The 68744-nt window shown below is 48.8% G+C and overlaps 6 protein-coding genes across 7 annotated transcripts in view; 4 read left to right on the forward strand and 2 right to left on the reverse strand.

The window, feature by feature from the left end:
• The window catches only part of LOC142903103 (uncharacterized), a 5356-nt gene extending 2054 nt beyond the window's left edge, over window positions 1-3302 (forward strand). Inside the window, exons 3-4 of the mRNA XM_076048555.1 lie at window positions 805-1581; window positions 1999-3302. Coding sequence (XP_075904670.1) covers window positions 805-1581; window positions 1999-2396 — 1175 coding nt within the window. The 3' untranslated portion in view covers window positions 2397-3302. The remainder of the gene's footprint in view (window positions 1-804; window positions 1582-1998) is intronic.
• A 117-nt stretch (window positions 3303-3419) lies between these two features.
• aox6 (aldehyde oxidase 6) lies at window positions 3420-18452 on the forward strand. Of its 2 annotated transcripts, none has more exons than XM_076048543.1 (36): window positions 3420-3542; window positions 4265-4322; window positions 4392-4488; window positions 4897-5005; window positions 5094-5220; window positions 5408-5469; window positions 5957-6040; window positions 6149-6229; window positions 6347-6491; window positions 8608-8700; window positions 8814-8965; window positions 9048-9141; window positions 9238-9347; window positions 9431-9615; window positions 10330-10492; window positions 10592-10669; window positions 10882-11051; window positions 11168-11294; window positions 11489-11611; window positions 12127-12223; window positions 12454-12578; window positions 12650-12783; window positions 12874-12961; window positions 13997-14083; window positions 14156-14347; window positions 14448-14543; window positions 14978-15109; window positions 15306-15401; window positions 16163-16291; window positions 16384-16458; window positions 16694-16746; window positions 16830-16944; window positions 17044-17109; window positions 17195-17383; window positions 17466-17633; window positions 17845-18452. In XM_076048543.1, the coding sequence occupies exons 1-36, from the start codon at window positions 3492-3494 to the stop codon at window positions 17893-17895; spliced, it is 4002 nt and encodes a 1333-aa protein (XP_075904658.1). In that variant the 5' UTR covers window positions 3420-3491; the 3' UTR covers window positions 17896-18452. The 2 variants fall into 2 exon arrangements, with proteins under 2 accessions (XP_075904658.1, XP_075904659.1); XM_076048544.1 differs by having other exon boundaries at window positions 5963-6040.
• Window positions 18453-18642: 190 nt separating this feature from the next.
• LOC142903107 (eIF5-mimic protein 2-A-like) lies at window positions 18643-25097 on the forward strand. Its single transcript, XM_076048562.1, has 12 exons — window positions 18643-18795; window positions 20062-20134; window positions 20246-20422; window positions 20532-20626; window positions 21179-21244; window positions 21655-21790; window positions 21877-21986; window positions 22073-22243; window positions 22335-22481; window positions 22580-22718; window positions 23000-23122; window positions 24338-25097. The coding sequence occupies exons 2-12, from the start codon at window positions 20071-20073 to the stop codon at window positions 24367-24369; spliced, it is 1260 nt and encodes a 419-aa protein (XP_075904677.1). The 5' UTR covers window positions 18643-18795; window positions 20062-20070; the 3' UTR covers window positions 24370-25097.
• Window positions 25098-25279: 182 nt separating this feature from the next.
• On the reverse strand, window positions 25280-27953 carry LOC142903108 (transcription factor 15). The gene is made up of 2 exons (XM_076048564.1): window positions 27241-27953; window positions 25280-26489 (listed from the first exon to the last, which is right to left on the reverse strand). The coding sequence occupies exons 1-2, from the start codon at window positions 27784-27786 to the stop codon at window positions 26454-26456; spliced, it is 582 nt and encodes a 193-aa protein (XP_075904679.1). The 5' UTR covers window positions 27787-27953; the 3' UTR covers window positions 25280-26453.
• Window positions 27954-30028: 2075 nt separating this feature from the next.
• On the reverse strand, window positions 30029-46085 carry LOC142903109 (von Willebrand factor D and EGF domain-containing protein). Its single transcript, XM_076048565.1, is given in 33 exon segments — window positions 30029-30532; window positions 30641-30738; window positions 30854-30949; window positions 31077-31172; window positions 31289-31384; window positions 31482-31577; window positions 31653-31748; window positions 31839-31934; window positions 32020-32115; window positions 32200-32295; window positions 32755-33175; window positions 33256-33638; window positions 33729-33950; window positions 33953-34438; window positions 35068-35205; window positions 35336-35555; window positions 35664-35959; window positions 36440-36554; window positions 36891-36995; window positions 37080-37241; window positions 37327-37463; window positions 37662-38548; window positions 38630-38832; window positions 38915-39191; window positions 39285-39358; window positions 40083-40294; window positions 40393-40540; window positions 40770-40859; window positions 42127-42359; window positions 43010-43075; window positions 43155-43383; window positions 43498-43682; window positions 45874-46085. Coding segments are annotated over 33 exon segments (6249 nt in total). The 5' UTR covers window positions 45953-46085; the 3' UTR covers window positions 30029-30517.
• A 2721-nt stretch (window positions 46086-48806) lies between these two features.
• On the forward strand, window positions 48807-55198 carry kynu (kynureninase). The gene is made up of 14 exons (XM_076048650.1): window positions 48807-48960; window positions 49644-49849; window positions 51040-51160; window positions 51304-51386; window positions 51688-51749; window positions 51851-51922; window positions 52111-52185; window positions 52520-52666; window positions 52798-52896; window positions 53040-53113; window positions 53343-53395; window positions 53476-53561; window positions 53812-54045; window positions 54127-55198. Exons 2-14 carry the CDS (start codon window positions 49681-49683, stop codon window positions 54250-54252), a joined length of 1401 nt encoding a protein of 466 aa, XP_075904765.1. The 5' UTR covers window positions 48807-48960; window positions 49644-49680; the 3' UTR covers window positions 54253-55198.
• The last annotated feature ends 13546 nt before the right edge of the window (window positions 55199-68744 follow it).

Here is a 68744-nt window from a genome sequence, read left to right on the forward strand (position 1 = left end):
TTGTTCTGAGCGCTTCAACGTTTGCCGCTCGTCGTTTTCGCGAATATGGTTGAACACACTCGCCAACATGGAAGTTCCATGTCGAAAGAGTTGCCGTCGGTGTCCGCTCCGAAAGGGAAAATCGACGAAAACACTGAGCCAATCCAGTGCCCTGCTTGTCGCTACATCACCACTCAACTCGCCTCGTCTCGCTTGGACCCTGAGCGCTTGAGGTACCAAAACGGCACCTCCTACAACCGTGTCGCGGCCAGTGAGGACGCTCTGCAACCGTACCGTGGCAAGGAGAGGCTATCAGAACGCCCTAATACTACAAATCCCAAAATGCTTTGCTGGTTTTTTGGCACGTCAATGAGGACAGGACGTTCATTAAAGGGCATTATTATTACTTCATTGGTTTATTGTTGTTAATTTATTTTTTAAATGTATCAGTAGCCTGTGGAAAAGGGTTACTGTTGACATGTAAATCAGAAGGCTGCAAATAAAAAAGAGGCATACAATTTTTATTTACATTTTATTTATTTTTACAAGTTTTTTTTTTTAATTTGAAATCTTGCATGTGTGAAATATGAAGTTTTTCATTGTATAGTGTTAGGCTTTGCTTGTTCCATATTCAGGTTGAAGCAAAACTTGTTTGGGTCCATTTAAAAAGGTTCACTGTTCTATCTAGAGGCACATTTATTTCAATGAATATCAATGTTTGCCCGCGACTTTGTCCAAGTTTTAAATTTTGGTGTATTTCAGTTCAACACCCACACCCCTGACAAAAAGTATCGTCAGATAATTCTTACACCTGTCTTGTTGCAGGCCCGGCGACCCGCGTGCAGTGCCCGCACTGCGGCCACCTCTTCGAGTTCCACATCCAGCAACTCCGCCACCTCGCCGCCTGCCACCGCGACTACTTGGATGCCACGGAGGTCGGCAGCCTCGGCAAGGTCATCCTGTACCAGAGCACTGCGCGCCTCTTCCACTGCGCCAGGTGCTTCTACACCTTCAAGGACTTCAGCAAGCTGTTTGTGCACTTCATCGCCAAGCACTGCATGGAGGAGGAGGAGGAGGAGGAGGAGGAGGAGAAGGGCGGGCAGAGGAGAATGGATGAGGTGGGGGAGGCAAAGATAACAAAGGGCAAAGGGGGAATCAAAGGGGATGTAGAGGGAAACGTGAAAGAGGAAGCAGGACAGGAAGGTGAGGGAAAGGCAGAGATGGAAATGGAAGAACAAGAAGAAGAAACTCTCGAGCAAACAAGGGGTGTCGAGGGAGTGCAGCTGCTGAGTCAGAACAGCGCCCCCCTGAGGCCGAGACCCACGGAGGACGGTTACTGCTGCCCGGCCTGCGGCTACGAGCACCAGCTGGAGACGGACGTCGTCGAACACCTGGCGCGTTGCCCCGACGTGCGCCGAGAGGACTCCGCCCACCCCGTGAAGAAGGGGGAGGAAGAGGAGGAGGAGGAGGGAGAGGAGGGGTCCGCCCCCGAGTCCAGCGGCCAGCCACACCTGACGGCAAGGGGCTGCCTGTCCAAATATATCTCCTACACGTCCTCCCGCTACTCCTGTCGGCTCTGTAGCTGTTACAGAAGAACAAAAAGTAAGGTTTCAATGGGGGGGGGCAACAAGTCTCAAAATGGCGCTGAACCCGACAGAGTCCCACGGACAGAAATTCAAATTAGAATTTCATCTGCTACTTAAATCATGTTTATTTTTTTATTTATTCTTCTTTTACCGGGTAAAAGAAATCTTGAATCCTGACAACTACGTTATTCCCAATGCAATAACGCCAGGCATGTGCAAACTACGGCCTGTTGGGCTTTTTTATCCCGCCCGCCAAATATGAAGAAATTATATTAATAGTTGTATTCCATCCATTTTTTCAGTGTTCTAAGAGTCATTGCAATGAAGAGCTGAATTACAGTTTTTTTCCCCCAGTTGAACGGGCACAATAATTGTGAAGAACCTTTATCTTCTGTTCATACATGTCATGTCCTGCGCTGTCTTGTCCTGGCAGGCCGCATCGTGTCACACGTGCAACGCAGCCACGAGGTGAACGGACCGTACAAGTGCCATGAGTGCCCGGCCACCTTCTTGCTGTCCAGGTACCTGCAGCAGCACGCCAGCTCCGCCCACCGGCCCCGCAGCTACATCTGCCCCTTCTGCGACGTGCGCTCGCGCAGCCCGGTCATGTTGCGCCTGCACTGCATTCGCTGCAGGGGCTCCAGGGGCCAGGAGGAGGGGGTGGAGGAGGGCCAGCTGGAAAGAATGGACATTGGAGGGGGGGAGAAGCAACAGCAGGAGGAGGAGGAGGAGAAGAAGCAGCAGCAACAGGAGGAGGAGGAGAAGAAGCAACAGGAGGAGGAGGAGAAGAAGAAGCAACAGGAGGAGAAGCAACAGGAGAAGGAGGACTGAGGACAATGTTTCTGTGCGCTTTCTTAATTCTGTGAAAAAGCACCAGTTACACAGCTCGTGTTTATCAGTTGGCAGAGCATTCCAGTCGTCCCGAGTGTCCCAGCATGACCTGTTGAAGCTGACTGAACAATAAAGACTTTTATAATTCAAAAGTTAAAAAAAAGTTTGCACTTTTATTCTCTTGCTGGTGGCATGTGTTGCTAACAAAAATCAAAGTAAGTGGTGATCTGAACGTTTGCAAATGACAACAGATTCTCTATGGTGCCCTCGAGTGTTGTTTTGATTGTACCCGACATGCCTTTACTGTGTTGGACGTGTTCCAACACGTGTTTTACAGTCGGTGTGCTTTCATCGTGAAGCCAGTTGGTTTTCCATGCAACAAGACCTCCCTGACCTAATTTGATGTGATTTGTTCAATCAAATTTTGAAGGAAATCATCTCCATTTTGAAGATTGTGATTATTTTAAATGTAAATACGTTTGCGTGTTTGTTTTCCATTTCCCTGTTAGTGTTCAATAAAAAACATCGTATGTTTGTGAATGATTCGTAAGTAGGTCCGGTTAATCATTAATGCGACCATGAACAGATGGTTATTCAGTTGCAAAACAAAATAAACTGTGTGTGCTGAGGTAAATTTTTAGAATATTAGCATCCAGATCAAAAGCATTTCAAGCTGTGTGATGTCATTCACACTTTTCACCGGGTAAGACTGTCTTGTTTATTTACTTTTTTATTTTATTTTTGTTTGATTTGATTGTCACGGTACTCGGTGAAAGATCATTTATGATCAAGTGTGAGGTAAATACGCAATGTGGAGACGGGAGTTGTTATTTCCTGTGATACAAAATGTGTTCTCAAAAAATGAATGAATAAAAATTAATCTCGCTTTTTGATGTATCAAAAAGTAGCCTAAAAAAAACAGCAAACACAGTTAAAACGGAAGAAAAATACCAGGTTTTTCGATTATTGTTTGTGACAACGCGCTATCTGAATCATTTAACTGGTTGACATTTTATTTTGAAGGTGTCCAAACACGGAAGTGTGGTATTTCCCCAGAGGTTTTTCCAGACCGCTTCAGTTCACTACGCATGAAAGATGTCTTCATCCAAGGGAGATAATGTGTGCTTCTTTATCAACGGGAAAAAGGTACGTTTCACTTTTCCGCGTTTAAAAAGTCGAGTCAAATCGGCGCCGAGACGAATTACTAGCTGACGTACCGTTTCTGTCTTTGCATAACTTCCGAGTGTCCACAAGAACTGGCAAATAAAATATGCGAAATCTTTTTTTGTCTTTCTGATTCGCTTTGGCGATTCCTCTAGGTGACCGCGTCAAGTTTGATATTTTGTATCAGAATGAAATATCGAAGTAGATATCGAGTGTTGTGTAGTGTGCGCGGAACTCTGTGACAGAAATTTGGAAATGTCAACACACTTTCTTAAAATGAATTGTAATTGATAACTTGATCACAGGATTAAGTTAAGATATTCGGAATTAAAATTTCTTCCCCGTATTGCAATGCAGTAATTATTGAACTGCAGCTCTCTTGACGGTGTGACCAATTTTGTACCTCTACCTTCAGTGCCCTTTGGGACCCTTTTTGTTGGCAAGTTCTGTTACATTAAAAGCAAACGAGATAAGGGTCATGTCCAATCGCTGAAGCGTGATTGATCACAATCATCCATTGCTATTGCACATCACGCGGGTCGTTTCAAGGTTTGGCAAATTTCACCCTGGAACAAGGGACATGCAAGATCAACGCCGTCTGAAGTGTTCTTTTTGACCCCTAGGTGTCACTAAATTTGACCTGCACGGCCTTTTAACGAATCAAAGAACCAGCTGACTAACTGGCGTTTTCCTGGTTCTAACAGGTGATAGAGGAGAATGCCGACCCGGAGACCAACCTGCTGTCCTTCCTCAGACAGAGGAGTATCCTTACATAGCCACAGCACATCTTTCTTAGCGTAGGCTGGTTCCCTCCTTGACTCGCCGCCTCAGTGAGGTTGACGGGGACCAAGTACGGCTGCGGCGGCGGAGGATGCGGCGCCTGCACGGTCATGGTGTCACGCTACCTACCGACCACCAAGACCATCGCGTATCCTTTGGGGACAAACTGAGGGAGCAGATCTGGTCTGGACCAGAGGTAAACAGTGATTCCCAGTGAGAAGACAAATGTGGGAGAGCAAGGTGCGGGAACACTTCACACAACATTGCAGGTTCACACAACATTGGTTATACATTCCTATCAGTTCCTATGATAATAATAATGATAATAATTACAATGAAACATTTGCAATAACAATTATAATACAAGACAGACTTAATATTCTAAGGCATTATAAGAATCCAGATCTTCTTTGACCTTTGTTATAAAATTTCATTGATTAATGATAAGAAACTGATCGTATTCCCAAATTCCAACTGACTAAGGAAGAGTTTGGCTCGTACGAAAGTGAATGAAATGATGATACTGAATCATGCAAGCCTTGACTGTCATACCTAGACATCACTCGGCCAACGCCTGTCTGCTGCCGCTATGCCAGCTGCACGGTGCTGCCATCACCACGGTGGAGAGCGTGGGCAGCACCAAGACCAGGATCCACCCGGTGCAGGTGACCTTCACCAACCAGAGCCACCTGTTCTCCCCTCCCTCCTCTCCCCCCACTGTCCTCCTCCCTGACCTGGATGCTGTGTCGGCAGGAGCGCATCGCCAAGGCTCACGGCTCGCAGTGCGGCTTCTGTACGCCGGGGATGGTGATGTCCATGTACACTCTGCTGAGGAATAAGCCTCAGATCTGCCTGGACGACATCACACAGGCTCTGGCGGGTGAGTTGTATCAGGACTTCTGAGTCTCTTTCCCTCAAGTCTCCATAGATAGCTTGTTTTGTGTGAAGATGGCATTTTTATGATCGTTTGTGTTGGTATTGTGTGTGTGTGTGTGTGTGTGTGTGTGTGTGTGTGTGTGTGTGTGTGTGTGTGTGTGTGTGTGTGCGCGCGCACACACGCTCTGCAGGTAACCTGTGCCGTTGCACCGGCTATCGACCCATCATCGACGGCTGCAGGACCTTCTGCCAGGTGGTTCTCCGCCTTCTCACCACGTTGCTCCTCCTCACAGTGGAAGGAGCTTGAAAGTGAAAGTTAAAGTCCCAGTGATTGTCACATCCCGAAGAATGCAAAAGTTGAGTTGTCCTCCACATTTGACCCATCCCCTGAGGGAGCGGTGGGCAGCAGCAGTGCCGCGCCCGGCAATCATTGGGTGATCTAACCCCCCAAGTCCAACCCCGAATACTGAGTGCCAAGCAGGGAGGCAATGGGTACCATTTTTACATTCTTTGGTCTGACTCGGCCGGGGGAAGCAGCTCAAACTTAAAAACCGAGACATGACTGAAAAATAAAATAAAAATTTAATCCACTCAAACTGACCAAAGAGGCGTGAACAATAATAAAAAAGGGTCAGCTGGACAATAAATGGAATTAGTGATCATAAAACGTGTGTTAAAACCAGAAGGAACTTGCATCATTGTTAAGAAAATATTAATGTTAACAAGTGTCTGTCTGACAGGAGCAGGAGTCCAACTGCTGCCAAGTCAACGGCTCAGCCACTTGTTGTCGGGACTTGGAGGGAACTCCAGAGGAACCAGAGGATGTGAGTTCACTTCCTGTCCTGCTGCTTTCGCTTTACTGGCTTTTGTTTATTGTTTGGTATTTCACTAATTAATATTAGTAATATTACTAATTAACTAATCTTTCCCAGGAGGCCCCAAAGCTGTTCAACAAGGAGGAATTCCTGCCTCTGGACCCCACGCAGGAGCTCATCTTCCCTCCTGAGCTCATTGTGAGTTTCTTTTTCAACCCAGTTGCATTGTTTCACGATGGACGTAAGGGGGCAGTGTGAGGCTTGTTTGACTGGTCGTGCGCCCCTGAGCCATGCACCAACTCTCTGTGTCCGCAGCTGATGTCGGAGGCGTCGAACCCGCAGCTGCTCACGTTCCGCAGCGAGAGAATGAGCTGGGTGTCTCCAGCAACGCTGGACCAGCTGGTGGAGCTAAAGAGCCGCAACCCGAAAGCCCCGCTGGTCGTCGGAAACACCAACGTCGGTGAGGGAACCCACACGTGTTTTTTTGCTTTTGCACGACGGCAAATGAAACCGATTTAGACAGAAAAACAGACGGTTGACAATGGCGAATCTGGAAGCCAATTGGGTCAAGTATCCTTCACTATTCTGGCTTTAATGTCAGAACTTGGACTGTTTTTGTAACGAGCAGAAGGTAATCCGGCTCCGTCTTTGATGATGACATCATAGTTGTGAAGAACTCTGCAGGGCACATTAAAGGAAAGCATCTAAAAGGGAAACCCTTGGAGGTTGTCCTTGCATCTGATTGGAGAAGAAGGAGAAGCAGTGGCTGAAAAATCTCAGGAGGCATCACAGTATTCTATTAAAAAACAACCAAAAAAAACATCTCAATGGATCTGAAGAGCGAACAGCTTGAGACCAGGAACCAGTGTGGCGACACCAACCAGGCACTGGAGGTCCCGGACCCCCGCAGTCTGAGTCGGCAGCAGGTCCTGGAGTGCTTCAACACCCTGGTGTGGGAGAAGAAGCTGTGGTTGAGGGAGCGCGAGAACTTCACCTTCCAGATGTCCAATCTCAAGGACGAGCTGCGACGGGTGAAGATGCTGGTGGCGGACCGCGAGGGCGAGATGGCGGCCGAGCGGGCCAAGCACCGCGAGAGCGCCGAGCGCTACGAGAGGACCATCGCCTGCCTGAAGAGCGGCTTCCAGCTGAAGCTGGAGCAGGCCAGTGCCCTGCACAGCCGCCAGAGCCAGGAGGTGGAGAGGATGAGGGCCTTCCTGGAGGCGGAGAAGGTCAAGTGCTGCGAGCAGCAGTCGGAGATTTCCAACCTGGAGGAGCAGCACGGCAAGATCTCGCTGCTGCAGCAGCTCCTGCAGAACAAGGTGCGCGACTTTGAGCACCAACTGTCGGAGAAGGACAACAACATCGTCAACCTGCGCAAGAACAACGACGCCCTCTGCTGGGACCTGGAGGCCGCCAAGCAGGAGCTACTCAGGTACTACGCCTTCCTGCACGACAAGTTCCACGGGGAGCTGTCGGCCGAGGAGAACCGCTGGCTGTTGCCCGAGAACCAGACAGGAAGGAGGAGCGACCCCCCCAAACAGGAAGCAGCTGCCCCAGACCCCAGGGATGGAGGAGGAAAAGAGGCTATGGTGGAGGAGTCAAGCCACCAAGCTGAGAGTGAGGAGGAGGAGGAGGAGGAGGAAGAGGAAAATGAGGAGGAGGAGGAGGAGGAGGAGGAGGAAGAGGAGGAGGAGGAGGAGGAGGAGGAGTGGACAGAGAAGCAGAAGAGGAGGAAGGAGAAGGAGGAGCGGCGGCAGCTTAAGAAGAGGGAGAAGCAGGAGCGGAAGATGCATAAGCAGGTGGAGAAGGCGGCCAAGAAGGAGAGGAAGAGGAGGCAGCAGCAGGAGAGGAAGGAGAGCCGGCAGCAGGAGGAGGAGGAAGAGGAGGAGGAAGAGGAGCAGAAGCAGAAGCAGAAGCAGAAGCAGCAGCAGCAGCAGCAGCAGCAGCCCACCGGCTTCTGGAGCTTCGTTCTCAGGAGGAGGAGGAGGCAGGAGCAGCGGGGCGGAGACACGGCTGGATGAGCCAATCACAGCCCTCCCTCCATATGATGGCTCCGCCCACTCAGACTACTCCTCCTCCTCCACACCTTCACCCTGTACAAACTTCTCCTGTTCTAAATAAATTCCAAACAGCAAAATAAAACTGCCCTGTTTGATTCAGGGTAAAACTGCTCCCATGTAATTCTCATTTATTCAACTTTTATTTGTTCAGCGCTAAATCACATCCAAAGACGTCTCAAAGCACTTTGCACAATCAGAGAAACAATGATTTAAAAAAAAAAAAAAAAATGAAATTTAATATTTTATAAATGATCACTGGCCTCTTGTACGACGAGTTTGATTAAGCAGTAACAGTTTCTGTCAAAATCAACACATTGTCACTCATTTTGCCCCTGTTGTGCGACCAGAGCTCCTGCTCTCTGAGAAGGACATGAAAAGGTTCCCTGTGAACTCTAGAATCGTAGATGAGGTTCCTAGTTGGTTCCTATTGACCAGAAGAGGCACCTGAGAACACCTGAGGCTGTGACTGGGAGGTTTAACGGTAGCTGAGGCTTGTGGATGCCCTTGTGTTTTAAGGTCCAGACGTGAAGTTCAAAGGAGTCTTTCATCCCCTGGTCATCTCCCCGACCAGAGTCCCCGAGCTCTTCCAGTTCTCCCAGACACCAGACGGTGGGTCTCCGGCTTTGTTTGGTTTATGCATATTTGCATATTTATGTATGTTTTTTTTCTTTTTCACCTCCAATAAATGTATGAAAAGAGGCAAACTGCTGGTGTGTGTGCAGGTGTTTGGGTGGGAGCAGGCAACAGTCTGGCCCAGCTGCAGGCCCTGCTGGAAAAGCTGCTTCCTCAGTTCCCTCAGGAGAAGACGGAGCTGATCCGAGCTCTAATCCAGCAGCTGGGCAACGTGGGCAGCCAGCAGATCCGCAACGTCGCCGTGAGTCGCCCTTGCACTCCAAAGAAATTTTTTATTGATTGTTTTTATTCTGTTTTTCTTTTACACTTTGGCCCATTTTTAGTCTCTTGGAGGAAACATCATGAGTGCATATCCAAACTCGGACCTGAACCCGGTTCTCGCCGCTGGGAAGAGCAGAGTCAGTGTCATATCAGACGGTACGCTTGGAAAAACTCTGCAACTACATTAACAAAAATTCACCATAAAAAATGTGTGGAAAAAAACCCACCAGCACTTCCTTGTGCTTCCACCAGGTGGCAGACGTGAGGTCCCTCTGAATCAGGATTTCTTTGTGGGCTTCGGGAAAACGTCCCTGAAGCCGGAGGAGATTCTCCTCTCTGTTTTTATTCCCTTCACCACTAAGGTCTGAATTCATTTCTCTCTTGCGAAATTGAGACTGAATTAAAAATAACATGCCCCCCTCCCCCATCCTCTTTTGTCCTGCAGGGGGAGCTGGTGCGGGCCTTCCGCCACGCTCCGAGGAAGGAGAGCGCCTTCGCCACGGTGGCGGCCGGGATGAGGGTGCTCTTCTCCGAGGGCTCTGCCGTTGTCCAGGACATGAGCGTCTACTTCGGGGGGGTGGGCCCGGCCACCGTCGCCGCTGCAAAGACCTGCAGCGCCATTGTGTCCAAGTCTGAGTTCTTCTTCTTTTGTTTTTCCTCTTCTTAAAGGTCCAGTGTGTAACATTTGTCTCGATATATGATTTTACATTTGTAAAATATAGAATATATACATATATCTACACACACACACACACACACAATATATATATATATATATATATATATATATGTATATATATATATATGTATATATATATATATATATATATATATATATATATATATATATATATATATACATACATATACACACACACACACACACACATATGTGTAGATATATATATATATATATGTGTATATATATATATATATATATATATATACATACATATATATATATACATACACACATATATATGTATATATATATATACATATATACATATATATATACACATATATATGTATGTATATATATATATATATATATACATTTATATATACATTGAGTACTGGTGAGCGCTCATGTTCTCAAATAAACCAACGTAGAAGAAGGTGGACAAGGTATCCAGGTTTAGGTGCACAGGCCACCGTAGTTCACAGGGAGGCGAGACACTGAGACGCTGAGACGCTGCAGTCTGTTAGCACTTGATGTCACTGTTTCTTCTTCAAAATCTACAAATATTACACGCCGGACCTTTCACTTCTTTCACGCACTGACTGGAGCTCCTTCAGTGTCTCTACGACTCGTCTTCTCACCTCCTCCTCCTCCTGCTGCAGACCCTGGTGCGAGGAGACCCTGTCGCAGGCCTACCAGGTGCTGCTAGAGGAGCTGGTGCTGCCGCCCTCAGCTCCCGGCGCCAAGGTGGAGTTCCGGCGCTCACTGACGCTGAGCTTCCTCTTCAAGTTCCACCTGGAGGTCCTGCACCAGCTCAGGGAGACGGTACACGGCCCCGGACACGCCCTCTCCCACCGCTTATTTCTCCTCTCCAACTAGATGCAGGCTTAGTTATGATTGTAAAACTACTTCCTGTTTCATCAGAACGTCGTCACGCATGATGTTCCTGCCAGGATCGAGCCGCTGCCCAGGGAGATCCACCCCAGCCTGCAGGAGTTCCAGGTTGGGAAGCTCTTCACACTTCCACACAATGCTGGGAATGTCCAGGCTGACTCCTCCCCCTGCTCTTCCTCTTCCTCCTTGTCCTCCTCTTCCTCTTCCTCCTTTTCCTCCTCCCTAATCTTGCTCCTCCTCCTCCTCTTCCACCTTTCCCTCCTGCCCCTACTCTTACTCCTTCTCTCTCTCCACCTTCTCCTCTTCTTCCTCTTCCCCAGCACGTCCCCCAGGACCAGAGCCACCAGGACCCAGTGGGCCGTCCCATCATGCACCGCTCGGCCATCAGCCACGCCACGGGCGAGGCGGTCTACTGCGACGACATGCCCAAGGTGGACGGCGAGCTCTTCCTGGCGCTGGTCACCAGCTCCAGGGCGCATGCCAAGATCACGTAGGGGAAGAAAAAAACACATCAGTCCACTTCTGTTTCTGGCCATCGAAAAAACCTTCTTGTCGTCTTGTGCGTGCGTGTGTGTGTGTGTTTGTGCGTGTGTATATGTGGAACAGAGGCGTGGACTTCAGCCAGGCTCTGCAGATCCCCGGTGTGGTGGACGTCATCACGGTGGCCGACATCCCCGGGAAGAAGGTCCGCTCCCAGTTCGGCTACGATGAGGAGCTGCTGGCTGAGAATGAGGTCGGCTTCCCCATGCACAAGTAAAAAACATATATATGTATTTTTAAAAAGTCACTCAAGCCACTTCTCTCGCTCTCTCCCTTCCTCGCTTGCTCCCACTCACCCTCCTGCCATGCCCTCCTCCACCACACGGCGGTGTCCTCCTCTTCCTCCTCCTTATTCTTCCTCCTCCTTGCTGTCTCATTGCACCGCAGGTGTCGTGTGTCGGCCAGATGATTTGCGCTGTGGTGGCCGAGAGCAGAGCGCTGGCCAAGCGAGGAGCCCGAGCTGTCAGGGTCGACTACGAGGACTTGCCCGACCCTGTCTTCACCTTTGAGGTCAGAGGTCGAGTGGACACGTTGCCATGTTGCGCCACTGTGTCTGTGGATGTTTTTCAACAAAAAAACTACCTTTAAAAAAAAAATATATATATACATATATATCTATATATATATAGATATATATGTATAGATATATATATGTATTTTTTAAATCAAGTTGCTAGGGAAATAAATAATATATATATATATTATTTATTATATATATTATATATTATTATATATATGTGTGTGTATATACATGTGTTATTTCCCTGATTTTTCAGTCTTTAGCATCATTTCATATCTGATGTTTTAGCCTCATTCATGCCTTAGCCTTAGCCTCTTTATCTTAGCATAATTTCATATATATATATATCCTAGCTTAGCAAGCTTTTTCAATGCTTCTAATGCTCTTATCTACTGTAAAGCACTTTGAGAACACTTATTTGATGTAAAGTGCTCTATACATTAAAATCTATTATTGTGTATTATTATTATTGTCATGTACTCAGGGGTATTTCTGCACTGACTAGGAAGCCATGGGGAGGTCGTCCTTCTTCGAGCCACGCCGAGTGCTTGAGAGGGGAGACGTGACGGAAGCCTTCAAAACAGTCGACCGAGTGCACAGTGGTGAGGAGGAGCTGAGAGTCTTAAATGCACAGTCCACCCAGTGACTGACCAACACTAACGTGAATTTAACCCCAACATTTGCACCAGAATATCTTCAGGACTGTACCTGGTTTTATTGTTCTGTGTTTAAAACAAGTGAAAAATGAAGCTAATTGCTGCGTTTGAACTCGATCCGTTCAGTCGGTTCTGGAGCCCAAACACGGTCTGTTTTTTTGACCGACTTTCCTCAGGGGAGCTCCGACTGGGCGGCCAGGAGCATTTCTACATGGAGACCCAGAGCATGCTGGTGGTCCCTGTGGGCGAGGAGCGGGAGCTCAACGTCTACATCTCCTCCCAGTGGCCAACACTGGTACAGGTGAGAAGAGAAGAGACCAACTTCACAGACGGGGGCGGGGCGAGACTCAACTCACTCCTGTCAAAAATCAGGAAGTGGTGGCAGAGACGCTGGACATCCCGTCCAACAGGGTCACCTGTCACGTTAAGCGGATTGGCGGAGCCTTCGGGGGGAAGGTGACCAAGACCTCCATCCTGGCTGGCATCACGTCCGTGGCTGCTTGGAAGTGAGTCCCTTTTCTAAAATTGATCTATTAACTTTTTTCTCCCGTTCCAAATCACTGATTTGTATTTTTATTGTTTGTGTTTTTGCTCAGGACCAACCGTGCAGTGCGCTGCGTCCTGGACCGCGGTGACGACATGTTGATCACGGGAGGGCGCCACCCTTTGTTGGGAAAATACAAAGTCAGAAAATCTTTGAAAGTTTTACTTCTATTTAGTGGGAGAGGAGTCTTTGACAAAAAATTAAGATCTGTAACAACTATTTGAGCCCTCCAGGCATCCTCTAGGATGGGAAGAAGGTTTCGTCCAATCACCTTCCAAGTTGATTTCCGATTGTCGAGATTCATATCATGGTCTGATATTTTAGGTATTTAAAGGTCAAGTGTGTAATATTTGGAGATTTTGAGAAGAAACAGCGACACCAAGCGGTTGCATTAGCGCTAGTTTAGATTCAGATTAGATCTCTCCCCCTCCTGAACTTGCTAGTCAACTACGGTGGCCTTTTCGCACAAACCTCTCATTCCTGGTCCACCTTCTTCGTTTGTAGGTTTGTAGATTTGGTGGTTATCTGAGGATGCCAGCATTCACCCTAAATACAAAAGACTGGAATGTCCACACCGGGCTTCCTTAGAAATGTGGCGCCGCAAGACGGCAACTAACTTTGAGCAAGACCCTTGATATATGTTTATTTTTATATGGAAATATGAACCATTCCAAGGGCAGGAAAACTAAATTACTTTTATTGTACTGCGAGTATACACTTTTATTCATCAAGTCAAATAAAGTTATTTTTATTTATGTGGCACATTTACAAACGACAGAGCCGTAAGTGCTTCACAATTAGAGTGCATATACATTGACCTATATATAAACATAATAAAATACTACTACTACTATTACTACTACTAATAACAATAATAATAATAGTAATAATAATGAGAAATTAGTCAGAAGAGCTACTCAAAAGCCAGGGAAAAGATATGACTCTTTAAAAGCGATTTGAAGGCACCAAAGCTCTGGGCTGCACGGATGTCGAAGGGAAGGGCATTCCAGAGCTGGGACCAGCTACAGAAAAAGCCCTGTCCCCCATTCATGTATTTGTGGGCAGTATATTAAGCTTTTACCAATATAAAAATCATAAATCAGGCCAACTTTTACACACTGGACCTTTAAGGGAAAAAGGGACTTGTGTTGTTAATGCTTAGAAACTTCTTCTAGGTGGGTTTCATGAACGATGGCCGCATCCTGGCTGCAGACCTTCAGTACTACATCCTGGGCGGAAACACGCTGGATGACTCCTTAATGGTTGGTTAGCGACCTTCTCTGCCCCCCTGTGGCGGTTGAGATTCTCTTCACCCCCCTCCTCTGCCCACGCAGGTGATGGAGAAGATGTTGATATCCATGGACAACGTCTACAACATCCCCAACCTGCGTGGCCGCGGCACCGCCTGCAGAACAAACCTGCCGTCCAACACGGCCTTCAGGGGCTTCGGGGTGCCGCAGGCCCTCACGGTGGTGGAGAGCATGTTGGACGACGTGGCCACGCTGCTGGGGCGCCCGACCTACGAGGTGGTTACCGGGTCCCTGACCCCCTGACGACCTTTGGGAGTGCCCCTCCTCCGCCCTGCCCTCACCCCCACCATAATTTCTGATCTCCTCGCCCCTCCAGGTCCAGGAGATGAACTTTTACCGTGGGCCGTCCACCACCCACTACGGCCTGGAGTTCAGCCCTGACACACTGCTGCGCTGCTGGGAGGATTGCAAGGTTTGCACATGTTTACCGCTTATTTATTTTCCCATTTTTGGCATTGGTTTACTGCATGTGAAAAAGAAACAATAAAAAACTGGTTGTATAGAAATGACGACCACGATGTGGACAAGGTGGAGGATTACCTGCTCCTTTTTTAAAACAAATATTTGTATTTGTTCTTGACTGATTTAGGTGTCTTCATTTGTTCCTTTGTTTTTGTTAAATATTTACATACATATATTTATATATACATATATATACATGTATATACATACATATATATGTATATACATGTGTATACATATATATATACATATATATACATGTATATACATGTATATATATGTATATGTATATATACATATATATATGTGTATGTACAGTATACATACACATATATGTTTGAAATAAAGCCTTCACTCAATCATTCATACATTCATTCATTCAAGGTCAAGTCGGACTATGCCGCCCGCCGCCAGGCAGCCCTGCACTTCAACCAGCAGAACCGCTGGAAGAAGAGGGGCGTGGCCATCACCCCCATCAAGTACGGCGTGGGCTACGGGATCAGCGTCCTGTCTCAGGTTGGCCTTGAGTTCATCACTCACAGACAGACGGGGTTTGAAAGATCAAATGGATCAGCGAACAGTAAAATAACTTGATTAACCCGGGTACATGTGTGAAGTTGAGTGGAAACTCCTCCTCCGAGGGCGAGGCCGCGTTCATTGTTGTGCTGTCAGGAGTCCACTACAAACGATGACAGTGTCCCCGCCCCAACAGGCCGCCGCTCTGGTCAACATCTACAAGGACGGCTCGGTGCTGGTGACCCACGGTGGGGCGGAGATGGGTCAGGGGGTCCACACCAAGATGCAGCAGGTGCGCCATCTGTGCCATTTTACTCTCTTTGACGACAAAAAACAACAACAAAAAATGGTTTGGTTGGGGTCTAAAGACCGAGTCAAAGATTCAAAAGATTGTATTTTACTTCTCACGTCTTGTTACATGGCAGTGAAATGTTGGTTTGGCAAAACCCAACGTGTTTGTGCATGCAAGGAATAAAGACAGAGTAAAAAAGAGAATTTGAAAAGTGGCAAGTGGCAGTTGAATGTAAGTTTTACAAATATACAAAAGTACAACATTTCAAGTTAAAAAGATTTCTTAAAAAGTGGCAAGTATAAGGATAACGGTGTTTGAAGTGTTATGCACTACTATACAATGCTATACAATATGATATAATGTAATGTAATTAGCAGCAAACAATGGAATGCATAAATATATAATAATATCAGCAGCAATAGTAGTGATGATAACACCAGTGAAATAACAATAATAGTAGTGGTAGTAATAATAATAATAATAGTGCAATCATTTTGAAATAATACAACGAAATTTAAGAACAAAAAATGAACTACAAATCTAATCTAACTTTTACTGTACATATATATGTATATGTATATACATATATACATATATATATATATATATATATATATATATATATATACACATATTGATTATGCATGTTATGGTGCAATAAAGTGCAGGTGAATTGTCCATGTACAAGATATTCCGAGTTCAGAGCTCGGGATGATGTTGATGGATTAAAAAAAAAACGATTTTCGACTCTTCTCCACCAGGTGGCCAGTCGGGAGCTTCACATCCCTGCCTCCAAGATCTACATCAGCGAGTCCAGCACCGGCGCCGTCCCCAACAACTCGCTGTCGGCCGCCTCCTTTGGCACCGACTCCAACGGCATGGCGGTCCAGGTGATGCCGGGCTTCCGCGTCCTGTTTTTTGGGCCCCGCCCACTTGTAGGCGCATCTTCGTTCACCGCCTCCTTTCCTTTCCTGCTGTCCAGAACGCCTGTCAGATTCTCTACCAGCGGCTTGAGCCCTTCAGACAGAAGAACCCCAAAGGACCATGGGAGAGTTGGGTACGACCCCACCACCCCCAGAAAAAGACCTAAAATCTCATATATGTGTGTATATATGTATGTTTGTGTGTGTGTGTGTGTGTGTGTGTGTGTGTGTGTGTGTGTGTGTGTGTGTGTGTACATATATATATATACACATATATATATACACATATATATACATACATACGTACATACGTACATACATACATACATACATACATATATCTATAAATATAAATGTGAATGTGTTCAGGTGGGAGCAGCCTTTTTCCAGAGGGTGAATTTATCAGCCTCAGGATTCTACAGGTACAGCCACCTTCACTGTGAGCTCGCTGCTGCGTGGGTGTGTCTGTAAAACCCACTTCCTTCCTGCATGTGCGCCGCCCCAGGGGTCCCGACCTCAACATGGACTGGGAGAAGAAGAAGGGGAAGCTGTACACGTACTTCACGTTCGGCGTGTGCTGCAGCGAGGTGGAGCTGGACTGCCTGACGGGAGAGTACCGGGTCCGAGCCGCCACCACCGCCATCTGAGAGCACACGGTGCCGCTCACGACATTCTAACCGTCTGTCTGTCTGTCTGTCTGTCTGTCTGTCTGTCTGCAGACGGTGAGGGCAGACCTGGTGGTGGACATCGGGAAAAGTCTGAACCCGTCAGTGGACATCGGGCAGGTTTGTGGGTCGGCGCCGGTGACCTCGCGGGTTTCCTGAGATTCTCCGTTGTCACTGGTCCGTCTTCTCTGCCTGTGTTTGATAGATCGAAGGGGCCTTCATGCAGGGCATGGGTCTCTTCACCATGGAGGAGCTCAAGTACTCCCCCTTGGGCCTGCTGTACACCCGCGGCCCGTCCCAATACAAGATCCCGGCCGTGTGCGATGTTCCGCTTCGCTTCAACGTCTACCTGCTGCCGGACTCGGAGAACCCCCACGCCATCTACTCCTCAAAGGTCAGAGGTCATGCTGTGTTCCAGGAAGACCGTGTGTGTGCCTTGTTAAAAGCCCGTGCTTATGTTCACTGTGGTTCTGCAGGGTATCGGCGAACCCACGGTCTTCCTCGGCAGCTCCGTCTTCTTCGCCATCAAGGACGCTGTGGCTGCCGCCCGCTCCGAGTCCGGTGCACTCGGTCTGTTCAGCCTCAACAGCCCCGCCACGCCGGAGAGAGCCTGTCTGGCCTGCTCCTCTCCCTTCACCAAGATGGTACAAATAAAAGAAAATTTAATTTTCAAATTCATGTAAAATTAAAGTCAGTTCTTTAATTTAAATCCAATGACATTTAATGATCGTTTTAAATGAACTCACAATTGATTAAAATTAAAATATAGAAATAAGAATAAATAACACATTTGGAATTGTGTTGAGTAAATCACTAAAAGTGTATTAATTTTGTATTATTGTTTTTTTTTTACAGGTTCCAGTCAGCGAGCCAGGATCTTTTCAACCGTGGGCTTTGAACATCTAAAACCTGAAGTTTTTTTTCCCGACAACTGTGACGGAACGTAATCCAGATGTTTCAGCGATGCACTCAAACTGCTGCTTTACTTAAAACCTGTAAGCTTCCCTGCAATTGCACTTATAGCTGATTGAATTGACCATGAAGTGAAATGAAAGTTTCTCGCCCTTCATTAACAGTGCTCTTCATTTACTGTGATTTACTGCTTTGCCATGTTTTTCTATAACCCAACACGTGACTGACTGACAATTAAACGTTTTATCTACGTATTGATTTTTTTTTTTTTTCCTTTTATCATAACAACTATTTTGAATCCATTTCGTATTTTATTTTTGTCGGAGCACACGCTTAGTAGAAGTTGCGTTGTTTAACCACAGGGTGGCGCACTCTATCAGTAAAGAGACCTGAGAGACAGGAAGTGTTGAACAGGTGTTTGACTGGAATAGGTTTGGAAACAGGCACCGGCTCCAAGTTATGATGAATTCTGAATTCTGTTTCACCATGAAAACCAATTGGATGAGTGTGACTTGTGAAATACTATACATTAAATGAGTATTTAACATGCAGATTTCCATTTAAAAACAAAAAAACAAAAAACAACAACAACAACAACATTCTGAATAAAACGCGCCGCCTCAGACAGATTTTCTAATAAACGTAACAACGAAATGTAAAAATTAATTACACGTACAAAATTGAACACAGTCCAAAATAGTAAACGTGATAACTGAAGCGTTGAGGACGTTTCGCCGCCGCGAGGAGGAAGGGAAGTTAAATAGCGCCTGCGCAGCGGGCGGAGCCAGCGGAAGTTCCGACGGGAAGGTCTTTTTGTTTGGGCCGCGGAAAGATTCGTCACTTTGCTTTGATTCCCCCCTGGTTAACAACCGTTTTTTATCTGCATTAATTTCGGTGAGTACCGCCGCCAACTGTTCTCCTCGTACGCGGACACACGCTTCGCCTCCGCCGCCGGCGACGCGAACTCGCTCGGCTGCGAGCGGCCTGGATTATATATGTGTATATACATTTTTTCCCCCTTTTAATCCGGTAAACGTCGCCATCATGGGGCGACTTTTGAGTTTCCTGCCGTACACGGCAAGCTAGCTTAGCCTTTTTAGCCTAGTAGTTGATCGCATTTCATTCTTTAATTCCGATTGAAGGTAAATTGCGTCGTGACAATTTGACAACTTTTTGTGCCCCGGTGAGAATGTGCGTGACAGATTTTGGGTTTCACGAGGGAGAAGTCACCGGCGTTTGTGTGAGCGTTGAGAAAATGTTGTTCGCCGCCTACCGCGAAGGCCCGGCTAATTAGCAGGCGCTCGGCGCATGGTGGGGGCCCATATTCAGCCAGCGCTAACCTGGAATGAGCCGGCTGTACCTGGATGAGACACAGTGATTAGTATCCGTGTTATTATATCGGCATCGAAATGTTATTCTCGACGTTTGCACTTGTGGCTGGGCCGTCTGATTAACGTCACTTTCCGCCATGTTGCCACATTAAGTCACTGAATTGTCTCCACTTCCAGACAGTGTTGCTCAGATTTTCTTCTTTTTTCTTCTCTTGTCTGCTTTGTATTGTTTTGCCGTCCGTTTCCTCTGTAATTATCCAGGCTAGCGAGGTAACACCTTTAGTTCAGGACACAATAAGAATGTTTCGCATTCAAATTAAAATAAATAAATGATAAATAAAAAAGTTTCTCGGCTTCGTGCAGGATTCACTTTTGGTCCAAACTTGGGGTTAATTATAACTGCGCGAGCACGTTGAAATTAAACTAAACCGCACAGTTGGACTCGAAGATAAAGGTCAAAGTGTTTGTGCATTTTGTGCGGAATCACACGATCTTTACTTATAATCATAAATATTGTGGATTTGTGAACGTTCTACATGTAATGCATTTAACTGGTGCTGCATATAATTTGGCAGCTTGTGTGTGCAATCTGATGAAAATAACCTACAGCTGTTGATGTAAATGGCAGCCAGGAAGCACAACAACAATGATGTTTTTTTTCTTTCCTTTTTTTATGTTCTCGCCAACTGTGCATGATATTATCTCGGGTACAGTTTTAGCTCGGGGCATGTCCGCCTCTTTTGCACGTGTTGTGTTCATGTGTCTTAACAAACACTGTTTGCCCTCTGTTTTTAATTTTAATTTTTAATATTGTTTATTCCACACCAAGGTCTCTTTTATGAGTAATCAAAGGCCGCAAAAGCCGACGCTAACAGGCCAGCGTTTTAAAACGAGGAAAAGAGGTTTGTATCCACCGGTATCACTTCCTTCCTACACTTGCACTCAAACAAAAAGTCCTTGCTCATGAACCTGGTGTGCGTGATCTTTTTTCTTTCTTTTTTCCTCCCCACCAGATGAAAAGGAGAGATTTGACCCTACTCAATTTCAAGAAAGTATCGTACACGGCTTGAACCAAACTGGCACTGATTTGGACGCAGTTGCAAAGTTCCTGGATGCCTCTGGCGCCAAGCTCGACTACCGCCGATATGCAGAGACACTCTTTGACATCCTGGTGGCCGGCGGAATGCTGGGTGAGGCGAGGTGTCTGAGTGCAAACTGGTTTGCCTGCTTTTAATTCAACACCAACAAGTTGAAGTGAAAGTCAGTGATGCAGGTATGTTTTTTTTCTTCTCTGTGCAGCCCCCGGTGGGACTTTATCCGACGACATGACCCGCACTGACTACTGCCTCTTCACGGCACAAGAAGACCTGGAGACAATGCAAGCATATGCTCAGGTATACAGCACGTGCTCGCCTGAAGGTTTGGTTGTTTTAAGAGAAAATGGCGCTAAACATTTGATCTATTTTAAACACTTTGTATTAAGTTGCTGACAAACGGATCCACAAGCGAGTCTTTAGACTAATGTAGTGACTACAACGTTTCCTTTTGTCTTCATCACTCTGGATTTGGTTGAATGCTCTGGATTTATTTTCCTTCCAGAAATAATGTAACAAAAAAAAAGATATGGTATATGCACACAAATAAGCTTCCACTTGCAAACAAACAAACTTTGAGCAAGCAAGGTGTAAAGACTGTGCTTTACAGCCAAGAACCACCACTGCGAGGCCTCAGCAGGGCTTGTGCAGTCATGGACCTGCACCTGCGGGGGGAGCACACTTAAACAGAAAGTTATCGTCACACGCAGTCAATCGTAAATCATAACCTTTAAACATAAAAGTAGGCTCTTACAGTACTCAATCACCTTATTATGATCTGGAATGACTTGTTGTTCTGATGTCATTGTGAGCGAGTGAGTCATTGAATCCGTTGATGTCTTGCCCTGACAGGTTTTTAACAAACTGATCAGGCGTTACAAGTACCTGGAGAAGGGATTCGAAGAGGAGATCAAGAAGGTGAGTCCTCAAACACGCCGGGAAGCAGACGTGCAGCTTAAGGTGCCATTAGTCTGATGCCACGCACACTAAAAGAACAACTTGGCATTTTGTTTTAGTGTGAAGCTGCCGTTCTTCTTGTTGATCCATTTCCACAGATGGTGTCAAATTTAGTCTTAGAAGATTTTTTTTATTGGCCAAGATTGACTTAACAGCTGTTGCGCTGCTGGAGGACATTTTTTTCACTTAATTGAGCCTTGTTAAAGCGTGAGAAGCAGATGATAGAACAGATTGTTCCCCAGTTGTCGGCCAGTAAAGTACTGGAATTGTCCCGCGGTCACAACAAAAATGTCCCGACTGGTTTAAATCACAGCTGTGGGTTTTTTCTTTTCTCCTTTCCTTCTTTTTTTGATCTTCCTGTTCCTCTGTAGCTGCTGCTGTTCCTCAAGGGGTTCACGGAGTCTGAGCGCAACAAACTGGCCATGCTGACGGGCATCCTGCTGGCCAACGGCAACATATCGGCCTCCATCCTCAACAGCCTCTTCAATGAGAACCTGGTCAAGGAAGGTAAGGAGGAGCTCCAGAGACCTGCAGCTTTTTGTTGCGGGATCTTTCTATTTTAGCCTGACCGTGTGTCCTTGTCTCGCCACCAGGAGTGTCTGCAGCCTTCGCTGTCAAGCTGTTCAAGTCGTGGATCAACGAGAAGGACATCAACTCCGTTGCGGCCTGCCTGCGCAAAGTGGGCATGGACAATCGGCTGATGGTGAGAGGAGCTCTGACGGCGGCTGTTTGAGAAACCTCTTCCGCCTTCTCCATTTCTGAACGCCACCTTCTGAATCGTCTCCTCAGGAGCTTTTCCCTGCCAACAAACGGAGCTGCGAGCATTTTTCTAAGTACTTCACCGACGCTGGGCTGAAGGAGCTATCAGACTTCGCCCGCAACCAGCAATCCATCGGCGCCCGCAAGGAGCTGCAGAAGGAGCTCCAGGAGCAGATGTCCCGCGGCGACCCTCAGAAGGAGGTGAGGTGGCTCCAAGCTTGTGGTGATGGAGCGTTGAATGAATGTTCTCTTGTCTGATGATGCAAGTGCCTCCGCCTCCTCCTCTGTTCAGATCATCCTCTTCACCAAAGAGGAGATGAAGAAGGCCGGCCTCACCGAGCAGACCATGATCGGCATCATCTGGGCCAGCCTCATGAGCTCCGTGGAGTGGAACAAGAAGGAGGAGCTGGTGTCCGAACAAGCCATCAAACACTTGAAGGTACTGCGGGTCGGCGCCAGTGCCGCCCTGAGCCAGCGACCTGAAAGCAGGTGGGCCGGTAGAACCTGACGCGATGGTCTTCGTTCTCCCTCCTGCAGCTATACAGCCTTCTGCTGAAAGCCTTCACCTCCCAGGGTCAGTCGGAGCTCAGCCTGCTGCTGAAGGTCCAGGAGTACTGTTATGACAACATCAACTTCATGAAGGCCTTCCCCAAGATCGTGGTGCTGCTCTACAAAGGTGAGTCACCTGACCTCAGCTTTTCAGAGGCCCCGTATGTTTTCAACTACTATGCTTTTAGTTGGGCTTTGTGATGTCACAAAGGGTGCAGATTCCTCACCCAGCCAGGTTTGGATCCCCCTAACTCAACTTGGCAGAGCTCCAGCAGTGCAGTGGTTTCCTCCGAATCCAGCGGATGTTTTCCCTTTTCTATGCTGCAGGCTGAAAACAGAACGTTAAAGTTAGCTGAACGTACCTTTCATTGACGCCCCTTCCTGCTCCTCCCTCCCCTCCCTTCACAGCTGACGTCCTGAGCGAGGAGGCCATACTGAAGTGGTACTCTGGCGGCCACCTCAACAAAGGGAGGAGCATCTTCCTCGAGCAGATGAAGAAATTTGTTGAGTGGCTGAAGAACGCAGAGGAAGGTAAGAACCGACGACAACGGCTCGGCAGCTGCTCGCACGCGTCGCGGGCCGCTTCTCATCGAGTCTCAGAATAGTTAACCCCCCCCCCCCCCCCCGTCCCCTCCCAGAGTCGCTAGGTTTACGCCGGGAGTCACACAAAGGCCCTGTTTGCACTTGGTCATTTCATGCGTTTTTTCGTATTCCGATCGGCAAAAAACTCGAAGTAACCAAGTGCAAACACTCCAAATCCGTTTTGTCATCCGAATACCCAAGAGGGGAGGTGGTTTGGACGCTTCGCATAAAATCGCATTTGTCACGGACGTGTGAACAGAATGCGAGCTCAGTCCACTTTAACAACCGCCTACTCCACTCACCTCTCCCGTGTAAGTACTTGGTCGGCGCCCCACCTCCCTGTGTCGTCATTGTAAAGTTACAAACAAGAAGCCAAAACAAATCATTTTTGTTAGACTCGTTTATTAGCATGCTAATAAATTTCACTCCGCATTAGCGTATTTTGTCAGCGGAGCAGCGGTCGCAGTTTCCCACATATGAGATTAAATGTGCGACGTTGCATCCGAAAATTTGCCAGCCACTGTTGATCCGAAAATAAAGTTGTCACCACTCTGTCCCAACAGTCGTTACTCCTCGTTCCGATCCATACGAGCTGCAGTAGAATTAAAACCAGTGACTTGATATAGTCCGCAAACAGGAAGTTGATTCTTAGTCGTTTTCAGGTGAAACTAGCTGTAGTTTTGCGCTTTGCTGCCCCCAGTGGTTAAAAATGCACTAATGCGATCACAAGTGGCACGCTCGAGACGCATGTTAATGCCATGTGCAAACAGATGCTTCAAGATGCGTACTTGTGATACGATCCCCCAAAACAGTTACAAGTGACCAAGTGCAAAGAGAGAGATGGTTTATTTCACATCTAAAATCAGGTTAGAAGCAAACAAACTGAAAAAAAGACAGTGAAGAAGTAGTGAAAAGGTCTGGGCTCTTCACGCTGACAGAGACGCCCTTACAAAGCCAGTGGGTGCCGACTGGTCCTGTCACACTGGGACCAGTTGGAGCTTCTCAGGAGACATTGGGTAATTTTTTTTCCTGGAAACGGTTGCACCTGGTGTGTTTACGTTTTTCTTATTTAACATTTAAATAAAGAAATGTTTTTTATGACAATTTTTAATACCTGGAGTTGAAGAATTTAACCTGTAATTTCCACTGTTTTTCTCTCTGCAGAGTCTGAGTCGGAGGAAGAGGAAACCGACTAAAAACCTCCACCACCAGTTGACCTTTTTGGACCCCTCCTTTTTTCTTTTTTTTTCAGTAGAAGCAGGAGCAGTAACCCCCCCCCCCCCCCCCCCACCCCCACCCCTTTCTTTTTCTTCTTTGTCTGCTACTCTGTTACTGTTCCACTCCAGCAAATCTAAGTGTTATTTTGGCTAAAGAGAAAAGGGCTCTGTCCTGATCGCAGCTGCTTTCAGTATGATGGCGTCCATCCATCCAAGAGCCTATTTTTATTTCTCCTTATTATTTTTATATATATTTAATTTTTTGGGGGGTGTCGTCCTGTAATCTGGATAGGAAAAAACATTCCACGTGGTCTCGACGACCCGGTGCAGTTTTTCTTTTTTAATTTTCTTTTTTTTTTTTTTTTTTTTTAATTGAATCACGTGACTGTGACGTCAGCGGATCAAAATGCCCCCCCTCCCCTTTATACACACACACACCCTTCCGCTTTTGATTTGCCCCCACCACCACCCGCTCACGTCGGGCTCCTGTCGGCTCTAAACTTGGCCTTTTCTCTCGGGCAAACCTGTTGTTTGTGGGGGGAGGGGCATCGACGTCGCTGTGGTTGGTCTGCCACAGGGACCCTCCCTCGGCCCCTCCCTCCCTGTAAGATGCCTCGCCGGCTAATTGATTATTATTGGTTTCTACTTTCTTTAATCTGATACAATTCAATTGACTTTTTTATGAAATAAAGATTATTGAAATGAAAGATGGCTTGACTGATTCATCTCCCATCAATTTACAGAGTTATTTACTAAACTGAATGTTGAAATTTTAAGAAAATGACATCACATGTAATAATGAAAATATACTTTGTGTTTGTTTTGGTGCGGTATATTTTTATACATATAAATAATGGTTCATATGCAGATTCACCAACATTCCCAAACGCCAGGTTGCATTTCTCTCCTTTATTGTACAAAAATACATTAATTCTCTCGAAGCAGCTTCTCTGTAGTTGTGATGTGCAAAAAGGACACTGTAGTCGTGAAAACATTCAAGTAGGTTTTTTTCCTTACAGTTGAGGTTCAGAGGTTGGCCTTGACGTCCACACCTAGGTTTGAGGTAGCATCCAACTTTCGTACACTTGCAAAAAATATTCTCATTAGTCCTGTTTCAGTTGCAGGCCAGGGCCTTGTTTGTTTTTAAAGTGTTAACAGGTTGTGCAATGATACAAAAGTAAACATTACACCACATTGCACATATTATTTTTATGTTTCCCCTGACCAGGCAGAAGACTGCAGGACAAACTGCAGTTCACATTTGGGACCAAACATTTTTTTTCTGAAACTCAGCCGGTCTTTGCTGTCTGCAGCAGTTTATCCCAGTCCAACAGTTTAAACTGCCGCACGGTAGCGCCATCTATCGGGCACATCTTCATTCTTGTGCCAGCTCTTTGTGCAGTCTTCAGTTTTCCCCGCTTCAATGAACAAACATTGTCCCACAGTCCCACAGAGGTTAACAACACCCCCGCTGCTGACCGTGACCTCGCAGACTCTGGCTGCAAATTACATCATTGGTGTAATTCTTTGCTCTTCTTCAAATGAGGAACTGTTGTGATCAAACTGACCACGATGCAGTGCAAAACTTCCTGTTCCTATCTTGACTGGTTGTAGCTTCGCCTCTTCCTCCTCAGGGCGCACTGATTGGTCTGGCCAACCATCACCTCCACATTGAAAGTAATTTCTCCCGCCAGTCTTTGAAGGCATCGTCCTCTCTTCTCAACTGACAGCCTCTCCTCAGTTTGCGTCATGTGACTGGCTTTCACGAAGTCTCTTCTTCTTCTTTCTGTTTAGGGGATTGGACAGGCAAGTGTGTCTGTGTGTGTGTGTGAGGCCAGAAATAACCTCCCGCCCCGCCATCAGGTGCAGTGTTACACACGGGCTCAGGTTACAGCTCAACCAAAACACAGAGGTCCAGCAGCAGAACACCAGAGAACGTCAAGTCCATCAATTAGCCGATTAATCCAGCCGATAAATAGAAAGAGTCGTATGTACATAGTCTGTTTTTTCTGCCACGTGTCGGCATGTAAACAACGTGGTGGGAGGGGGGGGCAACCAAGTTGTCACACGGTGGCCGAGTGTTTCCCGCCATCTCTGAGCTGTGGAGGGAAGAGAGAAAACCCATCAGCACTTTTTTTTCCCACTAATGTTTCATCTTTGTATGTCATTTGTATTTAGACAACAGCTTAAAAATACATACGTTTTAAAGCTAACTTATCCTGATGTCTGGATGTTGAAATATGATTTAAAGTGTCCCTTGTGACAGCATACTTTTTTAGTTTTTTAATTTCCGCTGGCTCTGAGCGCCGTCTAGTGACATAATCTGGCTGACCTCTTGCCAGCTGCTCGTCTCTATTTGTGTTCACACTCTGCAGTGGTAAACACAACACAGGACTCAAGCAATCATCAAAGAAAGTATTCGATTGAATCAATGTATACAAATTATTTATGCTTAAAGTACAAGAATATAGTAAAATTCTATATGCAAAATAGTTAAGCTAAACTAAGCTAAAATATTAAAAATAAATTACGTTGACCAGTTAAAATTCGAACGCATTTAATTTTAAATATTAGCTAAGAATAGTTAATTTTATCTCGTGCAACGACCTGATGAAATAAAATTAAGTTAATTCAACATATCGGGTTTTTTTTTTTTTTTTTTTTTTCAGTGTACCCGGACAGACCGGAAATAACTGTCCTTCAGTTTGGCTCCACTTTATTCTAGTAACATAACTTCCAAGAAACGCTTAGAGCGTCATCCCTTGAACGTGCTTTCCGCAGGGGCGTTGCGGGTGGGGGACGGACGGGACGGGGCGGGGCGGGGCGGGGCTTCACACCTGTCGCGCTCACCTGCTTCCTCTGGTTGCTGAGGCAGAAGGTGCAGATTGGCCGCAGTGGGGCCGTGCCCACCTGCGGGCCCGCGCCGTGCACGACTCCCTGGTAGCGCAGGCACGGCTGGCCGTGGCCGTCGCAGTCGCCACTGCCGCCGGATGCATCGCCCAGCAGCAGCACGTTGGCCAGGTGCGCGATGTAGCTGGAGGCCAGGCGCAGCGTCTCGATCTTGGACAGCTTCCGGTCTGCCGGCTCTGTGGGGATGAGCGTGCGCAGCGCCGTGAACGCCGTGTTCACGCTGTGCGTGCGGTCCCGCTCGCGCGCGTTGGCCGCCTGCCGCTGCTGGCTCGCGCCGGCCAGACGCGCATCCCTGCCGCGTCGCCGCCTTCTCCTGCGCCGGTGCTCCGCCGCCGTCGCCGTCCGGCGCGCCTCCTCTGATCCCGCCCCCCCGTCATCCGGTTCCGGCCGCGGGCTGCAGCCTCCCGTGGAGTTGCCGTCCGAGCTGTCGCTGTCCAGGCCGTCCGGGTCCGGGTCGGAGCCGGGCTCCCTGCCTGAGGACCTCATGACTGCTCTGCTCTGCTCCTCTCTGCAGCTGCTTGCGGGGCTCTCGGTGCGGGCGGGCGGCTGCACATCACTTTATCCTGGGGGGGAGGTGAAAATAGCACCGGGGGGCTGAGCAGCTGCCGCCGATCCGGTGACCGAAGGGGGGCTGACGGCTGATTTCTGGGTCGCCGGAGCTCAGAGAAGAAGGGTGGGTGGGAAGGAGGGAGGGAGAAAAGGGGAGGGAGGGCACCTGTTGCGGGCCGCAAGATGCGGGTTTAAATTAGCATCAGACTGATATGGGTCAAGGCCGAGAGCACGGAGCAGAAAACCGGGTTTTTGAGGGTAAAATAATGGCTGCAAGATTTCAGTTTATTTTATTTTAAACGTATTACTCTTTTAGCATAATATGATAAATAAATAAAACAAAATAGATGCTTATAATGAAAAATCTCAAACTACATTACAAACGTCATTATTTATTACATTTTAAATTTCTCTCTCTTATTTTAAACTTATTTTGGGCAGAAATCTTTCAAAATATCTTAAAATTTAGTCAATGTTTGGTTTTTGTGATACTAGTATGTTAATAATATTAACAAAAATAAACACAGCAATAATTTTGACTTTAAAAAAAAAAAAAAAAAAGAAGAAATCATGACATTAAATCATTTAAAAAAAACGTAATCTAAAAATCATGTTTTACACTTCTGTGCGAGAGGTTCCTGGTTCACTTAAAAAAAAAAAAAAAGGTTGCCGTTAGTGTTGACCAACAACCAAAGCATCTCTGCTGCTGGCAATAGTGGAGACAACACTTTCAACACACGAAGGTGAAGACACCTCCAATCTCACCGGTTTGGTTTCACATCCGTTTTGTGTCAATGTCACCTGAACATCTGGAGAACAGTGCCACTTCCTGCTGTGGTGCTGGCACTTTTTATTTGTCTGTGGGCAGGAGAAAAAGTGGCTCTCTTTGCAGAACTTGCAAAAGAGTTTTTCCTGCACACACGCTCAACCTGCAGCTCTGTAATATTTGGGTATGCGTGCGTGCATGTATGCGCGTGCGTGCATGCGCGTGTGTTTCTCTCCCACCTGTTGGCACTGGAGGCTCGGGGCTGTGTGGGCTGCTCATGCGCCTGCTTGACTTTGCTGCCTCTGCTGGAGCCTCCAGTGAGTGAGCAGTCCAGGTGGACCCCGCTGGGCCCTTCTCACTGTGACTGTGCCCACAAGGATGGACACACAGGAGACCCCCTCTCCCCTCCCTCCCCTCCCTAGCTCGTCCACCTTCAGTGCCATCTTTGGGGGTGGATATAAATATCTAAACGGACAAGAGTGTGTGTGTATGTGTGTGTGTGTGTGTGTGTGTGTGTGTGTGTGTGCGTGTGTGTGTGCGCGCCCATGAAAGTTCAGGGTGAACATAAAGTCTGGTTAACGTTTTCATTCAATTTACATCAGGGCCCTTTTGATCCACCAGATTGATCCCAGTGTTACGTGACATACATGGCTGCAATATTTATTTTGGCCACCAGAGGGCAGTAAACGCCCAGTGATTTTATATCCATTATGAAATACTTGGTGTGTTTCCAGCCATGGTACATGATACACAGTTTGAGCAGAATGTGCAAAAATAATAATATGCATAAATAAAAAAAATGTCTCCGTATTTTCTTAAAAAACAAAACAAAACAAAACAAAAAAAACTAACAAAAATCAGGGATCACCTGGATGCCAGGGATTAGTCGGATGCCAGCGGGTACCAGCAGAGGGTCTGCGGCTCTTTGCTTCACCCTAATCACTCGTAAATGGTCGCAGAGGCCTTGCAGCCAGCAGAGAGGGGCCCTCATTAGTGGCGAGCTAATGTGGCCTCGTTAATCTTTTAATCCTCATTTCCTTGCGGGCCCCTGTGGCCCCGACCCCGCTGGCCACGAACCAGTGCAGAGTCAAGCGCTCCCGCCGACTGAACCTGCTCCCATACTCCCGATACCTCCCTGCACCCCACCCATCAGCGATGTTGCACGGCCTCTGCCTCTGCTGGCCACAAGAGGGCCCTAAGATCTAGAGTGGTCTGTTTTTAAAAAAGAACATTAGCCAGGTACAGCAACTCCTGCAAGAAACCCAGTCAGAAGCTCAAGCAGGTTCATAAGGAAAAGAAAGAAGGGAATTAGCATGAATACACCTTTAATTTGAGCAAAGTAATAATAATAATAATTATGATGATGATGATGATGATGATGATGATGATAACAAACCACCCAGCAAAGAAATCTGCCATTCCATTAAACAATCTTTATTTGTTTTCTTATAAAACCACAAATTCTCACGCTGTAATGTGAAAAAATAGTTGATTATACAACCATTACGATATATACAGCCAAAAATACACAACAGTACAAAAAAAGACTAAAAAATAAATAATTCCATCGCACAGAGAGTTTAGTTTGACGGCGTTTACAGTGTCCAGCTTAGAGTTTATCCGTCTTTATCCGTTTTCATATAACTCTTGTTATTGTTTGTTATTGTTAGCCTCAGTTAGCACTCAGAGGCGGACCGACCGTACACACAGGAAGTGTGTACATTTCACTCTCAAGGCCACTTTGGAAGCCGCAGCTCTTCTTCAAGAAGATCCAGTGTTCACACAGTGAGCGTCGTCATGTGGCCTGCAGGCATTTTGTGCTGGATGCAGTGTGCTAACGTTTTCGGTTTATATCGGTGCAAATTGAACGCCCTCTAGTGTCTCGGAGCAGGGTTTGGTCTTTCAGGTGATTGGTAGCTGAAAGAAAGAAGAAAATTCTTGATATTACTGAAAAGTATTTAAAAAAAAAAAAAAGAATACAGTGTGGGCTACAAACGTTTGCAGTTTTTGCAGTCATTTTCTCACCCTCCTTGAGCAAAATGACCCGGAGAATCCACTGCGGCAGGCGCACACATTGGGTCGAACACAGCGGCTGCCGTAGAGACACTTCTGCTCACACTGGGCTGAGAGACAACAAAAAGCACAGAGCAACAAACATGAGCGTGGGAGTCGGGGCTGTGATGGTTTGTTTCGGAGTTTTTTGGCTTTTGGGTTTTGGTCTTTGGCTGGGATACTTACGGATCTGGCACAACATTCCCTGCCACCCGGCGGCGCAGTGGCATGTGTTGGCACCGACACACTCACCTCCGTTTAGGCACTTATGCAGACAGCTGGCTGTAGAGGGCGACAAAACACACCGAGATTGTTCATATTGTACTTATTTTAAATCACTGCTAGCTTGAAACAAGCTAAGTTGTCCACCGCTATTGCCGAAATGTGATAACCTAAGAGACAGACGTACGTTTGTCACACGTCTTGCCTCGCCAGCCGGATGGACAGTCGCAAACGTCTGGACTGACACACCTGCCGCCGTTCATGCACATGGGCTCGCACACACCTGCCGAGACAGAAATTCAAGGATCCTCTACAATTCCCCCCATATGACTTCAGGGTAATATGTGGGTGGAGGCAGACGCGGGGGCAAAGTGGATGATGAAAAAAAGAAACACCAACTTTTCTCGCATCTCCTCCCGGTGTACCCCTGCACGCAGGAGCACACGTTGTTCCTCATGCACTGGCCACCGTTCTTGCAGGGGGGACTGCACACTGCTGGAGTGGGAGAGAGAAATGCATTGTTAGGTGACTTTTGCCCCCCCAATAAAAAAAAAAAAAATAAAGGCTTGGATTGCCGCTCCGGACTTGTTACCATTGTGGCACTGCGCGCCATAGAAGCCGTGGGGGCACTCGCAGACGTTGGGTCGCACGCAGGAGCCTCCGTTCAGACAGACCGGCAAGCAAAGAGCTTGGAGACGCAGAGGTCGGAGAGGTCAGAGAGTTTGTAGAGTGAGGCTGTCAGTGTACCGACAGGCTCACTTACCGGTCTTGCACGACGGTCCAGTCCAGCCAGGTGGACACAAGCATTTGTCCGGAGACACGCACTGGCCCCCGTTGTGACAGTGACGGCTGCACACCACTGTCAAAGATCAGAGAATCAGAGAATCATTATTATTGAGGGACAGGTGGATTACCAAAGATGTGCAAAGAGACGGAAAAGCAAACGCACTGGTCTCACACCAAGGTCCGACAAACCCGTAAGGACAGGAGCAAGTCTGGGGTCCGACGCACGAGCCTCCGTTTTCGCAAGGATGCAAGCACAGAGCTGCCATCAGAAACAGCATTAATGAATAAGTTGTGTCATTAATGTTGCGGGATATCTCTCTATTGGACACGTTGGTGTGTTTTACCTTCCTGACAGGTTTCACCGTGAAAACCTCGGAGACACTGGCAAATGCCCGGAGCGACGCACAGGCCTCCGTTCATACAAGCGGGCTCGCAGATGGCTAAAGACAACGCAACTGCACTGTAATGACATAAAACAACATGCAAAGAGACACCTGAGAGACAGGCTGCTGGCCTGGACTCACCCGTCTGACAGTTGGCGCCGGCGTATCCTGGTTTGCAACGACAGGTGTTTGGTGCCGCACACTCCATGTTCCTGCCGCAGGTGTGACGGCACACAGCTGGGAAAACAGGCGACAAACTGCTTAATATTTCACCCTAGAGCAGGGGTGGGCAAACTTTTTGACTGGTGGGCCACAATGGGTTGTAAAATTTGACAGAGGGGATGGATGGAGTGTTTAGGTGGCCCACCTCAGGGGACAAAAAGAAATGTCATGGGATATGTACAAAAAGTGTGCTTCAATGTCAATTGAAAAGAACAAAAGCAAAGTTATAACAAAATCATTGTCTTCACAGTATTTAGCTCTTTATTGAAATGAATCTTAAAACACTGAAAAAATCGATGAAATAAAAGAAAAATGTATTCAAGTTTGGGAGGCTGGATTAAAAAGCTTAACGGGCTGCATATGGTCCCCAGGCCATAGCTTGCCCTTGCCCGCCCCAGAGGGTAACTGTGTACACTAGCTAGCTATAGGGCAAATACATGTGATTTTGGCTACGTGAGTGTGGGCAGGAAGTACCTCTGCAGGCGAGCCCGTCCCCTGTGTAGCCCGCAGGACATCTCCCACAGCGGAAACCTCCGTCCACCGCCGGCTCACACTGGACGCCGGGGAAACACGGGTGGTCGGCGCAGGTGACGGCGTGCCTGCTGGCCGTCATGCCGCTGTGGACGCTCTTGCCAGGAGTCGTGAAGCCCGACGCAGCCACCTCGTGCAGCACCGCCAAGGCTTCTGGCGCCGGCTCGGCCTCGTCTCCGTCCGCCGAGAACTCTGACTCGGAGAGCGAGTAGGACAGAGCGCTGAGGGCGGCGGTGAGAGGACGGACTGGTTTTGGCGGCGTCCAGGCTCGGTACTGGCTGGACGTGAGATGGTTGAGCTGCGGCAGGGTGGTGTATTGTGGAGTTGAGGGTGAAGGTACTGCACCAACCAGAGTACCTTCAGACTTTTCGGGAGGGTGGTCAAAGTATCAAGGAACTGTTGTACATTCAACTTCCTCTCAGACATTTGCTACCGGGTACTCACCATGGAGGATGTTCCTTGTGGAAGCATGATAATGCTTGAGAAACTCTTGCTGGATCTGATGAAAGTGGTGGTTCCCTGCTGGGTTGGGACAGAACTTTTCTGCACGGTGAACCCATTTGAAGTGGTGAATGCTCTGGGGCCGCCTCTGGGTGCAGGGAGTGCCTCCCTCCTCCCTGTCCCACCTCCCCTCCCCGGGGCGGGAGCCTGGCGCCCAATGTTGTCTCGGTTTGCTCTGCTGATGGATGAGGTTGGGTGTTTGGACCTGGCGGGGAGTACGGGCAGATGGAGCAGGGGGATTTTACTGCCGCTTGCGTGCAGGAATCGGCCAGATTTTACTATTGCCTGCTGCTGCTGCTGCTGCTGCTGAGGGAGGTGGTTGGATGCTGAGGGGAGACGGGGGAGGAGCTGTGAGGTCCTTGAGCTTCTGATTGACTTGAAAGCTGGTGCCTGTTTCTGGCTTACCAATGTCTTACCTTCCTTGGCATTCTTCACGCAGACACGGCCGTTGCCGTAAAGGCCAGGCGGGCAGCGGCCACAAACGTAGCCAACGTGCGGCGGCCTGCGGTTGATGCACTGGACACCAGGAAAGCAGGGCCGGCTGGCGCATGTCACTGACACGCTGGCAGCCAATGACCTATCGGACCCTAATGTACACAAATTGCATTGATCAAATGTCGATGAGATTGTGGCCTTCTTGATCTATATACTGACTTAGTTAAAGGCTTACCCAAACTGGGTACATCCCTTCCTGATGCCTGGCTGACCGTCTTGGATATTGTGTTGCTGATGTTTGGCTCAGGCTGGACTTGGCCCGGTGTGACTTCTGAGACGTTCTTCAAAGAGGCTGGGTTTGTCTGGGATGGGCCGGACCTGATCCCTTGGGTTTTCTTCACAGGGTCCGTTTGGGAAACGGCTGGCGGTGAAGCCGGAATGTTCTTGTTAGTATCTTCCTTCCAAGGCAGCTGGTTCTGACTCTGTCCTGGAATCTGGCTCCCTGGAGTGGCCTTTGACAGGTTTGGATCAACCTCCTGTGCCGTCTTGGACACCCCTGCACCTGTCTGAAGGGTGTTGCTGCTCCAGGTCCTCCGGTGAGCGCTTGTCTTCGGATTGGATGGCTGCCGCGGAACATCTGCTACCTTGTAGATGGTTGTATGAGGAGCAGATGTGGCAGGGATGATGACTGCTGTGAGAGGAGGTAAAAAAAAACACACACACATTCATCCCACTTTTCTTCCTATTGCAGGCCGGCAACAAGGACTGTGAAGGACTGACAGGATTGGTTCAAGAGGTTGCTGGTAATGAGGCGGCAGCCCAGCAAGATCCGAGACGTTGGGAAAACATTTGTGTAAAAATGTCGCCAAGGCTTGATGACCACTCAGGGCTTCACAACACATTTACAGGCCTCCAGCGTAGCGGGAGAGCCTTGGTGACTGATGATGAGACGGCTACCGGACGTGGCTCTGTCCCACAGTGCTCCACTTTAATTAGAACCCTGGAACACTTTGATGAGGTAGGTTTTTAAACGTTGCTCTTGTTGAGTCTTCACTGTGCCCGTGTGATTCATTGGTCTTGTGTCTGCACCTGGCGAAAGTACCCCTTTAATGCCTGGATTTGTTGAACCTTGTTCCATTTATCTTCCTGTTTGCGTCGCTGGTCTCAGACTAAGAGCCTCCTGGGATGAAGGACTCCACCCGGTGCCTTGCTCAGAGGTAATTAGTGAGTTTATTTTGTGCGATGCACATAAAACCCTTCCCTTCAGGATAGTGATAGATATAAAAGACAACAAATGATAAAAGTTGGGTTCCTGCTTACCGGCGCATGTCGTTCCGTTTCCCAGCATGCCTTTGGGACACGGACCGCAGCTGTAAGAACCAAAGCTGTTGATGCACTGGACCCCCTGGAAACAGGGCTTCCTCTCACACTCGTTGATATCTTCCAGGCATGTCAAGCCTATGGGTGTGCATGCACACACACGCACACACACACACACACACACACATACACACACACACACACACACACAGTCATCAGTTCCTCTTTAAGGGACCACAAAGGAGCCGTCCAGGAGACACTTCCTCACCTCGAAGGCCCGGCGGACACTCGCAGGTGTAGCCGTCGGCCGTGTTGACGCACCTGCCGCTGACGCAGGGCGCCGACAGACACTCATCCACATCCTGGTCGCACAGTGCCCCCTGTCTGCCTTTGGGGCAGACGCAGAGGTACTTGCCGCCGCCGGCAGGAAAGTGGACATCGGTCACGCACTGGCCGCCGTTCTGGCATCTGCACGGCTGCACGGCGATCTGGCGAGTACACGCACACACGCGTACACGCACAGACACACAGACACACACTTAACCCAGATTTTGTTTAGTTTTCGCTTTAAAACAGTCTTTCCATCCTCACTGTACCTCCACCGTGATGGTGCTCTGGGCGTTGCACTCGTCCGACAGTGTGAAGCGGAAGGAGCGGCGCCTCGAGCGACCTCCATCCTCCTCGTCCTCGTCCGCCTCAGCCTCCTGGAGCGACGGCGCCCTCCAGATGAGGAGGCCGGCGGGGGAGAGGACGGCCCCCAGCGGAGCCTCCTCCAGCTGGAAGAGCAGCGCCGAGCCCTCGGGGTCCGAGGCAGCAAACTGGAAGACAAAGTTCTCGCCCTCGAAGGTCTGCAGTTCACTGCGAGGCGGGTGGAAGGACGGTGGCTTGTTGACTGAAGACAGAGGGAGGGAAACACTTTTAGCGGAGAGAATCTTTTTCTTCTAAAGATGAATGCTTAGCCGAGAGATATTCAGACTTTAGCCACGGATGCTGAAGGAGAGCAGATCGCTGCAGGAAACACCTGCTCGGAGGTAGACTGAACATCATGACTGGAGATTCCACAACACAACACAACGCCAGCCGCCAGTGTGAACATTGTGTAGTTGTGGTAATCAGCCATGTGACCCCCCGCCCCCGTCTCTCTCTCTCTCCCGGCCCACAGTGGTTAAATGACAGGTCAGGGCATGCCGGGAAACTTAAAGGCGTACGCCGCTTTGATCTGCCAACAGTGACAAACAGGAGCACAGCTGGATGCCACCGCAGCAGACTGCCGCTCTCAGGTAGGGAGAATTTTTTTCAGCTGCAGCCACGTTGCACCATTTGAAAAACAACAACAACAACAAAAAAACAGATTGTCTGAGTTAGTTTCTACCTTGGTTGACAGACCAGGTGAATCTGGACGTGTCCGGGTCGCACAGCAGGCAGGGGCTGCCGGGGTTGGCGTCCCCCACCGTGAAGCACATGCCTTCGATGTTGCACGTCCTCTCCTGGGCGCCGCAGGGAGACAGGAAACAACAACAACAACGACAAAAGGTCATATGCTGGACTTAAACAGAAATTATAGTTAGTACTTTATTGGCAAATATGTTTCATCGAGCCGTCAAGAACTGAGGACAATTTGATTTTACATTTACAAAACCTGTGTGGTCAGCATTTATTTTTCCACATCTCAATCTTTTTATGTACGATGATCGATGATCGATGATCGATGATCGAAACTAACTTGCTGCTTAACCAGCAGCAGTTTAGCTGAGTTTTCAAAATCCCACAATCCCCCACAGGGCACAGAGGAAACACATTCTGGTCACGGTGAGGAGAGTTACCTTTAACTTACAGAGCCCAGAGCGAGACGCCTCACACACCTGGCACACACCATCGTAGATGGTCAGCACCTTGGGCTGGCTGTACTGCGAGCCATCGTTGGTGACCTGCAGGAAGCGGGAAACGGCCACACGGAGTTAAAAAAAAACACCCACACAAAAAGAACAGATTGGTGAGGTCGGAGAGGTCACCTTGATCTCCCAGCGTGCGTAGGGTTTGTCGTCCATCATGAAGTCCTCAGTGCTGACCGCTGTGTTGCTCAGCGACGGGACAGCGCAGTCTAGCGCCTTGGAGCTGAGGAAGGTGGCCCTGGTCCGCTGCTTCTCGCCGGGGCTCCACGCTCCGTTCACATACTCCACAGAAACAAACAACAAAAAGCATAAGAAACAGGAAGTCCCTCAAGTCCCCCTCGTTCTCTCTCGTGGGGTTCGTCTCAACCTTCAGCCTGGTGGCGTGGCAGCTGAGGTCGGCCGAGCTGATGAAGCCCAGGCCAAAGACTCGGACCGTGCGGCAGTTGAAGGCTCGGATGTCGCACAGGCCACCATTCTCCAAGTCTGTCAGCTCCACTGGTTGGCCTGTAGGGGGAGCAGAACGGGGACTTTTAGACTTGAAGGAAGGACTTCAATTGGAAAATCTTTATTTGGATTAGTCCCTTGAGATGCATCATCTTGTTTTCAAGGAGGTCTATGAATGAAGGCTACAAGGATGAGGTAGACCACTGAACATGGACAAATGGACCTCTGGAGGTTCAAAGCAACACTCCTGACACTCACTGATGGCCAGGCTGCAGTCGTAGAAGCTGTAGCCGGGGAAACATTGGCAGCCCCAGTCCATGCACTCCCCGTTCCCATTGCAGAAGTCTGGGCATCGCAGCGCAGTCACAACCTCTGTTGCGGCCCCCGCCGAACCCAACACCTCCAGGGCGCCGTGGGTCCGGTTCTCCAGCAGCCTCCTCTCGCACTCGTTCTCCAGGTAGGGCAGCAAGGCCTCATCCCAGCCCAGGTCGTCTTTCAGCTGCAGGTCCAACATGCACAGGTCCACCGCCTCGTCCAGCCGCCGGCCCAGCAGCCGCCGGCACGCCATGCCCACGGTGGAGTTGGCCAGAGCCTGCTGGCACACCTCCAAGGCTTTGGCCGAGCTCAGGCCGCTGGGTGTGGGCCAGCGGGACTGCACCTCCGGCCGGGCCTCTGCCAGGTGGTCCTCGGGGAAGAAGTAGGCTAAGTTCTTCAGGTCAACCTGAGTGTGGGTGGCGAAAACAGGCTGGAACTCAAAGGAGACGTCCCTCTTTGGCCGTTGGATGGACAGCAGGAAGTCCTCCCTCAGCTCGCCGTCTGGCTCTGGACCGCCGTCTTTGATACTCCTCAGGTGCCTCCTCTCCAGCGGGTGGCTTTGAAAAGCTGACGCGTCCAGGATGCTCTCGTCCGGTTCGGGACTCTTGATGTACTCCACCGTGGTGTCCATGGAAGGGAACACGGAGGTGTGGTCCACGTTGTCGAAGGCCACGCAGTCGGAGTGGGCGGAGGAACTGTAGATGTTCCTCATCCCTTGGCCGGCGTGCGGAGAGGTAGCGTACCCCGCCTGGCAGCGACAGAAAGGCCTCCGCACCTCCAGCGGCAGAGCTGAAGGGGTTTTGTCGAATAAACTCTCACCTGGCACTACCCTACATCAGACACACAAAAGCATAATATTTCAAAAACAGGTTCTCATTTCTCCATCTCTGCTGCTTTCTTGGGGAGCTAACCTCCAGTGTTCTATAAAGCGTTGCAAGTCAGCTGGTCCAAAGGTGGCGCCGTCTCGATCGTGGAAGTCGTTGTTGCCATTGCGGTCAAAGGTACCGCAGAGACCCTGCGTGTGGGTGTAGTCCACGCTGGGCGCCCGGACTGACAGGCTCATCCCCCAGTCGCCCACGTCGGCCCGGACAAAGGCCCCGGACGGGAAGACCAACTAGGAGACCGGGCAGTCGGTAACAAATCAAATAAAACCTCTCCTGACCGATCTGGTGCCGCGTGAATGTCCGGATACCTACGGTGACCTTCTTCCCTTGGTGCGACTCCAGGACCCGGACTCGGGTGCCTTCCCGCTCCCCTAGCGTCTTCAGGGTGAGCCGTGGCCGGCTCTCCTGCGGCTGCCCGTCGCACATGTCGAAGATGGCCACCTCGTTGCCCTCTCGGGCCGCCACGCCACAGCCACAGGCCACAGCGTAATGGCGGCTGCCGCAGTCCCACTGGCGCCAGTGGACCTCAAAGTCCCGCACCAGGCTCCGGTACAGGACGAACGTGCCGGTCTGCTGGTTTTCGTACCGCCTGAGGAGGGGGGGGGGAGGGGGGGGGTTGGTTAACGCACGTGTCATCACATTTTATTTTTACCTTCCTGTTAGATGTGGGCTGAAACTGTACCTGCCGTCCAGCGTGAGGACGTGCGGGTCGGTCAGCGAGTAGCAGATGGAGGTGGGAACATCCTGCACCGTGACCTGGGGGCAGAGGTCAGGAGAGTCTTAATTAGAGAGGCACTCCGCCCACTGACCTGCTTGACCTTCAGCTTTGAAGTTTATACTAAACACAGATGGGGAGCCCTTTACCGCCTTGCACCTTTTTCCCCTTCCCTCCACACACACACTCAGAGTCTTCAGGTCTGCAGGGCTGAAATTAAGTCTTACATAACATCATAACTCCTGGCCGAGTGGAGCGGCACTCCGCAAACATCAATTCCATCCTTCCAGCGCGGTGAAGCTCTTTATTACCATGTGTCTGCACTACACACCAACAGAGAAACCTGCCATTACTACCCACCCTCCCCCCCCATGCAATACTCTCAAATTAAGACAATACTCCTATAAACACAGTAGACGGCGTACCATGGGGAACGTTTATCCTTCATTAGATCTAATTGGACAGGACTCCTTCACGGAGCGTAAACTGTGTTTTGGAGGCAAAAGAATTTTTAATGTCTATGCAGCTTAATGCTGTGCATGCAGGCAAAGAGGAAAGTGTTTCTACTCCACAAAACTTATATTGTCCACTTGAATGCAACAGACAGAGAGGTCCTCCAAAAAAACCCCAACACAGATCCTGAGAGGTTTAAACGACCGTTCTGAGGAGCTCCAGGAAATTACAACTGCTCACTTGTATTAACATTGCGAGCATCTGCTCAGAGACTTTTGAATTCCCTTTCCTAGTTGTCGACCCTGCACTCACCTTCATGCTCTTGGGCACGTAGTTCCTCCAGAGCCGCGGCGCGCCAGCCAGCGGCACTGCGCTGATCAGACTGGCCCGATTCCCGTCTCGCGAGAAGTCAGTGATGGCGGTCACGTGGAAGGACGCCAGGCCGCAGCCGCCGTCGTCACCGCAGCTGCGAGGCCGCAGCTCCAGATGGCAGGTGGACAGTGCCACGTCTGTCCTGCTACCGTCTACAAGGAACAGGGGTGTGGGGAGTCGGGGGGGTCGATAAGGTGGTGATGAGTCGTCGGGAAGGTTGCGACACTGCCCAGAGGAGCTCCGGTCCTACCTGGGTCACTGACACTCAGGGCCACGTGGACACCACCGCACTGGTGGCCGCTGCGCTCCTGACTGGGGCAGGGGAGGGGCACCGTGCTGTGGAGTGCCACCTGGTACTCAACACCGTCTTCTGCAATGTGGAGCAAGTCTGGAGTGAACTGGAGAGAGAGAGAGAGAGAGAGAGAGAAAGAGAGAGAGAGAGAGAGAGAGAGAGAGAGAGAGAGAGAGAGAGAGAGAGAGAGAGAGATGGCAACTCGGTTGTCAGCTTCAGGGTGTAGTAGCTCTGAGATGCTTCCTGAAAAGGTGGGTGGATGGATGGATGGATGGATGGATGGATGGATGGATGGATGGATGGATGGGTGGATAGGTGGATGGAGGTCTGTTTACCTTCAGCCCGGCATAGAAGCTCTCGCTCTCCTTGGGAGCCGATCTGGCGTGGCTGGAGTTGGTTCTGAAAGTCGACACGCTGCAGGAGAACTGTGGGGAAAGGCACAGAGAACAAGTCCAGAAAGTTTGGCACTCGTCACCTTGTCGGCAACATGATCAGCAAACTAACAGCTGATTTTACAGCAACAAAATGTGAGGGAAAAAAAATTGTTTGACTCTATGATCCAAGATTCAGCAGCCAAACGGTCTGAACCCCTCTGAGGCGGTCTAGGACGCCACCTCCGGTTTAGAATTTTCCACATTAACGCTTCTAATGAACTTCTTCACCCTCGTCAGCTGCTGCATCAACACGGAGCAGCTGCGCTAGAGTGTAAAAAAAAAATCCAGTTTTCTCCCAGAATGAGGGAGCCACAGGGGTTCTGATGCAGATTAACCTTGCTAGATTAAAAATTTTGGGGGGAAGAATTAGTCACATGCTGATCTTAAATTCCAGCAAAAACAATCAATGTTTTGACGTTTCCTTTGATTCTTCTGGGGACAGAAAGATAAAAAGGAAGCTGTTAGCAGTCACGTTTCCTTTGCCCGCTCATGAGAATGACGCGTATTTTAGCTTTCCAGACAGCAGCACATCTGTGACTCTCCTGCAAGCCGCTCGGCTCACGTTTGGCTGACTGGAACCGGCCTTGATAACGTGAGACAGGCCACATGTGCAACACACCAACCGTCTTATGATGTCATCTCTCTGCTGCAGGCCCCAAAGTTTAGAAAAAAAAAAATTGGTAAAGCTATTCTGATGCTCTTCTTGACTATTGGGAGGTGAGCTAACCTCTGCTAGCGGCCAGAGGAGACTGTTCAGGGCATGTTCCATGTATTCAAATAAAAATACATAGCTCACATAGTCTGTGTGACGGTCCAAGTATTAGTTTACTGTGGACACAGTGGCAGGAAACTGCAAAAAGAAATGGTTAATCAATTTCCTATCAGATGGACGGTTTTAGCTCCAAAACTGACAGGGTTTTAGCTGAATCCTCTAGACTGGTCTAAAGGATGTGAGAGCATCTGCCCTCGCCAGACCTAAATCCCCCACAATTCCCTGTGAAAGTCTAAGTGAACACGTCTAAATGTGAAGCATGTGGAGCAAGGCTTTTCCCCAGTCTGCAACTGATTTATCTCCCCGTCCCTCCTTTGGCCCTGGCTGAGCTCAACAGGACTGGACTGGGGTTCAACTCCCTTCCCTCACACCGCAGGTCTAGAGGAGGTCAGTCCGGATCCACCAGGACTTGGAGGGGTCAAACCTACCTCGACCCCGACCCCTTCTCCTCTGGGGTCTTTGTCCCCATGGTATGGCAGGAATTACCGTCTCTCCCAGTCTGAAGTGGATGCCGTCCATCTCGGCCAGGGAGAAGCTCCTGCTGGTGGTCTCCTGCCGGATCTCGGCCTTCATGCTGTGGCTGATGTGCCTGGCCCACACCACCTGGAAGGCCAGCGGCTGGCTCCACGGCGGCGGCACGAAGGCGCACCTCAGGTGGACGCTCTGGCCCACCAGCTCTGGCGTGATGACGGGCCTGGACAGCAGGGGCGGGGCCACAGCTGCTGGAGACACATGGCTGATGATCAGTTCTGCGGGGAGGGCCAGGAACCGTCCTCCTGCTCACCTTCACAGTTTATTATCTGACATTTATAGAGACAGAACAGATGAACCTGTCGATGGAAAATGAGATTCAGTTTTGCTCCGAGGGATTTCAGGGTTCCTTCTTGTGCGTGGGATGAACTTCCCAAAATGGGATCCAAAATTGATTGCTCATTTTAACATAAAGCTGAATGAAACATCTCCACCCTGCAACCATTTGTGTGATTCTCAAGCTCGAGTGTGTAAAATCTGGCCTGATTTACAATTTTTATATTGATAAAAGCTTAATATACTGCCCATAAATGCAAAGGTTTATACTCATAGTACAATAAAAGTAATTTGGTTTTCCTACCCTTAGAACAGTTCTTATATTTATGAGAGGGCCTTGTTCCCAGTTAGCTGCCATCTTACACCATCATATTTCTAAGGAAGCCTGGTGTGGACAATCCAGCTGCTTAACAGCAGGTTGTGTATTTAGCGTGAACGCTTGTCCTCAAATAAACCAATGAAGAAGAAGGTGGATGAGGTGTCCAGGCTTGTGTGCGCAGGGTCCCGTAGTTCACCGGCAAATACTACACACTTAACCTTTAAGCAGGAAAGTGGTCTTCACCTCTGCATCTGCCACTGACCTCCACCTCACCGGGCGGACACAACCGCACTCCCACATCTGGAGCCACTGGAGACCGAGAGAGAGATTCATCAGGAAAAAAGCCTGGATGGATTCTCCAGAGGAGTCATCTTCCACCCTCCCTCACCTTTGGCGCAGTAGCCCATGCAGCCCTGCGTGGGCTGCAGGTAGTAAACCATGAAGTCTCCGCAGTGGCGCACAGTGACAGGGATGCGGAAGAGGCAGCAGTCCTTGGCGCTGCCGTGGAAGAACTGCCATGTGGCGCAGGCGGAGAGCTGGCGCAGCTCGCCGGGTCGCGGCAGCGAGGCCTCCCTCAGCGAGAGCCACACGGGAGCCTGGGTCCCACAGCGGTTCATCTGCAGGAAAACAGTCATTAGCCATAGCCCGCCACCGGAGGGCGGTGATTAGGCCTCCACCTCCCGAGGGCCTTCATTACACCTGGCTCCTCCCTCCATCCCTACCCCACTCACCTCCACGCAGCTAGTGGGCATCTCGGCCGGCTTGCCGTTGATCCAGAAGCGGTACCAGGCGGGCGGCAGCGAGTGGTCGCAAATCAGCTCCTGGATGGCTGTGTTCTGGATCTCTGTGGAGTCAAATTCCATGCTGCGGTAGGGGCTGCGCAGCATGCGGTGGCCCCCCGGCTGACACTCGGGAGCTGCGGACCCCACCAGGAGGGAGAAAAAAAAGAAGTGTTTTTTTTTTTTGGTTGCTTGGGCTCGGTTCCTGCTTGGTTTTAATCCATCTCATGAGTTCCAGATGCGTGACTTTTTAATTAAGCATGAGGATAATCTGGTCTCTTCTTCTACTTATTCTTCCATCTCGGTACACATGACACAGGCAGACATAACAAAAGCAACTCGTGCTGTCATGGGAATCAGAGTCTGAGTGCCGTGTTGGCCCGACTCCTGCCATGCCGTGTGACAGTTTGTTCTCAGAGCAGCATCAGCAGCATTGCTCTCGGGGAAGGATCTTGACCTGAGATGACCTTCATATGTAAACTACCATGGAGATGGAAACTGAACCAGTGTAAAAACAGTGTAAAGGCCAACACGTTGACAAACTTTTAGGATGAAAGGCGGGAAAACACTTTTTTTAAATATATATATTTATATATCCTACAACTTCCAGCCTCTCTGCAGCTCAGATATCAAAGCAGCCAACCGGACGCAAGATGTGCAATTCGCCCCTTCAAACTGTCAGTGGGGGCAGTTTTCACCTCTGCAATTTCTCTGAAGTGCCAAGAGTGTGAGAGACACCCTCCTATAAAGTCGCCCACCTTGAAAGGCAGAAAGGCAGCAGGGTGTGACAGAACCTCCTGGCCAGAATCACGAAGTTCTCTACATTGAACAGCTGGCAAAAATCCCTCCAACACACTGGGAGACAAAGGAGAGGAGCAGCAGCTCGTCTTTCACTCCAGAAAACACGTTTTCACCTCCAGTTTGTGGGGCTGCAGACAAACATTTGCGGTATTTTAAAGGGCGTCACGACCCCCCCTTGAATAGAACCCCGAGCCCTAAACAAGAGGGGGGCCCCCCACAGGTTGGGTCCCCGCGCTGACAGCCGCTCTTTGAAAGCAGACGCTGGTCTGGGAGCCAGACTGACAAGTTTTCAGGTCAGAGGTCGTCCAAACAGGGACGAGCAACGGTGACAGCGGCTACAGACCCCACCGCTCCAATTTGCCGGCTTAATAAGTTTACAGAGCCGAGGAGGAGGAGGGGAGCTAATGAAGCGCTCAGAGAGGATGGGAGGTCCTCACACTTCCAGGGGGGTGGGGGAGGGCAGGTCGACTCTGCTGGTGGGGTGGGGTGGGGTGGGGGGGAGACTCCTGGATTTATCCAGAAACAGAGAGGTGAGGGTTCGGGCAGCGGCTGACAGTGAGACCAGTCTCAAGAGCAGCAGACTGATGGTTCTCCAGGAGGTTCAGCCAGCCCACATCAAGTCCACTTGACCGGCGGGAGCCCAGCAGTGAGGAGTGGTGGGGGTGCGGAAGGGTCCTTTAGGTTCAACTTGAGTCTGGACGGACCTCCTTCTCTTCAGATTTCTCGGCAGCTGAGGCCTCGCCACCACTGACCAGGCCCTCCCTCTGTGATTTCCCTCCGTTTACGGCTGTGTTTAAAGTTTTACGGCTGCGTACTTTGATGTGTCTTTAGATGCCCCGGAGACAAACACTCATACTGTGTGTTGGTGGGACACACGATGATCAGAGTCACTTTAAACTGGAAGTGGGAATCAAATAAAACAACAACAACAACGACACACACCACAAAACATGTGTTATTTTATTCCTGTTTGAAATTGACGTCTGCTCTCGTTTGTCTCCAAAGATGAGCAGTGAAGAAGAGAAGTGGCTCACAGAGCAGCGGAGAGAGAAGAAGGAAGGAGCAGGTTATTAAACCTGGTCATTACACCTGGTCCAGGTCATTACACCTGGTAATGACATCATTAGGGGGCAGCTCTGTGATCTCTGCTGACCCTTTCATTTTCCTCTCCTCTGCTAATTGCGGGTTCAGAGGTTGAAGCGAGGCGACGATGTTGAGCTGCTGTGGTCGAGTGTGCGGCACAGCGCCACCTTTAGGTATTTTCTGCAAGTCCTTGACAAACCTCCGGACGCCGCCGAACAATTGGAATGCAGCGGCAGCGGCAGCAGCAGCAGCAGAAGCAGAAGCAGCTCCGCGCTCCGGGACGCGTTCGGCTTCGGTTCAGACTAAACAGTTGGAGGACGCGCGCGAGACTCTTTGCACGAGGAAAGGCAGCCCGGTCTCCGCATTGGGGTCTTGCGGGAGGGAAAGAAAACAAAACAAAAAAAAAAGAAAGTAAGAAAAGAAAAAAAGCTTGCATCCACCTACCGTTTTGTGCGCGCGCTGAGTGCATGAGCCAGAACAGCGCCGCGCGTAAAAATCCGACGACGAGCGGCCAAAAGTCCATGGCTGCGGGGTTTTGTGCGGGTGTCTGCTGCGGGCTGGCGCATGCAAAGGCTGCGCAGAGAGTGGCGCAACAACCTCCTGACCTCCTCCTCCTCTTCCTCCTGTTTCTTCTCCTTCTTCTCCGCCTCCTCCGCTGTGATGAGAGCGAGAGAGAGCGAGCGAGAGAGAGAGGACTCTACTTCCAGTGTCACGTGATCACTTGGGTATCAAACTTGTTACGCACCTTCCTGCCCTCTTTTTAAAAAAACAAAAACAAAAAACTTTGTCTTACTTTAATGAATTTGGGGGCACATACTGAACAATATGCACAGCTATCAATATATTATATATATATATATATATATATATATATATATATATATATATATATATATATATATATATATATAATATGTATATTATATAGCATATATGTAATATTCATTCATTCATTCATCTTCTATACCCGCTTATTCCTATTCAGGGTCACGGGGGTCTGCTGGAGCCTATCCCAGCTGTCTTAGGGCGAAGGCAGGGTGACACCCTGGACAAGTCTCCAGTTCATTGCAGGGCTATATTTATAATATATTAATGTAATATTACAACTGTGGCTCCTTGCAAAGAATAATAATAAAAAAGCATTAATTGCTTTGAATTATTTGAAAAAAATATACATATATATGTATGTATGTGTGTGTATAAATATGTATACATTTTTTTAAATTATTTTCAGATGAAAGAAACTTCCAGAGAGCAAAAAAAGGAGTCACCTCACTTTCTCTGCCCATGTGAGCGGGCGACAGGGGAACACTTAGAGGTTGACCTCCCGAGTGCGTGGCGTAAACATGAGGTGGCGAGCGCCTGGGAGACACGGAGACATACCTTTCCACCAAATCAAAGAGCCCAGAGCCGTCACAGCAGGTGTTCCGCCGCCTCTCGTCCAGCTGCTGTGAGAACAAACAGGCCTCAAATGAGTGTCACTTCTGTTCCACTGAGGTGACACTCATCTGAGGTCATGGTTCTGGTGGGAAAAAAAAATCCCAAACAGTCAAATGAATTAAGACTTGGGTCTCTGGAACAACTTTATGACTATTTCAGTGAGTTTAAGGTTTTTTTTTGTTCATTTCTTTGTTCTGCCTTTTTGTGCCATTTTGGGTGAAGCCAGGACTGTTTACATTCCCCTGCTGCTCTGACACTAAAACCCCAATTTGTCCTGTGATGTGTGTGTGTTTCTTCTCCCCACCTGTTGCGTCTGTGTGTGTGTGAGTGTATTCGCGTGTGTGTGTGTATGGGAAAAGGAAAGACTCCCTTGAGGGGGCCTGGATATTTGGAGGCTCCCACACAGCAACACAGTCATCCACAACCTTATCTGCTGCCTGTTTGATGTCGGGGGGGGGGGGTTGTTGGCGGCAGGAGAGGTTGGGGGAGGAGAGGGTTTCCCGCCTTGCTCCTCCTCCTCCTCCTCTTCCTCCTCCCTCCTCTGAGCACTTCCAGATGTCACATATCCTTCCTCCACGGTGAGAACCAAAACACACAAATGGGAGAACATGCAGGGGGGAGGAGGTAGGAGGAGGCGGGGGAGGGGGTGTGAGGACGGTACCCACAAACATCTTGCAGCCATATTTGTTCCTGTTAACTGACGAAACACACACACACACACGGTAAACACGTCCAGATATGGTGCTGGTGTAGCCGCTTTTCAAAGCTTCCTGGTTCTTTTTCTTTCAGGGATCAGTGGATGAAAACATTTCTGCCGTGAGCTCATGTGGCGGCATTGTTTCCAACACCGAGACTGTTTGTTTTTTGTTTTTAAAGATTCCTAAAAGCATAAACTGAGAAGGGCAGGTTTTATAGGGTCAAAGGTCTGTTTGACTCGTCCCTCCCAAAAGTCACTCGCTGTTAAGTTTTTCACGACTTTTGTGTCTCTTTTTTTATGTTTGTAACCTTTTTTTTAACGACTCCCTTGAGGTCGCCGGGCTGGACATTTGGACCACTGGATATTGTGACCACTGACATCATAGTTGTGACCTCAGCAGATCACCACTGTGTCACTTCCTGCTTACTAGGGCAGGGCCAGAGGAAACACAGAGGCTAGTGCTTTGCTAATGTTACTTGGGAAAAAAGATCAAACTGAGGAAATATCTCCTCAATTTTTGTTTATTTTCTTTTTTTTTCTGCCTCAGATCAGAGTCAACAGGTGTGAGTAGGAAGGAATATACCCTGATTAAAACACCAGTTCTGATCACAACCTTGTTTCTGTTTTTTCTCTTTGCAACTGCAAATGAACAAACAAAAAACCAATCTCCCAAATCTCCATCTATCCACATTAAAAAAAATGACGATGAGCAGACATTAAAACTTACATTTTGCAGAATATATTACTACAATTATTCCGAAATGAATTTAAATGAATGTACTGCAAAAGTATGATTGATAATACGTACTTTTCCCCAAGATATATCTCAACCGGAACTGTTTTCCTGTAGTATGCGTGTTTTCTTAGCTTCTGCTGCCACCTAGTGGACATAGTGAGGCTATGCACCACGTGGCCAGGATCGACACCATTTTTTCAGCAAATAGTCCCCTTTTAAAGGTTAATCAGCTCAGTTCTTACACATCAACTAGTGTATTTGGGCTTTTCAGCGTCTCTCTCTCTCTCCACTTTCTCTCTCTCTCTCTCTCTCTCTCTCTGTTTTTTTTTTTTTTTTTTTTTTTTTTTTTTTTGTTAATGTCATTTGATTCAAAAATGTGACAGTCTGCTAACCTGCTGTGTTGATCTTGACAGATAAGAATGGGGAGGAACAGGAGGAGGAAGACGAGGAAGAGGTGGAGGAGGAGGAGAAAGAGGTGGAGGATGGTACGCCCTCTGCCCACCAGGAGGCGGTGACCAATCCCCGGACACTGCTACCAGTCCCACCGGAACAATGATTAACCACCGGCGGAGCAGCGGCCGGTCAAAGATCGCCCCCTGAGCCCGGGGACCCACTCCTTCCGGTTTGCCGCCGAAGAGACACCGCTGCGCTGCTCATCGTGAGTTCACGTGCTCTCACTCATTCAGGCGAGCGAGATACTAATTACTTTGAATTTTTTTGACAGCCAAGACTGTTGCATCACTCCTGTTGTTTGTAAAAAAAAAAAGAAGAAAAAAAAAAAAAAGAGAAACAAGGTGTTCTTTCAATAATTGAAATAGATGAAGTAAACGTAAAAACTATGAATTTCTGACAAACGTACTTGCTCTGTATATTTGATGACTGTGACAAATGTGGCTGCAATTTTTGCTTTGAAGTGTCATGAGAACTATGTATATGTATATGATACAATTATCATAATAATTATTATCATTATTGTCATTACCATGTTTTAAAATTTCAATAGGAAGCCATATGCAGGGTTTATTGTGAGACAATTATTCTGAGATAGGTTCAGTTTGTTGTAAGACATAGTGCTGTCATTTGTCTTGAAAAGTAAAAATGTAAAAAAAGACATATCATATATTATTTACAAAAACAAAAAACAAACAAACAGCATTTGACAGCATCTACTGGCCAAAAAGGGGACTACACAAACATACAAACAAAATCCACAAACAAATACAAAGACAGTTGGTGGAATGTCAAGGACTGGCAAGATGAATTTCAGACCCTGTTGATAGTTTCTCTGGTTCACCACCAACCAACCATGCTGTCTATGTATCTGTCCCTGTGTCTCTGCAGGCCAGAAGTAGCCTCCTCCAACCTCCCAATCCCACTCATGGAGCAGTTTGAGGGTTTGTCCGCAGCTGAGACTGTGAGCTGCGTGGCTGCCCTGCTGGGCTGCAGCTTGACCTCGGCCCAGGTGGCCGCCTACCTGGACGAGCACGACCAGCTCAGACACTTCCGGGAGAAGTTCCTGGTGCCCAAGATCGCCGACCTTCCGCCCTGTGAGTCTTTTAAAAACAAATGTATACGGTGGACACACACATACAGTATATTGTTGCATGAAGTGGAGATATTTGAACTATGCTGGTGTGTAGTCAATATAAAACTGGATCAAATCTTAGAGGGAGATTATTTGAGACCGTCTCAGCTTTGGGGTCACTGTCAAAAAATAAAAATGTAGGAAATAACAGCTATTGTTGTTATCAAAAGTGTAAACATCCAATACTGGTTCATTGGTCATAACAATGACTGATTACAGTTTGGTTTTGCTACAGTTAAAAAATAACAGAAGTGTAGTATTTAGAGTAGCAAAGCTTTTCAAAAGGATCCAGATGCTCATGCTAGACCTCTGGTCAGTTCACTCCACATTATTCTGTCACAACTTTTCAATTTTCTCATAATTATCAACAAATGCATTGTTTCCTTAATGGCCAAAAAACATTTTACTTATGAGTTAAGGCGTTGAGGGACCTTTCAGTGTGGTGTGGAGTTTGCATGTTCTCTCCGTGTCGGCGTGGGTGCTCTCCGGGTTCTCCGGCTTTCTCCCGCAGTCCAAAAACATGCATGTGAAGTGATTTGGAAACTCGAAATTGTCCGTAGGTGTGTGAGAGTGTGAATGGTTGTTTGTCTTTGTTTGTCTCGTGGCCCTGTGATGAACTGGCGACATGTTCTATGTCAGCTGGGAGAGGCTCCAGCAGACCCCCGTGGCCCTGAGCTCAGGAATAAGTGGGTACCGAAAATGGATGGATGGATAAAGGAGTTGAATCAGCTACACATGGTTGGCGACTCCGCTTAGTTCTATTTGCCACTCTGACGTTACTGTTTGTTAGCTGCTATGTGTTTCGCATTCAGGTGGTACTGAAGGCTTGAATAACTGTCCTGGAATGCAAACTCGTGGCATCGTTTGCACAGAACAGCGCTCTTATCTCTTATCTCTTATCTCTTCCATCCAGTGTTTTATACATGTCAATTTCCCATCCAGCGAGCTTAGCAAGGCGGCGTTATCATTGTCATCCATCACGTTTGTTGTTATCACAGGTAACCTGCTGGCCCAACTACTGGCCCAACTACTACTCCGACTTCTGCTTGTCTGACGAAACTCGTGCCAATGTTCCGTGTTGTCTAGAGTATAAAATAAAATCTGTCTGTCTGTCTGTCTGTCTGTCTGTCTGTCTGTCTGTCCTCCCTGCAGCTGACCTGTCACTGGTTGACGGCGAGCAGGACTGCATCTACATGGTGGGCAACTCGCTGGGCCTGCAGCCCAGGATGGCCAGGACCTTCGTGGAGGAGGAGCTGGACAAGTGGGCCAAGATGTAATGATGATGACCCCCCCCCCCCCCTCCCCCCACACACACACGCACACACACGCACACACACACACCTTCACCCTTCCGTACACATGTACTACTACTGCTGGTATTCATCTGCACTCCTTGACCTTGGCTGTGACCTTCAGGGGGGCTCACGGCCACGTGGTGGGGTCTCGTCCTTGGGCCTGGGCGGAGAACAACATCGAGGAGCTGATGGCAAACGTTGTCGGTAAAAGAGAGCCGCCTTGTTTGGATTTTTTTTTTCATATTTGTTTTAGATAAAGTAAACAGCCCTCTGTGTTTGAATTGGAAGTGCAAGGTGGAACTTTGCAAGTCAATTGGAACAAAGACAAACACTCGAGAAATTCCTCAGCGCTGCGTCTGTTCAGAAGTCACGACCCCTGCTGGTGACTGTCTTCTTCCTTTGTTCTTCTTCTTTGGTGCTATCAACATAGTGCTTCTATCTATCCATCTGTCCCCAGTGTGCCCTTGAATTGCCCTTCAGGCCCCCACCCTCTTCTTGTTTGCAGGTGCCAGACTGGAGGAGGTGTGTCTGATGAACGGGCTGACGGTCAACCTGCACCTCCTCATGGTAGCGTTGCTTGCTCGCAGCTCATGTTTGCTGCTTTCTGAGGCTCTCTCTTAATTCTTCTGAACCCCCCCCACCCCACACACACACACACACACAACCAGCTCTCCTTCTACAGACCCACGGCGGCCCGACACCGGATCCTGCTGGAGGACAAGGCCTTCCCCTCCGACCACGTGAGGACGAGTAGCGACTAGAACCGCTGAACTTTGACCCCTGCTCAAACAGCCAGCTTTGCTGCGGACGAGCCATTTGAAGATTAATTGTTCCGTCACCGCTAAAAAAAACCTCTCTGGTTTTATGAAAACCTGATTTGCTGATTTGCTGTTACCTGTTAAAGTCTTTCTTCCCGCTTCCTCCTCAGTACGCCGTCGAGTCCCAGATTCGCTTGCGAGGCTTCGACCCCCGTGACAGCATGTTGCTGCTGGCCCCCCGTCCGGTACTGCAGCTGGACTCCTCCACTAACACTCCGCTAACACCTGGTTGGACTGATCACAGATGAATGGAAAAGCAGAAAAACCAACAAAAAAAACCAACAAAAAATCCAATCTTTCTGCCTTTCTTTGGTCTCTAATCTAATCTATGATCAATAGCTGGACGTCAGTTTAGCTTGATGGCTACAAAGACAGTCGATGATCAGAGTCCTTCCTGAGAAAAACCAGCTGAACCGCTTCTTTTGTTTTTCTCTTCAAAAGATAAACTGCTTCTTCAATCAGTGTTGACAGTGTTTGTCAGTGACGCCGGCGTTTGTTTCTTTGATTGTGTCATCCCAGGGCGAGTTCACGCTGAGGACGGAGGACATCCTGCGGGTCATCGAGGAGCAGGGCGACTCCATCGCCGTGGTGATGCTGAGCGGCGTCCAGTACTACACCGGTCAGCTGTTCCACATGGCCGCCATCACCGCCGCTGCACAGGAGAAGGTGACGGGACAACGTCCTTGGGGACCTTCCACAACTTTGGAGCCTGTTAAAAATGATAATTGAATAAATTTGCTGTTAATTTAGAAAAACACTGTATTGATTGATGGATTGAGTGATTGACTACCCCTCAGGGCTGCTATGTGGGCTTCGACTGCGCCCACGCGGTGGGGAACGCTGAGCTGCAGCTGCACGATTGGGGCGTGGACTTTGCCTGCTGGTGCTCCTACAAGGTGAGCCAGCAAAGGGACGCTCTCTCGCTCTCTCTCTCTCTCTCTCTCTCTCTCTCTCTCCCTCTCCATCCATCCATCCATCCGTCTGTAGTGCTACGAGGGTGTGTGGCCGTCTGACGCGCCTTCGTCTCCCTCCCTCGCAGTACCTGAACGCCGGTGCGGGGGGGCTGGCTGGGGCCTTCGTCCACCAGAAGCACCAGGACAGCGTCAAGCCTTCGTGAGTGACCTGCAGCGCCACCTTGCAGCCCATACCACAGTTTTAAAACGGTTGTGTGTGTGTGTGTGTACCCCCCGGCATTTTCAGTTTATTGCTCAGTTCGAACATTACAGATTACCACAGGTGTGATCCACATGTGAACAAGACAAACTCTGATATTTGCTGGACTCGGTTATTAAACATTAAACCGGGGCGTGTCATATATGTCAATAATCTCTGTTTGCTGCAGCCTGATTGGATGGTGGGGACACGACCTGAAGACTCGATTCCAGATGAGCAACGGTGAGAATCTGTCTTTGTCTCCATCTAGTGGTCGAGTTCAAGTATTGCATGTACATGTTTTTTTTCCTGTGTGTGGTCAGAGCTGGAGCTGCTGCCTGGTGTGAGCGGCTTCAGGTTGTGTAACCAGCCTGTCCTGCTGGTCTGTACCCTGCAGGCCAGTCTGGAGGTATGACACACACACACACACACACACACACACACACACACACACACATGCATCAAACATACGTTTTCAACTCTAATAAGATCCTTCAAAGCCCCAGTGTGTCAGATGTAGCACCACCTACTGGTCAGAGAGCATAACTTCACTCTCCAACCTTATCCTCAGACATTTCTTCTTCTTCTTCTTCTTCTTCTTCTTCTTCTTCTTCTTCTTCTTCTTCTTCTCTCTTTGTCTCTGCTCCTCTCTACCCCAGGTGTTCAACATGACCAGCATGGCGGCCCTGCGCAGGAAGTCCCGCCTCCTGACAGGCTACCTGGAGCACCTGGTGCAGCACCACTACGGCGAGGATGCCGCCCGGCCGGGCCACCGGCCCACCGTGCACATCATCACGCCCTCCGACCCCGAGCAGCGGGGCTGCCAGCTCTCGCTCTCCTTCTCCATCCACATCAAGAGGGTCTTCGAGGAGCTGGAGAAGCGAGGCGTCGCCGTGAGTACCTGGCTGCGATTGCGGTATTTCTTTTTTTTTCATCATTCCTTTGTATTTCAAAAGTTGTGTGTGTTTTGTCAGTGTGACATGAGGGAGCCCAGCGTGCTGCGAGTGGCCCCGGTGCCGCTCTACAACTCCTTTGGGGACGTCCACCGCTTCGTGGAGACGCTGGGATCAGCGCTCGCCGCCGCCAGCAGCGGCCACTGAGTGACCGGCTGATTCCTCTCAGGACGCCGCCAGCGGTGTAGGGGTTTATACTCACCCAGAGTTGTTTGCAACTGACTGCGTGTTTTCTAGTTTTTAACGTTGGTGAAGGGATTTTGATGTGAGAGATTTTATTTGAAATTAAAGTGAAAACTGATTGACGTGGATGTGTTTTTTTTGGGATAATCCAACACATTGGTTCCCAAATGGTCTCAGGACCCACATGTTTTTCCTTATCATGAAGTCGCGACCCAAATGTATTCCATAAAAATAAAAAAACGCGAGCCCACTTTCCATCATGTCTCGTGAATAAATCATTGAAATGACTGAATTGAATTGAATTGTGTGTCCAGCAAAATAAATGCCCAACATTTATAGTCTCTAAATACATATATTTAAAAAAAAAATAAATAAAAAGGGGAGACTGCCCGCCAAGCCATGACCCAATCAAAACAGCAATGCGACTCACTTTTGGGGTTGCGACCCACCGGTTGAGAAACGCAGATCTAACACCCCCCCCCACCAAAAGAACTCCCTTTGATGTTTTATGGAAAAGAAGACGGCCCGGCCGCGCCCCACCCTGCCACTCCCACCAAGGCCCCGCCCCCTCACTCCCCCTCCCCCCCAAGCCCCGCCCCTCCCCCTCCCCCCCCACCCAGCTGACTGTACACAGACTCGCACCAATTAGCGGGCGGCCGGTCGCAGTGACGCCGACGTGCCTCTAATATTCCCGCTGTGTTTATGCACTATTACCTTGACGGATGTCGGCGCCACAATTAGATATAATTGGCATATCAATATGCAAAAGCTAAATGGATTAACCTTCTTTAAAACTAACGAGCACCCCCGGACGCCCAGCTGGGGCGACGGAGCAGAATTAGCATTTTGTCGTTCTTTTTCTTTTTTCGGGGGATTGATGTGTGAATAAATAATTGAGGAGTGAGACGACGACGACGTGTGTGTGTGTGTGTGTGTATGTCTGCGCGCGCGTGCTGTTGTCTTTCCTTTGGGCCACTTTGGACCAAAACTGTCTGCCGCCTTGAAGAAAAAAAGAAAAAAGAAAAAAGTTTGAATATGCAGATTTACTGTCCTAATGATGAGTGGTGCGGCCTGGCTGCAGCCGCACGCAGAAATCTGCTCTTTGTTTTTCATGTCGTAATAATTCACTGTGTTGCTCTTTGTTGTGTTACACCCACCCCCCAACCCCCCCCGCCAGGACCCCCCGGAACCCCCGGAAATGTAGTTAAAATAGTTGTTTTGCAACATGTGCTGCAACAATCACTCATATTTTTTTTTTCTTTCTATTGTATTTCTTCACAAGGAACCACTTCCTGGGCTAAATTGCTGCTAAAGTAGCTGCAGCTGTTTTTTTTTCCTGCTAAATTCGGATGATTGGACTGAACCATGTTGACCCGGGGGGGGGGGGGGGGACGACGACGATGGGGGAGTCACGTGGTTTCAGATGAATTGTTACCCATTTTGTTTAGTAAAATAGTAATAATCATACTCCCAACATCCTTTAAACCTTTTTTTTCAAACAAGACTGATTTTTGTGTTTTTCTTGTGCCGTGTGTGATTCTCCCTCTGCGTGTCCAAATGGATCTCATCGGCCGTAAAGAAGCGCGTCATCGTCCCGCATGTTCTGACTTCGCGCTGACCTTTTCACTGTTCATAATGATTACGGTTTGATTTGACCGACTGTGACCCCAGAATCCGTGTGGAAATGATTGGTATTTCACTGTACATTTTGTGTTATCGTGGGAGACACTTGTGTGTGACGTTGAGTGAAAGAAGGTCTAAAGGTCTAAAATTGTAGTTTTTTTCCTTTTTTCCTTTCATTATAAATTGAAAATACAAAAGCTGCTCTACGTGTTGAGGCAGCACCTAACCACCTGACCTTACTCGACCTATCACCTGAAGCCCCTCCCACCTGTCACAGGTGGACCCTCACACGCAGCTTTTGTTCTTGTTAATTGCAGGAAGAAAGGAAAAAACACAACAGCGCAGACACAACAAGTTAGTTTGTGCCTGCGGTGCTCGAAGGTCGTCCCGCTGTCGTCTCACTCAACAGCCTTCATGAATAAGTGACAGAGTTGCAACACAACAGAGTCAAAACAAAACACGAGAGTTTTTTTCTTTTTGGAACCAGACCCCATAACCTTGTTAAGCATCTCTGGCCTCATTTCCATATTAACGAGCCCGTCGCGAACCTTCACGTTCATGAATAATTGACAGGAAGTGAAAATGTTTTGATTGTCGTCACCGGCCAGCCCGCGATTTTAATGCTTCCTGTGTTGCTTCTGAGCTAATTATGAATATGGACATTTATCAGAAATACAACCCCCCCCACCTCCCGCCTGTTTGCAGCCCCTGCTCCCAGACAGAGTGGGAGGGGGGGGAGGAGGGGGGAGGAGGGGGCGGGGTGGCACTGCTCTAATTAGCTGGCAGCGAATGCTCAATGACCTGCGAGAGACTCTGACGCTGCCGGCAGTTTACCACCGCCATTGTTTGGACGCAGGAACACGGAACATAACAACCTCAGAGGGAGTAGACAACGCGCGCGTGTGCACACACACCTTCAGACACACGTCTTGTCGGAGGCCTGTGCAGCTGGATCCGTGTCTCACTTCTGCAGCCCAGAGTGTGACTGGAGCCATCAGCAGTGGATGGAGGCCACAACCAAACAGGAAGTTACTGAGACACTGCAACCAAGAGCCTGCCCCCCCTCCGGGGAAACACAGAGCCACCACTGGCTGCTGGCCCGTTTCACAAAGCAGCTGCCATATTGAGGAAATGAAGACGACTACTTAAAAAAACAACAAACAAAAAACCTCCACACACACACACACACACACACACACACACACACACACACACACACACACACACACACACACGTCCAGGTGGTTCGCAACTTACAGTGCGTACAGGAAGTGAAGGGTTGACTTCCTGCGAGGGCGGCGGTGCCCCTCACCCTACCCAACCCCCCCTTCAGCCTTCCAGCGAATCAGAGGGAACTTTTCACCATCACTTTTTTTGGCTGCTCGTCTCCATGACGCACCTTGACAGGACGAGAGACGACGAGGCGGCGCTGACAGCTGTGTCACCAACACACAAACACGCACACGCACACACACACACACGTGTGTGTGCGTGTGCGTGTGTGTGTGTGTGTGCTAAATGTGGCGACGACAACAACAGCAAGTGTTTATCTTAACATGTGTGCACACTTTACCCTCTGTCTCTCCCTGTGTGTGTGTGTGTGTGTTTGTGTGTGTGTTGCGCGGCCTGTCACAGTCCAGTCAGGTCAGACTATCCTGAAGACACTGTCAGCCGGGATTGATTTCGGGCCGAGCGCTCCTGTAACACAGCCGACCCCCCTCCGGGTGGCGCTACCTTGTCACCCTGCGACACGGATCAGAGGCGAGACGAGACACAAATAGACGGCGAGCCGACCTTGACTGCAGGAGGAGGAGGAGGAGGAGGATGGACAGGAGCTTCGACACATGACAGACACACACACACACACACACACACACACAGGCACACACACAGGCACACACACACACACACAGGCACACACACACACACACACACACACACACGCAGGTCGGTGGACAGTTTAGTTTTAGCTTTGCAAATTTACAAATGATCTTTTCCCCCCTTTTACCTCAAAGCAAAAGATGCTAAAGATGATCATAAAAAAAGTTTGCTGTTAAAGTGTAAAATTGCACACTAAAATTCACTGTGCCTGGAAACTGAACCCACAACCTGCTGGCCACTGCACTGCCCTGCCCAAGTGAAATCAAACTCCTTCAAAAAGAAATAAATCTGTTTCCCTGCTCCTCCCCCCCCTTTTTTTTTTTTTTTTTTTTAACTTTAATGTGAACAGGACAAAATGACAAAGGGCCACGCCAAGAGTTTCTTGTCAGATTGAGTACTTATAAATAAAAAGCCTCTAATAAATAAACATTTTTTAAAAATAAATAATGTGGTAGAAATAACGAAGTAAAAAAAGTTTTTTTAGTCTTTCTTAAGGGGCACACGCGTACTTAAACGCGTGTTGATGACGCAAAACGTCACTTGCGCTCAAAATTTGCAAAGTTTGAATGAAAGAAAGAAAAACAGCGTGAGGTCCTCCTGCCGGAAAGCCGCGGCAGTGCCACACTTTGGCCGGCAGAGGGCAGGGCAGCACCACAAAAGTTAGCCTCGTCCTCCGCCGACGAAGTGTCGAGTCTCGCACACACAAACGCACATACGCACACCGCAGGTTCGCAGTCACCGTGACCTTTGACCTCTGCCTGGTGGAGTTAACCGCAGCTGCGTCTGTGTGGTCAGACTCCTCTCGTCTGGCACGTCAGAGCAGAGACATCAAACGCTCCGCTGGCGGCTGCAAAACGCTGATTTTCATCCCCGCCAACTTCAAAGGGACAGTTTTGTTTTTGCTCCAAATGCTGAGTTCCCCCCCCCCCCAAAATAAAGTTTATTTAAAATAAATCCAAAACAGAAATCTAATTCAGATGAAATTTCAGTAAAAGGAATTAGAATAAAGGCTTGTTTCAAATTCCAACATTTCTAACTGCCTGTTTTTTATGTTAGTGCAGATGGACCTTTTTTTCTAATGATTCTCAGGGTTCAAAGCAGATGAAATTGTATTGTGGCCTTTTTTTTTTACATACTTCTGCCACAAAACAAATGCAAAAAAAATGAATCAGTTTCCACCCCCCCGAAAAAATCTTAAAATCTTATTTTAAACCACGAAGAGCCATTGTTTTCACAACATGAGCAACATCTTTTAGCTTTATTTGTATAAATGAAATATTTAAATATAGTTTTCAGATAATAAAGACAAATATTGAATCATTTCCTTTCACTCAAACTCAATGATTGAAAAGGTCGCCGCTGTGAGGAAAATCCATCCCCAGACCATTCCAGACTTCACAGCATGGTAACCTCTGACGTTCACTATTGGCCATTTGTCAAAAGTCTCTTTCTTTAGACAGGGAGCCGTGGTGGCTTGTCGTGACAGGAAGTGATGTCATCACATCCCGACGACCCCACCCAGCATGTCTGACGAGGCCTCGCAGCATTCTCCTGCCTGGAACACATCAGGTGATCCTACTAGACACACACACACACACACACACACACACACGAACGCACGCACACACGCACACGCACACACACGCAGAGTGGCGAGGCCCAGCTGGGCGAGCGAGCTGCTCTCCCTCTCTCTCTCCGCTTGGTTTTGGATCCCTGAGGGACGCTGCCGAGGATCCATGCCAGAGCGCGCGTATGTGTGTGTGCATGTGTGTGTGTGTGTGCGTGAGTGTGTGGCAAACACACTGTATGCAAATTCCAATATTACAATTAGAGAAATATTGTATTTTTAAAAAGGGCTTTAAAAATAATGATATTGTATTGTTGACTTGTGAGCAGGATAAATATTCATCATGACTCACTGGGTTTATTTATCTATCTATTCATTTATTTACAGGACAAATGAAGAAATCCTGTTGCTCACTCGGAAATGTAAATATTTTGCTCATCAGTATGTATATATATATATATATATATATATATATATATATATACATATATATATATACATATACATATATATATATATGTATATATATATATGTGTGTATATATATATTAATACATATATACATATATGTATTAATATATATATATGTATATAAATATTTTTTAAAAAAAGTATCGTAACGGAAACAATAAACCAAATCGGGGGCAAAAACGGGACGGAATCATTTTGCTCCTTGTTTGTGAGAAGAAGATCTGAAGGTGATGAGCACTAACACCAACACAACACACACAGTCACCCACTCTCTCTCTCTCTCTCTCTCTCTCTCTCTCTCTCTCACACACACACACACACACACACACACACACACACACCCTATGATTGACGATGAAGCTGCAGGATCGAGACGTGAGCACAACCACAGTCAGATAATGACAAATCTTCCCCCCCGACTGTATTTTATACCAATTTCATACCCTCATTTCTCTTGTTTTTCTTTTTTTTTTCTTTTTTAAATTAAAAGATGCTTCCAATGCAACAGAATGTCACAGGCACTTCAACACTGTTGAACGCAGCAAACGCAGCAGAGTGAAAAAACACCGTTTCTGTTCGTGCACCTCCGCGACTGACGGAGGAAGAAGAATTCCTGCCTCCAAGTTCCCGGCACACGTCGTAGGTAAATGTGATCATTTCATTTCAACCACAATTTCCTGACAGCCTGTTTAATTTGAATGAAGGTCTGAAAAAAAAAAATCAAAAAACCCAAAAAAAAAACAAAGCAAAAAAACTGCAGGAATAGGTGAAAATCCTGTGTATTTACTGACATTTCTTGACAAGTCATCCAGTCAAGGTTAATAAATTGATTTATTGTTGGAAGGATTTATTCATGTTACCCCCCCACCTCCCCCAAAAAATTAAAAACACAAATTGATATAATATATATAACCCACAAGGATACACCAGCCCTTTAAAAAATGCAATTGATTTTAAAAAACATGAAAAATTGCTTCAAATTCAACATTTTTGAGGAACTGGAGCCCACGGAAACTGCAGGTGTTTTCCACTGAATTGTGAGAATATTTGATTTTGGGCCGGAATTATTTTTGATTATTGGTTGATCAGGATTGGGAAAATGTTTTCCTTCTTCCTCCTCCTCCTCCTCCCCCTCCTCCCCCTCCTCCTCCTCCCCCCACCCTCCTCCGCCTCTACTCCTCTTTCTGGACAAACTTGACAGATGCAAACACTTTTAATTGCTCGTGAATCCCGATGCCCCCCGCGCCTCGCGAACAAACTTCTCTCCCCCTTCCTTCTTTTTCTTTTCTTTTTTTTTGAAAACCATTTTTTCCCCCCCCTGTTTCTCCTCCTCTTCCTCGGAGCTGCGACTTTCTCCTCCTCTGCCTCTTCTGGCTCCCACAACTTTGTTCCATTTCCCTCATTCGCCGGCGTAATTACGGCTTTATGGCGTCGAGCTCGGGCACGCTGCAGTTATTTCTCCTCCCTCCTCCTCCTCCTCCTCCCATCTCTTCTTCTTCTCCTCCTTTTTTGTCTTTTTTTGCTCTCATTAATAATTCACAGAGAGAGAATGGGGGGAATTTTAGTGCAATTTGCAGCCGCTGAATCCCAGTTATTGTTTTTTTTCCCTTTCTTTCCCTTTTTTTTTGTTTCTTTCTCTGGGTGTTGCACAGAAGAAGAAGAAGAAATCCTCGGACCGAGGCTTTGTAGTCTTGGATGTAATTTGCCGCCGTCTCTCTGACAGGCCACACATCATTAGTGGGGGCTGCTGGGCCGCTGGGCGGCGGTGGCGGCGGCAGCGGCGGTGGCGTTCCCGTCCAGCCAGTCAGACGCAGTGTCCTCACGTGTCGCTCCGCCGCCGCCGCCGCCGCCTTAATGCTTCCCGATGCTGTTTGTTCATATTTATGCCTCATCACTTGCCATGTTTTATTCCGTGTGTTTGCTCTTCGGACCAGGCAGCCGTTGAATTATTCACGTCTGGGGCCGCCGCCGCCGCCGCCGCCACCAAAACGCTAATGTGACAAAAAGAGGCGATGGGGGGGAAAACTTTCGCTTGCCTCTTTCTCTTTTCTTTCTCTTTCTCTTTCTGTATCTGCTGCACAGATTGGATGTGTTCCAGCGCCACCTGGTGGTGGTGGTGATGGAGGAAGAGGTGGTGTTGACCCGGAAAACACCTGGCGGGAACGGAAAAAAGGAATTCTCCATCCTTTGATAAGGTTGTTGGTCTTAATTGATCTAAATTTCTGAATTAACAATTTCAATTTTGATCTTGATCTAAAAAACGTAAGGACGTGCGGCGTCTTTAAAGGTGTTGCAGTTGTGTTTTCTGCTGAATTCAGGTAATTGATGTTCTAAATCAGGGGTGGGCAATTATTTTTTGCAAAGGGCCACATGACAAACTTGAATCGTGTCGGTGGGCCACAGAAGTTTTGTCGACGGACCCGGGGGGTGAAATCGCGCTTTCGTTGATGGGGACTGGGGAAACGCGCTATCGCTATCATGCTAACGTGCTGACAAGCTTTCGGTGACGGCGGCGGGGGGGAGCGTGGGTGATCAGCCTCACGCGGGCCGGACAGAGACACGCAGCGGGCCGGATGTGGCCCGCGGGCCGTACTTTGCCCAGGTCTGTTCTAAATCATGCTCTGCAATGCCCACATGGTTTCCCTTGGTGTTTAACCTCAAGCGTGCTTGCTAGCACATTAACCAACCTGAGTCATGTGACTTGTCCTTATGCATCCATTGATTCGTAGAGGTGCGTGGCTAGCTTGGCGCGCCAATCAGTTAAACTTTGCTGCTCACCACAGGGGGGCGCTGAACCGCCACTTGCTCACCCACCAATCGTAAAAACCAGCAGCTGCTGCAGAATGTCTCCACTGGAGGCGCACTTGGGCAACATGATTGGAAATGCTGTTCCGTCCAATCAGCTTCCGGGATGCTTGGGCTGCTCACCTTTTGTCCAAAAATGTTGTCTGTTACTTCAAAGATCCCTGGATTTTATTTAACGTTTAAATTTGCGGGTGTGTTTTTGAAGATGGTCCACCGCTGACGTCCAGTTGAAGTGGAGTTTGTCTTCAGAATTAAAAGCTAAATTCTCGCCATCTGTTTCCTGTCTTGGACTATGAGAAGAATGTTGAGCCTTGGCCAGAGAACTTTCTCTCCTCTCCTCTCTTCTCTTCTCTCTCTGTCTGTACATCCTGCTCCCTTCCTGCCAGCAGGAACTACTTTGAGGTGGCGTGTGTGTGTGTGTGTGTGTGTGTGTCTGTGTGTGCGTGTGTGTGTGCTCACTCACTCGACGCTCGGTGACCATCAGAGACACCAGTCCGGTGGCGTTCCGGCGGTGTTCCCGTAGGGAACAAACAACAACAACAACAAGCAGCAGAAGAAGTAGCGATAACATATCAAAACGCCTCTCTTTTCCCCCCCCCCTCCTCCTCCCCCCTGACCTATTTGGAGTCAGAGTATCTCATGACGGCGGAGTTTAGGGCTCTTTAATGCCGGGTGACGCGGCCGCTGTCCCCGCAGCGCCGGCCGTCTCCGTGGCTGGCGTCTTGGCTGAGGGAGGCAGGCGGAGCGAGGGAGCCGCGGGGAAGGAGAGATTGTCAGGCCGCATTTCTCCTCCGCTCGCCAGCCCTTCCTCGGCAGCCGCGTCAGCGTGCGTGTGTGTGTTTGTGTGTTTACGTGTGCGTACATAAGGCCCCCCCCCCTCCTGCCTCCCTGCCTTCTCTATTTCAGCATTGAGGATTTAAGGAGGAAATAAGAAGGGAGGAGCAGGTCAGGTGCAGCCAGTGGAGGAGAAGGACGCCACCTTCTGACCTGCAGGCTGCAGGCTGCAGGTTCCTGCTGTCACCTTCCCAACAACGTGGCCGCAAAACAAGCTGCTGCTGCTGCTGCTGCCAAAACTCACTCATGCGTTTCACTGCTGCAGGAGGAGGACGAGGAGGAGCTGACCCGACGGGCTGCTGTTTGGTGTCATCTTCTGAGGGTGGGTTGTGTTTGGCTGCAGGAGGAAGAGGAGTAGCAGGAGGAGATACATGAGGAGGCGGGATGGAGGAGGAGGTGGAGGTAGAGAAGGAGAGGGAGGAGGAAGGGGAGGAGGTAAAGGAGAAAGAGGATAAGGAGGAGGAGACGGAGGAGGAAGAAGATGATGAAGAGGAGGAGGAGAAGGAAGAGAAAGAGGAGCAGGAGGTGGAGGACAAGGAAGAAAAGGTGGAGGATGAAGAAAAGGAGGATGAGGGGGAGTGAAAGTCCAAATGATGTCACATCCTGAAGGAGGTCCTCTGCAGTTGACCTGGGGGAGCGCTGGGCAGCAGCGCTGGGCAGCAGTGCTGGGCAGCAGCGGTGCCGCGCCCAGCATTCACTGGGTGATCTAACCCCCCAGTTCCAACAGTAGACACTAAGTGCCAAGCAAGGAGGCAATGGGAACCCACAACCTACCAGTCTCTGGGCGGACACTCTACCACTGGTCCACTGAGCCGGTATGGATGGAGGATGGAGGAGGAGGAGGAAGAGGAGGAGAAGGAGGGAAGCAGGTGGTGGCAGATCTTCAGACCTCCTGCTGGACGGCTCCGCAGTTCAAACCTGTCACACAGTTGAAATCATCCCCAGAGTAAATACACATAATAAATCTTCAACTAAACGGGTGAGTGAATGGAGAAAAAAATGTAAAGGCTGGTGGGGGTAATCAAAACTGCAAAACTGTCTTTAAAGAAACAGAGAGGATTCTGGGAATGACTCCCAAAAAGGAAATCAAAATATCAGAATTAGAAAAATATATCTTGGTCTATTCTTTTGAACAGAACAAGCAGGCAATATGAGAACAGAAAGTAACTGCATTCAAGGAATGCCACCCAAAACAAAGAAAAGACAAATTTTCTGAAATTTTTAATGTTTCTTCTGACATCAATACAGCCAATCACACTCCTGAATTGATGCATTTTTTCATTTTCAGGGATTTCAAAGGTCATGACCCCGCATCTTCTTGATGTCATGTGAGCTACCTCAAATCCCATTGGGTTAAAATTCATGCTGTTACCCAAACCTTTTGTTCCCTTCTTCTTCTTCTTCTTCTTCTTCTTCAATCTGCTTCTATCCGCCCTTTAATCACAACCTCGGCAAAGAAGGAAAAGAATAAAAGAGAGCTGGTTTTGTAACTGAGGTGGCGACACATTAGAGGCGTCTGTGTGTGGCGGCAGTGGTAGCAGATAAGGGGGGGGGGGGGGTCGAGCCCCTCCCCTCCCCTCCCACTGACACCCCGCATCCTGCAGGAAACGGGGAGTTTCCCCCAATCAAAAGTTCCATTAACCTGGAGCGCCGGGAGCTAATTGAGAGCAGGAGAGGGTGAGGCGTATCGCAGCAGCGGGACGTCACGCCGCAGACGTATTTGTAATTATCGGGGAGGAGGAGGAGGAGAACAAGAGGAAGAAGAAGAAGAAGAAGAAAAAAAAAACACTGCACAACACAACAGGCGAGCTGGTGGCCAGGGAAGCGGGTGCGCGGGACAATGAGGGGAAGCTGCGGCCTCGATAACCCCGATCATGTTTCTGGGTTTTAAGTCAAATCTGCATTTGTGTGTGTTTTTTTGAAGATTTACGATTCGCCGCCGCCTCACTCGCAGCTTCATTATGTCGCCGTGGTTGCGTCTCTCTTATCTCCTCCTAAAGGGGGTGGGGGGGGGGGGGGGGGGGGGTAGATATTCTAATCTGGCGCACATCCCCCCACCCCCCACCAACCAACAGCCGTAAGCCCTGGTGCGGAGAGTGGGCCAACTTTTGTTCCCTGTAATCCCCGCAGCCCCGGCTGCCGGAGGGGAGGAGGTCACGTTTGTCAAAAAATGTGGCAAAGTCAAGATTTTTTTTATGCACTCCCGCCCGCCCCTCCCCTCCACTCCCGATGCCGCTCGCCGCTTGTCGGCGGCGGCTTAATTTGGAATTAAAAAAATCGCAATGCGATTCCCAACTTTAGATCTGAGCGTGAGCCGTAAACAAGTGTGAAATTGAACGTCTCTCACGCGGTGGCTGGAGCCGCGGAGGACGAGAGGAGACCGGAATCCAGCCGCCCCGCATTACAGCCAAGCCCGTCGCTCCCTCCCGGAGTCGGGGGGTGGGGGGCATGCTCTAGCTAGGTCTCATATAACACAACACAAAGCCAATTTATTTCTTTGTAAATGCCGCTACGAAAGCTCGAGAAAATCCGCTTCTGCTCTGCGAATGCCAAAGTGGTGCAGTTCCTCCAGTTGGGAGCAGCAGCAGAGGGCGCTGTGTTGGCCTTTTGCTGTAGAATTCTTTTTTTTCGTTGGTCTCCGAGTCCTTAGCGCCGTGGCTCTCAGGTCAGGCCAGTCTGACGCTAACAATAAGAAATCCTCCACAAATAAACTTGCAAGTGGCGATAGAATGAGGTCAATCAACATACTCACAAAGGTCAGAGGTCGTGACACACACACACACACACACACACACACATATACATGCGTTTCGAATCAGTCGTTCAGGCTATCCACGGATGCTAATTCGATGCAGTAAGGGATCACCCGTCGACAAATCTCGAATATATTTGATGTGTTTTGATGGAGATTTTAGCCTCACAAAACTTTTTTTTTCCTTTTTTTGTAAAACTACCCAACGCTCGCTACACTCGCACGGACTTGCCAAGAAGCCGCGACCTCCCCGGTGCCGCTGAGCGCAAGTCGGCGGCGCCGTCTTGAAAGCAGCTTAACCAAAACTTCCAGTGACCCCGGAGGTCGCGGCGGGAGCGGCTCATCTATCGGCCGAGCCGACAGCCGGACCAGGGGAGCATCCAACGCCACCCCGACTCAACTCGTCCCGCCCACCCCACCCCCGTCTCCCCACCTCTCCGCAGGATGACGGATGGAATGCGGCCGGAAACGAGCGCCTTTATCGGGCTGCATTACCAGCCAGCAGCCGAAGCAGACAGGCCAGATTTTTATCCCACTGTATTGGATTTAGTAATTTCCTTTTTCCAAGACGAATGGATTGAGATACCGTATGTTGGGGGTGGGGGGGTGGGATGTTTGGAGGGAAGGTGGGGGGCGGTGGGTTGGGGGTGTTATTACTTATGATCCACTCAGTAGTTTTTTTACCCCGACGTTGGCCGGACGGTTGTTTTTGCTGGTCGAGAAAAGTCGTTTTTTTTAAAAATGAAATTTCACATCAGGTGAGTTTCAGAGGTCGGTACCGTCTTAGTCTCAAGTCCACTTTATAAGTCTTGTCTCGGTCTCGGAGGCATTTTTACTCTGCCTTGTGTCGGTCTCGGCCTGGGCAGATTGGAGGCTTTTGATCAAGACCAGTCGAGACTCAGCGAACACTGCAATGACAGATAATAAGAGAAAAGAAAGCTTGTGTTTGACCACCTCATGCAGAACTTCAGGGTTTTTCACAACCACCACGGGGGACAAGAATGTATTTTTAGTGTTTAGCTCAGACATTAAAGGTTTTTATGCATTTTGTTAATGCTTGGCTTGCCATGATTTTAACTTAGATAGTTCAATTTCTTTTACTTTTTAAAGTTGTTTTTTGAAAACGGTTTTAAAACGGTTGGCAAAGCAGCAAAATGTTAAAGAAAAATCTGCAAATATGCCTGGCTGAAAAGATCTGCGAGCTGGCCGCTCAGCCTCTCTGCAAATCCACGTGTGTGTGTGTTGGCAACACACACACACAGAACACACACACACACACAGACACACACACACACACACACACACACACACACACAGGTTTGGGAGCTGTCAGGTAATTTCACACCCTCACATGTTTCGCACCACGCTGGCGGCCCCCCTGAGGAGCGAGCTCATTACCTGCAGGACACACCTTCTGCTGTAGTTAAACTGTGGGGGGGAAGCGGTGACATCACGGGGGGTGAGGGGAGGGGGTGGGGCGTAGGGAGGGGGGGATCGGGCGGGGGGGAGGGTAGTGCGAGGGAGCGGAAGGAAAGCGCGGCGACAGACCTTCAGGCCGAGCGAGCGTCTTAAACGGACGCTCACCTTCATGCAACGGCCAACCAGCAGGTCCGGAGGGGAGGTGGGGGGGCCAGGAGGGAGGGGTGAGAGGGAGGGGGGGTGAAGAGGGGAGAGGGTGTCAGGGTTCAGGCCCAAATCCCGCCCCCCCGCCAGCTGTTTTTCTCTCCCGTCCCTCTTGTGCTCGCTGCCTCTGCCCTCCATCGTCACCCCTGCGCTCTCCCCCTCCCTCCCCCCGCCCCCCCCACAACCCCCCGCCACCCCCTACTCCCCTGCCGAGCCCGAGCTGTCAAACCTGGGGGGCGTCCGACCTGCCAGCACGCATCTGGCTGACAGGCGACTGGGAAGGTGCACTGCGAGCGCACGTCACAATCAATAACCCCCGCTGAGAGCGACGGACCCCCCCCACCAAATCACCTCTGAATGGGTTTATTTTAGTCTGCGGCGAGGGGGCGGTGGTGCGGGTAGGGGGGTGTCGGCTTGTCACCTAACAACACGCTCGCTCCGGGTGTTTGTGGACTTTGTGTTTTGAGAAAATACATATGCGCCGTGTGCAGGCGTGCGTGAACAGAGAGGCCCCGGCTCGCCGCCACCGCTGCTGCTGCTGAGGTGAGGCCGTAAACTGCAGGTCACAAGGCCGGATTTTCCAGCAGGATGCTGAAAAAAAGAAAAAAAAAACTGAAAAAAGTGAATGTAAATTAATATATTATGCTACATATATAATGTATTTCATGTTTGTATATATATGTGCTGTGCATACTGTATATTTGGTCCTCCTCCTTCTTAAGACATTTTATTCTATTTTTTCAATGCTAAAAATGTGGATGGGAAACGCTTGTGTTGTTAGCTTGTGTTGTTAAAGTGCCCCCCCACCCCCACCTACGTCCCGTTGGCTAAACACTTTTTAATCAGGGGGGAAGAGAGAAGGAAGAGAGGGGAATTCCAAATGACAAACTCATAATAAAG

Source organism: Nelusetta ayraudi, unplaced genomic scaffold (assembly GCF_046127955.1).
Source record: "Nelusetta ayraudi isolate G7.1 ecotype Tasmania unplaced genomic scaffold, CSIRO-AGI_Nayr_v1 ptg000106l, whole genome shotgun sequence".
Taxonomy (NCBI): Eukaryota; Metazoa; Chordata; class Actinopteri; order Tetraodontiformes; family Monacanthidae; genus Nelusetta; species Nelusetta ayraudi.

Excerpts from the sequence above, each read along its gene's own strand:
- aox6 (XM_076048543.1), top strand. The coding sequence starts at position 3,492 with ATGTCTTCATCCAAGGGAGATAATGTGTGCTTCTTTATCAACGGGAAA. Across the intron at positions 10,493-10,591 it reads TGCACCAGCTCAGGGAGACG|AACGTCGTCACGCATGATGT; the intron begins GTACACGGCCCC and ends CTGTTTCATCAG. Across the intron at positions 16,945-17,043 it reads GCCTGACGGGAGAGTACCGG|ACGGTGAGGGCAGACCTGGT; the intron begins GTCCGAGCCGCC and ends GTCTGTCTGCAG.
- kynu (XM_076048650.1), top strand. The coding sequence starts at position 49,681 with ATGGAGCAGTTTGAGGGTTTGTCCGCAGCTGAGACTGTGAGCTGCGTG. Across the intron at positions 52,667-52,797 it reads CCGCCGCTGCACAGGAGAAG|GGCTGCTATGTGGGCTTCGA; the intron begins GTGACGGGACAA and ends ACTACCCCTCAG. Across the intron at positions 54,046-54,126 it reads TGGAGAAGCGAGGCGTCGCC|TGTGACATGAGGGAGCCCAG; the intron begins GTGAGTACCTGG and ends GTGTTTTGTCAG.
- LOC142903107 (XM_076048562.1), top strand. The coding sequence starts at position 20,071 with ATGAGTAATCAAAGGCCGCAAAAGCCGACGCTAACAGGCCAGCGTTTT. Across the intron at positions 21,791-21,876 it reads TGAGAACCTGGTCAAGGAAG|GAGTGTCTGCAGCCTTCGCT; the intron begins GTAAGGAGGAGC and ends TCTCGCCACCAG. Across the intron at positions 23,123-24,337 it reads GCTGAAGAACGCAGAGGAAG|AGTCTGAGTCGGAGGAAGAG; the intron begins GTAAGAACCGAC and ends TTCTCTCTGCAG.
- LOC142903108 (XM_076048564.1), bottom strand. The coding sequence starts at position 27,786 with ATGAGGTCCTCAGGCAGGGAGCCCGGCTCCGACCCGGACCCGGACGGC. Across the intron at positions 26,490-27,240 it reads TCAGCAACCAGAGGAAGCAG|CTCAGAGATGGCGGGAAACA; the intron begins GTGAGCGCGACA and ends TTCCCTCCACAG.